General features: G+C 38.8%; 2 protein-coding genes and 2 pseudogenes across 2 annotated transcripts in view; 3 read left to right on the plus strand and 1 right to left on the minus strand.

Annotated features, from left to right (window-relative positions):
- Window positions 1-4,820: 4,820 nt before the first annotated feature.
- On the plus strand, window positions 4,821-13,230 carry LOC125315125 (disease resistance protein At4g27190-like). The gene is made up of 3 exons (XM_048279301.1): window positions 4,821-7,700; window positions 12,667-12,865; window positions 13,047-13,230. Exons 1-3 carry the CDS (start codon window positions 4,821-4,823, stop codon window positions 13,082-13,084), a joined length of 3,117 nt encoding a protein of 1,038 aa, XP_048135258.1. The 3' UTR covers window positions 13,085-13,230.
- Window positions 13,231-18,246: 5,016 nt separating this feature from the next.
- LOC125315310 lies at window positions 18,247-21,280 on the plus strand (annotated as a pseudogene).
- A 17,318-nt stretch (window positions 21,281-38,598) lies between these two features.
- Window positions 38,599-40,089, minus strand: LOC115731076 (annotated as a pseudogene).
- A 24,679-nt stretch (window positions 40,090-64,768) lies between these two features.
- The window catches only part of LOC115729276 (disease resistance protein At4g27190-like), a 10,444-nt gene continuing 3,123 nt past the window's right edge, over window positions 64,769-72,089 (plus strand). The window contains exon 1 of the mRNA XM_048279762.1: window positions 64,769-67,659. Coding sequence (XP_048135719.1) covers window positions 64,819-67,659 — 2,841 coding nt within the window. The 5' untranslated portion in view covers window positions 64,769-64,818. The remainder of the gene's footprint in view (window positions 67,660-72,089) is intronic.

The raw sequence follows: 72,089 nt of genomic DNA on the forward strand, positions 1-72,089 counted from the left end.
TGGGTGGGTGTGGCCTGTCCTTTTCCATTTGTTCCCTTAATTACATTTTGTTTTATGAATAATGATAGACAATAAAAATTACTTATTAAACAAGCGATAATCCAAGTCGAATCATTTTCTTACTTTAACAGTTGGTAGTCATTTTTTATTATATTCTTTGACCCGGTTGATGGGATTTCAATTGAAATATTATTATGGGAAGAAATCAAGCAAAGAATTCAATTTAAGTCGGCAATTGTTGTCCCAATTGAGAAGACAGAGAACGGTCATTTTTTAATTTCATGCTTGGCTGGTGACGACTTGGAGCTAGGGGGTGCCAAATGGACCTGTGGGCCCGGAACCGGCCCGTTGACTGGCCCGGAACCGGCCCGTTGACCGGGCCCACGGTTCCAACCCGGAACCGGCCTGGAACCGGCGGTTCCGGCCCGGTTCCAACCCGGTTTTTTAAAAAAAAAAAAAAAAGAGGAGTAGGTTTGATAAAAAGAGTAATTGGGCTTTGGAACCGGCGGTTCCGAACCGGAACCGGAACCGGCCCGGAACCGGCGGTTCCAAACCCGGAACCGGAACCGGCTCTTCAAGGACCGGTTCCGGTTCCACCTTTTGGAACCGGAACCGGCGGTTCCGTTGAACCGGCCCCCTCTACTTGGAGCAGTGTGGTGCCAAGTTTTTAGCTTCCCAAGGAATTAACTAAGGTGAGATGATCGAGCTGCATCATCTCCTCTTTCTTTCTTGTGATTTATGGTCTTTGTTAAGGTTCTGAACCGTTGGATTGCTAGTATGAATGATCATGCTCAGCAGATAAATTTTAGTTTATCTCGGTTAATCGCAAATTTTGAATGTTATGAGTCCTATGTGAGATCAAATAAAATACAAGTGTTTTGATTTGCAACATTCAGTAGCGTGAGAAGTCCTAATTCACCACGCTCTTGCTGAATGCTAGCATTGTCTTGTCGACTAGGTATTGCAATCAGTCATTGAAGGTTTTATATGCATTTCGAGCTTTAATCGTCGCCCGGTTTTGGTTTAGACAAGCGCCCACATACAAATATCGACAGAAGTACTAATAGTACGAAAGAAATTAAATATGTTATTTATTACAATCGTTTATCTATACTTATCAAAATTATGTATTTTTCTTAAGTACTCTGGAAATTTGAAGGGTCCACATGTGCTTTTGCCTTGGTACAAAGGCACAAACAGGAAAAATAGGTGCGACCCTTACAGTGAAGGCTTGGGGTTTAGAGAAAAGTCATGATTCTGTCCCACCATTGCTATGCACTGCAGAGGCAGAGTGTGAAAAACACCAAGGGCCACGTTGTACTTTGTATCACTATGCGTACGTCCGTCTTCACTTACCATTGCCCCGAACTTAATTTTTCTCTCGGAAAAAGGTCCAAATTTTAAGTGCAATTTCAAATCTATCTCGAATTTTGTTTTATCTAAAAATTCACAAGTTTGAATCCCAACTTGAAGTGATATTTTCATATCGACAAAAAAAAAATCGCATTAGTAAAGTAATAAGACGATAGATACGAATCGACATTGCATTTTCATGTGGATAACAATTCTACCCCAATAAAAAAGTCATTCAAAATGAAGTCGTTCTAGAATATGAAAATTAGAGACGACTAACGGCAATTTTTGGACAAAAGGCTAATGGAACATAAATGAGATTCGGGATCGACACTAAAGTTTAGGGTATTTTCTGAAATAAAAAAAAAAGTTCGGAATAGATTTGAGATTGAATCTAAAATTGGAATTTTTTTTTTAGATTAAAAAAAACGTTCGAAATAAATTTAGGACTTAATCTAAAATTGAGAGTTTTTTTTAAGAGGATGAGGCTATTTTTTATCACACAAAAAAGGGCAGTTGTCAAAGAAAATCACGACTTCCAAATTTCGAAAAAAAGACCTCGTGCAGGGCTCGAAAGAGTGAATAAATATTGCTAATTTAAACTATAGTACAGGGCAGATACAGAAATAAATACGGGGACATGTGGGGTCTAGACTAAACTCAGATCACATCAAAGTCTCGACTATTGCACTCGCCCTTCGTTGCAGTCTTTGAAGACAATACACTAAAAAACAAAGACTTATTTTCAACTAATGGTCGAGCTATAATCATGGAGCGACTGATAGTGACAGCCATCTTTCTTTAAATTTTATTTTGGCCCAGTGACGACGTGGAGTAGTCTGCCACCATTCAACTTCTTTAGTCTATCTCCTCCCTCAGCATTACATTCCATGCCCATCTCTCTTCTTTCTTCCTCGGCGTGGCGTTTGGGTCGTTCTTAAGGTTCTATATCGTTGGATTGCTGGTACTAAATCTTCGCCGTTGATCCCTCGTCCTTTCCTGGGCACAACAATTCTTCCTCCTCCTCCTCCTCCTCCTCCTCCTCCTCTTCTTTCTTCTCCAGTATCTGTGTCATCATTCTCTCCGTCTCTCCGTTTTCTCGCTCTTTGCTTCTGGTATTGAGAGATGTGCTGTCAATAGAAACGAAATGGGTTATGTAAGCATAATAGTTTTTTAGTATTTGTGAGAATAATAGTACACGTGAGATACAAATTCTTTAAAAAGTGAACCTCATAATAACACTTAATTAATTATTATTATTATTTTCGTGGTTCAAAACAGACTATGAATTTTATAATCATCCAAAAATTGATACATAATTAATTCTCAAACGAAATCTACTTTTTGTCTTGTAAAAATGACGGCTGTCAAAGAAAATCACCATATGTAAGTTCCGCCTCGTCTACACTGTACATGAAAAAATGACTCCCCCCAGCTTGTATACACTTCGGCAAACCCTTTTGAACTTCAACCGTATTCTTCTCTTGAATTTTAATTGTCCGGGCAGGAATTTAAGCTTAACCTACTGCCTTCTTTGGTTTGACCATTAAAACTACGCCAAATTATGTTTTTCAATCTAAGGCTCCTTTTCTTCCGTAGAAAATGAAAGATTCGAAAAATATTTTTTAAAATATAATTGTTTGTATGGCTTGAAATAATTAGCTAATTAAAAATATTCATATTGTCGACGACAATTTACATATGGATATTTTCTTGAAAGATAAAATGTATTCTTTATTCATTCATTTTTATAAGCAATACAAGTGTTCATCTTTAGGAAAATATTTTTTCAAATCATTCATTTTTCGTGAAATAAAAACAACCAAAATTAATATATTTTATTATCTTTTTTTTCTTTTCTTTTGGTTAATCTTTATTTGGTTGGATTGATTGGTTTTTGTTGATATTGCTATGATAAAACAAAAATAGCACTAAAAATAACATTTTTTTGCCATTAACGAATGTCTTTACAACATATGAAAGTTCTACCATATATGAAAGTCATTTACCCCTATAATAGATACATTTACCAATTACAAGTAGCACATATTTAGAGTAACACGCAATCTTATCAACAAATTAGAAATTGATCGCTATGGATTGCTTTTCAACGGCAAACATCTAATTTTATGGTTAGACCAGTTCATTATGGAAGCCCCTCTTAAAATATATTTAAAAAAAAAAAACTTGAGGACGTACTAACCAACCCCAAAGGGGTTTTTGGTTTTTCTGGATGCGACGAGAAAATTGAATTTTATGCACTACTAGCTAGAATATCTTATCCACCTAATTACAAGAATTATTTCGACCAAAAAAAAATTACAAGAATTATGTGCCTCATGACTTTATTATTTTTACTTAGTCAAAATATTTTCAAACGGCGATGATGCATCTACACAATTGGGGAAATTGACAATTTTGATGGGCGTGTTTGTCTTGTGAGACTAATAGATGCATATAAATTTAGCCGCCTAACATTCAACTATATCCGAGTCCAATATGATGAATACCCATCATATACTATTATTACTTTGACATTATACTTATTGAGCATCTCTCTCGTAAAATTATCGAATATCTGTAGTGTGGTAATTTTTACATCGACATAATCATTTTCTTAAGAAGCGTTACGGAATGCAAACTAAACTTGCTCGTTACTGCAAAAACGTCATGCTTGCTTAACTCCACGATTGGTGTGGTTAGTTGGGGCATTGCTAAAATTTTCAACTCGGAACCGAGGAATTGTCCGTTTGAATCCCACAATTTGCGTGCAAAGCTGTTTTGGGTTAGAGCCACTTGCACATGCTAAGGCCTGAGCTTAACTAGTTTTGCAGGATATTTCACTGGCTTAACCTCCACACCCGTGGCCCTAGATTGTAGCCAAAATAATTGCCTACTTGAGGAGAATGCTAACTTCATATGGCAATTTTTTTCTAGTATGTGCACTTATTCTCCATATATTGGGTAGTTACTATGCAAAAGGTCCTTATCAACTTAATTACAAAGGGAAACGCCCCTGATGACTTTATTTATTTTGTTAATAAACCTGACAAAGTTCGGAAAATGATACATGAAAAGGCGAGAGACTCATGACATGTCGTTACCGAACGGTCAACATGAATTAGATGTTAGTGCCTCGCCACTTAACAGTGGAGGAAAGGAAGGAGACATTGGTCCACGTTGGTGGCTTGATAGATGGGACCGACAGCGGACTTTCTTTTATTTTAAATCGTTGGATCTCCCGAACTGAAGCTCATCCATTGATTCGTCATCCTTTTCCGCACTCAAATCCCCTTCCCTTCTTCGCCTCACAATCATTCTTGCTCTGTTTCGCTCGTTCTTCTCCTCGGCCAAACCATCCTCCTTCTTCTTCACTACCTGCTGCTCTTTCTCTTCATTCTATCTCTCTCTCTCGGTCTCCCCGTTTGATCGCTCTTTCTTTCTCGAAAAGGAAAAATCAAAGCAAAATGTCGACGGATTCTGCTGTTTCTATTGGGTGGGATGTCTTGAAGTGGATAGTTGTTCCCGTCAAGCGCCAATTCGGATACGTGATCTCCTCCAAGAGCTACGCCCAGGATCTTCAGAAGGAGGTCGGGAAGCTGGCGTACGAGGCTGACATGGTCCACAATGACGTGGAAGTGGCCAGAAACAATAGCCGGGAGGTCTACAGTCATGTCGTGGAGTGGCAGGCAAAGGCTGAGAAGGCCTTGAAGGAGGCGCGAGACCTGTTGGGCGACTTCGAAAAGGCGAGCAAGACTTGTTGCTATGGGAGTCTTCCCGAACCCTGTTGTCGCTATCAGTTCAGCAGGAAGGCCAAGCACATGATCGGGGGCATTCAGCAACTCGCTCAAGAATTTAGTGAATTCAAGTATATTTCCTTCAGTGGTACTGCTCCAGGGAATGCGGCTGCTTCGACTCCGGCCAAGAGAGAAGGCAAAGATGTCGTCCAGTCGACCATCTCGATGGCCTCAGCTTCTTTTGCCTCGATGTCAATTAAGCTTAAGGACGACGGCATGGTCCAATCCAGAGAATTGATCATGCAGGAGATCATGGCTGCTCTTGCTGATAACAATAATAGCGTGGTCGGGATTTACGGAATGGGCGGGGTCGGCAAGTCCACCCTATTGGACGACGCGGAAAGGAGGATAAAGAAAGCGAAGTCGTTTGATTGGGTCGCTAAGGCCGACGTGTCGGAAAATCAAGACGTCAAGAGGATTCAAGGAGAGATTGCGCACGCGTTGGACCTGGACATAAAGGATGTGGAGTACGTCAATTCGCGAGCGGAGCGTCTGCGCACGAGGTTGGAAAATGAGGTGAGGGAGAAGAAGAAGGTGCTCATAATACTGGACAACCTGTGGAAAGGGCTTGACTTGAAGTCAGTAGGCATTCCTTGCGGACACAACAACAAAGTCATAGGATGCAAGTTGCTGTTGACGTCAAGATTTCAAGATGTTTTGCGAAGGGAAATGGGCTGCGACAGGGACTTCCTCCTCGATGCGCTGAAGGAGGAAGAGGCAAAAAGATTGTTTGAGAGGACGGTGGGCGACAAAGTTCATCACGATCCGTTCAAATCCCTGGTGGATGAAGCACTCAACAAATGTGCAGGTTTACCTTTCCTAATTATTGCAATGGCGAATGTTTTTAGAGACGCCGATTTTAGCGAATGGAAGGATGTTTTGAGACAAATTGAGATGTCTACCAACAAAGGAATCAGTGAAAGAATAAACGAGATGCTGCAGTTGAGCTATAATCGTTTCAAAGGGGAAGATGGCAAGGAGGTGAAGTCATTGTTACGGCTATGTGTCGTTTACGGTGTCTCTAAGCCCTCTCTTGAAAACTTGGTGAGGTATGGCGTGGGTTCGAGGTTATTTCGAGAAGATAGCAGCATGGAAGAAGTGAGAGACAGGTTGAGCTCACTGATCCGAACCCTGAAAGCCTCATCCTTTTTGTTAGAAAACGATGAAGATGTTGATGGTTTCAAGATACAAGACTTGGTTCGTGGATTCGTTGCCTCGGTAGCTTCAAGTGATGACCCTCTTCTGGTGTTGAAAAATCATGATAAGTCGGCCATAGAGTTGCCAAAGGATAAGCTCAAAAGTTGCACAGCGGTATGCTTTCCCTACATCGACAAGGAGGAGCTCCTTGAACAGTTAGATTGCCCTGAAATGCGGATCTTTTTGTTGTTCACAAACAATGAATCTCTTAAGGTCCCAGGCTCATGTTTCAACTCTATGAGAAAACTCATGGTCTTACATCTTTCTCAGGTGCGGCTCACTCGTTCACCTTCGCCGTTTCAGTTCTTGGAAAACTTACACACTCTGTGCCTAAATGGTTGTTTGTTAGATGATGTAGTCATGATCGGCGAGCTAAAGTGGCTACGTGTTCTTAGCTTTGCGAACTCCAAAATTCAACGATTGCCAAAAGAAATTGGACAATTGGTGGAGCTACGGTTGTTAGACTTAAACCATTGCTCAAAACTTGAGATAATTGAACCGGGTGTTCTTGGGAGCTTGATGAAATTGGAGGAGTTGTATATGGAGAGTAGTTTTGATCATTGGAATGCCGTGGAGCAAACTCCACCCACTAATGCCGGGCTTATTGAGTTGAATAACTTGAAGAATCTCTGCACTTTGCATGTGTCCATTTTCGATCCGAGTGTGCTCCCGGAGGATCTAAACGTCGAGAAACTAACCAAGTACCAAATCCGGATTGGTGATGTGCCACGCCGGCGAAGTCGCAATGCATCAAGTACATTGGAGGTTCAGTTAGATCCAATGAGCGATATTCTACGGAAAGGATGCATACGGACTTTATTAGGCAAAACCGACGATCTCTTTTTAAACGGATTAAATGGAATTGAGCAAAGTATTTGCGCGTTATCACATAAAGGCTTTCCGAAATTAAAGTACCTACAGGTCGAGAATAGTCCCTCCGTCCATTACATCCTCCAATCACCATCACATACAGAGTTTAAGATGTTGGAGTCATTACTTCTCGATAACCTCATCAACTTGGAAAAGATATGCAACAACCACATCTCCTCCAATTCCTTCAGTGCATTAAAGGTAGTACAAGTTGAAAACTGTGACAAGATGGAAGTTTTGTTTCCTCTTTCATTATTGAGAGAACTTCCACACCTTGAAGAGATCCAAGTTGTTAGATGTCACTTAATGCGGGAGATTGTAGAAGTGGATGATTGTGGCAAACTTGAGTTGCGGAATTTGCATGTCTTGAAATTGCGTGATCTGCCGAATATGAAGAACTTTTGTACCGCCGGGATGGCTCCTTCAAGTTGTACATCAAACGACCATGTTGGCACTCAAGTTGCATTCTTCAACGGGCAACAGGTAACTTTCTATCTAAACAATATGTTATTTGATGATCTTTTGTTCATTTGCTAATTAGATGTGACATAGATTATTGTCCTTATTCTTTCTTCTTCTTCTTTTTTCGGTTCATTTTCTGCCTAATTACATTATCCTAATCATGCCTTCTCTGTAATTGCGTAAAGCAATCTTCTGTTACTCTTCATTGTGTAGAACTCCACCAAATAGAATGAAATCCACGTAAATTTAGATTGTGATAGGACTAGAGTTATTTGCAGCTTGCATGCGGCAAGAAAAAATATGATATCTAGATGGCTTAGGTAAAAATCAATACGAAGAATGGGCAAGGGGTTTGGGTTTTCAAATAGTAGCAACGATGCTAATCTAATTGATGCACGTCTTTTCCCTATCGTGTGTTTCAATAAGCACTTAGTCATTGCATAGGCCCTACAAGTACAAACGCACACAATTACACGCATATTCATACTTGCAAAGCATATAAAAGATATAGATATATGTAAGCACTTTGGGCATAACAAACATAAATCTTCAACTTCTAATTGAAAAAAAAAAAAGAACATACATCTTCAACTTGTGCCAATATCTCGTAGTCGAAGGCATTACTTGAGTGACTTTAAGGAAAAAGTTCACGAGATCCCCCATGAAGATTTAAATCGGTAAACACTTACTTGAAAATGTGGTTATATAAATTAGGGCGTATTGAAATTAAATAGCTGAATAGGGAGGCCATATGCACAATGAAATTAAAAAAATTAGCCTTTTTTGATCGTTTCATATGCTTGGGATATATTTCAAAGCCCTTTTCACGAAGTCAACCATCTTATTATTATTTTTTGTCATAATCTCTTTCAAGATCATTGCTTTTTTTTCCTCATTTTTCTTTATTTATATTGGAAATTTTCAACTCATTGTAAAAAATCACATGTGACAAATAGGTGGAAATTGTAATTAATTGTTTAACAATTTTTTAGTGTAGTAGGTAAGCTGTTAAATTGGTTATTGTTAGTAATAGAAGTAAGTAAACTAAGGACAAACAGTGACAATTATCGTTGAAGTTGATGGTGGAGTTCAAGGCTCGTGCAATATATTAGTTTCGCAAGTTATTAAACATGAGCTTACATGGAGAGAAATTTAAGTTGTCATTATAAATTTATCAAGTACGAAAGGAAATTAGCCCTGTCGTAGGTTTATTCTTATTATATAAATTACAATATTTCACGCATAAATTGATTGGGTCTGGCAAAGCCCAAGCGGGCTTAGGTGGATGGCGAAGGCGTCAAAAGGAAGTTACTTGTAGTAACTAAACTTTTATGACAGTAATTTCCCTTACGAAATTACTTTTCAAGATTGCTAAGTTTCCTTAGGTGGGTAGTAAATTAGACATACCTTTCTGTAATTAAGGAATTATAGCATAATAATTTACTTCTCGTGATTGAAACTTGCCTTGTTGATCACACCATGAGATGTTGTCCTTTGTTTGTAAGTTGCCTATGTCTTTCATAACCACGGTCATTCTACAGTTTCTATATAATTTTGTCATGGTAGTAATGTGCATTGTGAGATAGTGTAGTACTTTTTGGCAATCATCCGACAAAATGAGCAATGTAACATCAAAGTAGTAACATAACCTAAGAGGGAGTGGTTTACCTTATAGGAAGGAATTTATCTTGAATGTACTTCCTTTTGCTCTAAGGATCACTAATCTTCGTAGTCATTAGCAAACTGAATGAATGCTATTTCCTGACGACTGTAGTTTCCCTTATTGTTAATAAATTGCAGACAAACTCTAAACCGTCCACGAATATATTGCAAATAAAAAAAAAATGAAGTTCATTAGTTGTTTTTGTGGTCGTGAAGTACCTATTCTGATTGTAAACTAGCCTTTGTTATCATAGATTTTTGTAAATGCAAAAATTATCCTAAAGTCTGTAAATTTTCTTCCGCAACCATTTGTAATAACCTGCTATAGCACGTATGCTGATGGGTCTATCTGTCAGGTTTCAATCCCATCCTTGGAGTCCTTGACAATGGCTGGACTTCCTAATCTGGAAGATATATGGACCGATGAATCTCCATTGGGGCTGAGCAGTCTCCAATTTCTTGAGGTCTCTTCATGCAAATCTCTCGCAAAGGTCATCAACTCCTGGTCGCTGGTAAAACTACGAGAGCTACACACTTTAAAGGTAGAAGATTGCGTTTTGGTGCAAGAAATTTTTGACCTCGACGGTCTAGGCACCAGTGCAAATATCGAGACTCTTTCTGAGCTAGACACCATCTATATAAGAGGATTACCACGCTTGAGGTGCATATGGAACAAGAATCCTTGTGGAATTGTGAGATTCCATAAATTAAAGCAATTGAAGGTGTTTGGCTGTAACAGCCTCGAGTTTCTGTTTTTCCCATCCATGGTTCAATCTCTCGCACAATTGAGAGAACTAAATGTACAAGATTGCAAGAAGATGGAGACGATCATCATAGAGGATGAAGGGTTGGGATTAGACACATCAACAACTCTAGTATTCCCGATGTTAACCGATTTAGGGGTTGCACGTTTGGAAAGTTTGACGTGCTTCTCTCGCAGAAAGTGTAAGATTGATTTTTTTTTTCTGGTTTAATCGTTAAAGATCTTCTTAGATTCATCATTGCAATGCAAAAGATGGCATTCCTTTCATCTAATTAAAAATCGATGACAGGTTCCCGAGAAGCTTGGAGTGAGGATCGTGTCAAATCACGCAATACTACCCTCTTCAATCAAGAGGTATGTAACAAACGCTACGTCAAGATCTTAAATATAACAAAAATCCAATCATTGCATCAACTTTATGATCATAGCACTTCACAAGTTTACATGCTCTGTATTTCAAGTTGCCACGTAGCGTCACAAATAATTGGCTAGTTTCAATTCACATCAATGAGGGTTGGATCAATCACGGCAAAGTATTAAGAGATTGTAAAAGATGATATATACATATGGATAATTGTTATGCCAGCCAGCTAAATAAGTAAAACTAACAAATAAATAGTTATATTGGAGACAAAGCATGATCGTCAAGGCCAACTTTGGTTAAAATTGATTGCTTTCCATATGATCACCGCACCATAGAAGCTGAATAAGCCAAAGTAGAGTTACTCCTCAAATTGTGATTTTGAATTGAAATGAAGAATATAAAGTAGAGTCACTATACATACAAAAGTTGGATAATTAATCTCCAAGGAGCTCAAGTGCCAACTCTCGATTTACGTGGTTAAAGTCACTCCCGATAACTATATAGTAAAAGATTGTGATATAGCGATGTCATTGGAGAGCACTATATTTTTGAATTTTTATTATAAATTTTATGTGTATTAAGTTCATATCAATTCATGTCATTTATAGATTTGTCGGATAATCATTTCAAAACAAGTTAATTCATATTGTAAATTGCCAGCCTTTCAATTCTTATTTCTTTTAGCTACATCCTCATGCAAAAGGAATGTGGTTCTGGTTGAGACTTTCTTTCTGTCAAGGGGCGTGGGACGTTCACAAAGTGCTTACTTCATGCTTTCTTTACTTCTCTTCTTTCCCTCACTGTGCTCGGTCAACGGTGTACCTTATACAATCTAGTAACCCTTTAGTCCATGTCGGTATTGTTGTCCAATCCATGCTTTGTGTTGTAAGCTTTTTCCAACTAGATTTCTTTGGCTAGCATTCCTCTTCTTCTTTTTTTCCTTTTCATGGGCAGTAACGAGTGACAAAAACAGAACATGCTACTCTCTTGATATTCAAGGTTTCCCACGTGCAATGGATCTCTTACCATTGTTCAAGTTTGCTTCAAATTGAAATTGCAAGCATCTTATACATGCTATCTATGAACCATGAATGGTCATTTACATGAAATCAATATTCTGTACTTTAAAAAAAAAAAGGGAAATATAGCTTAAAAATGCACCGATATCCCAAATTATACGCATATTTTTCACACGTATTTTTATACCTTTAAATGCTTCAAACATGTACAAAAATGTACCACAACATAGAGCATTTCAATATGAACACGTCGGTACCAAGAACATGCCGATCGGACCTCATATGCATATTTAATTTAAGGAAAAACGGGAAATTTACGTGCTAAAAAAAAAAATTTCGCGAAATTGTCAGCCAGTTGCAAAACACGAAAAAAAAAAATTCGCTACAGCCGCCCACACGCGCCCACACTGCTGACCCTGCACATAATCTTTGGCGCATGGCGTGCACGCGCCTACAATTTTTATCTAACAATTGGATCATCCAACACGGTAACAAAGAAATGAATCTTAAAAGGAAAATTCAATCAATTAAGTATATTGAGTTCTTTCAAGTGTAAAATGATATAAATAAGTTTTGTTCATTTTGACCCAAGCAATCCCTTCTTCATTGTTTTATTTTTTGACTTTTTCAATTTTTTTAGAGTGATATAATATTGAATAAAAATGATTGATATTGACTTTAACCGGAAGTTATGATGTCCCTGACATATTTCACGTATATTTTGGAGAAATTAAAGATAATTACTTAATAAATTGTAATATTATTTATATCGCACATGTTTAATTTGAGTAAATTAATAGAAACCTAACGGGTTAACTAGCAGAGTATGAGGAATAATACACTAGTTTTGAAGTTAAACTTGTCCAAAATGAAACGTTGAAACTACTCCTAGTAAAATGAATAAGGAAATTTGCTAATATGGACAAATCAAACAAATTTGAGGAATATCGTCCTTTTTGTTTTCAAATATTTCATGTTGTCTTTTGAACTGTCCTTAAAAAACATGGAGAGACTAATAATATGTCAAAACATAAACAGAAAAGCTTTGGTATGACCTTTGCAAGATGAGGATGCGGCCACAATGGATAGACCAAGATTGTCGGGACCACCGCTTCTTCCATACGTATTCATGAACTTTTCAAATTAACATAATCACTAATTTCGTGAGCGATACCGCAGGTTGCATTTCCTAGCTTGGAGACATTACGCATCATGTGGATGGATAGTATTGAGATAATATGGGACAATCAAGTTGCTGCGGAGTCTTTCCGCGGACTAAAGTCGCTCATTGTTTATAAATGCAACAAGCTAGCGAACATCGTTCCTTCTTACATTCTTGGACGGCTCAAGAGCTTGGAAAGTTTGGAGGTAGAATCATGTGATTCGCTTGAAGTTGTTTTCAAACTGCAGCCATTGAGTCCACTAGATGGATATCCCATTGCTTGTTTCCCGTTAAAAAAGTTGGAGTTATGGGGATTATCAAAGCTAGAGCGTGTATGGGATAAGGAACTCCACAGTCAAGTCAAATTCCAGTATCTCTGTTCTGTTACCATTTCCAGATGCGAGAGCCTCACCTCTCTGTTTCCAGCCTCAGTAGCTAGGGATCTAATGCAACTTGAGGAGCTGAAGATCGATGAATGTGGTGGCATTGTGGAACTCATCGAGAAGGACGGACTAGATCCCAGGGATGTGTTCCCTAAGTTAGCCTCCCTCAAGCTTAAGCGTCTACCAGAGTTGAAGTGCATCTACACAGGAACACATGCTTTACGTTGGCCGGCATTGAAGATCTTGACGGTGGATGGCTGTAGCAAAGTGGAGATACTTGCTTCGCAACTTGAGAATGAGATGCCACCTCATAAACAACCTCTCTTCTTGATAGAAAAGGTACGACCCAAGATTTTTTTTATTAATTAATTTCTTGCTGCTTCGCCGGCAAATTGCGATTGTGATTACAATTGAGTGCAAACGGGAATGTAGGGATTTACTTGAGTGCAAACGTGGGTAAAGATCGGTGATAATGTCTATTGCATGGGGTGCAATTCCTTCCGTTGAATTGCATGAGACTCAAGCATCTTAAAATGCAGGACTTATACCGTAATACATGAACACTCTTTTAACTAAGCTGGTTTTAGACTCTGATTTGGCTAATTTCTCAGGGCGCATTCTCAAATCTGCAAGAGTTAAAATTGGATTTATATGGACGGATGGAGTTATGGCATGGGCATTCTCATGACAGAGAATTCTTCGGCAAGGTTAGAGTTCTTAAGCTTCATCATTTCTCGAAGGAATCTGCAATATCCACATGTCGTCTTGTTCGGAGTTTAACCAACTTGCAAGAGCTGGTTGTACGCAATTCTGATATAGAAGAACTGAGCGACATTGTGGAAGCCAAAGAAGGCCCAAGGCACGAGCTAAAAGTAATACCACCATTTTCCAGATTTTTTCAACATCTCAAGACTCTAGATGTGTCATTTTGTGATGGGTTATCAAAGATGTTCACACCAACAATAGCTGGAAATTTGGTGGAACTCACGAAATTGAGGATAAGTAAATGCAAAATGTTGACAGAAGTCATTTGTGAAGATGGAGGTGAGGAGGGGCTTGTGGTGGTTTTCAATCAATTGAAGTATATGGAGCTTGATGGGTTGACGGGGCTGAGATGTTTCAGCTCAAGTAAATGCACTTTGATGTTCCCACTCTTGGAAGATGTCATTGTGAGTGGATGTCCCAGCATGAAGTTCTTCTCTGAGGGACCAATAAATACGCCAAAGTTCGTGAGAGTACAAGCATCAACAGAAGCGTGGTTTTGGGAGGAAAACCTCAACATCACCATCCAAAATATGTTTAAAGAGATGGTATGCATCGGTTATCAAATTTTGTTCAATTAGATGGTCTTGTTGCGTTTTGCTAACTAGAAGTTTACATTTAATGATGCTTTTTCTAATAGGCTACGATTGCCGGAGTAAAGTCGATGCGGCTGTCCGAGTTCCCTGAGCTAATTGAAAAATGGCACGGCAAACTTATTCCCATCAAGCCCTCTTGGCAATTAGAATCACTCTTGGTGGATAAATGTCCATCATTTACTAACGCTATTCCATCCGGATTGATACCTGTTTTACCCGAAGTGCAAAGATTGCAAGTGCGCGATTGCGAGTCGCTAGAAGAAGTATTCAATCTTGAAGGGCTGGAGGGTGTGCGAAGCACTCGGTTGCTGCCTTTCTTACAATATCTACACTTGGTCAATCTACCAAAGTTGTGGCGACTATGGAACAACCATCTTCAAGGGACGCTGCGCTTCGATAGGATATTTAGTCTCACCCTTTATAAATGCAGCAACTTGAGACATGCTTTCACTCCATCGATGGTTCGTTGTGTTGCCAATCTATGGCTGATGGAAATAAAGGAGTGTGGTCAAATGGAAGGAGTGATCGCAGAGGAAGAAGGGCAGGGAAGCGCAGTGGAGAAGATTACATTCCCGAATCTTCGTCGGATGAAGCTGGAATGTTTGCCCAATATGACTAGTTTTCTCTCGTGGAAGAACCGCCTGCTGGAATGCCCCGAATTAGAAGAGCTGACCATCGCCTCTTGTCCCAAGATGAGAAGTTTAACTTGGCAACCTTTGGGGGAGATAGACCACCGCACTCCTTCACTTTTTACTCCGGAGGTCAGTCTTCCTTTTCTTTATCCAATGCTTTTGATGTTTAAAATTAAACATCTTGTCAAATGGAAGCACCAATGGAAGTTGCAATGCGACATCCGCTTTTTTAATTTCACTTGTTTTTGCCTCCGAAATACTCCACACGCCACACAATGTCATCAGTCAAGGATAAGAAATTGGTTACCCATTACAAATTGATTAAACTTAAATTGTAGATAGGTGTCACCACCAACTAAAACTTCATAATTTTAAACCCATTCACAAATTGGATAAACTGAAATCTTCCCAATCACTGAAATCAAAGATAAAGAAGCATGAAACTAGTCACCCGATTTTTTGGTAGGGACAAGTGGCAATAGCGTAATTCACGACCTAATGAAAATTCCATACGGGCTCTTAGGTGAAAACTTCATAGCTGCTCATACAATCGTTTCATTTTTTTTTTTTTTGTATTAGAATCTATTTTTGCATAACATGTTTTATTCATTCACGAAGACTAGTTGCATTTTCCCGGGGATCCTCGTTATCGTGAGAAACCCGCCTTCAAATTTCTTGTCATGCGAAATTTTTAAGAAAATTGCAAAAGTATTCATGTGTTATTTGAGGTCGTCATTTCGTTCTTTGGATTGTAATTCAGTGAAATGTTCTCCTATATTTTTTGTGCATGAGTATTAACAGGTGGTACAGGCCGTAAGGTAGCTTATTTTGTCGCACCGCACATGGCCTTAGTCATCAGTCCATTAAAGTGAAAGCATCAAGCAACCCCTCCTTGATTGTGTCACTAACAAGTTCTAGAATGTTGTGATTTGTGGGAGGAAAGTAAGTTCATAATTCAATGTCATCAAATTTATGGTGTCATTTTTCCAAATATGGCAGGTACAATTTCCTAAGCTTGAGTCGATATTTCTCTCTCACATGGAAAATTTAAGCAAGATATGGATGGATAGTCCTCGAGATACTCTCACTTTTGAACATTTACGTGAAGTGAAGATTGAGAATTGTAAGAGCCTTGAAAATCTATTTCCTCGTTGGGTGGCTACAAGTCTAAACCAATTGGAGAAACTTCGAGTGGAGTTTTGTGCAATCAAGGAAATAGTCGCAAGTGGGGATAACAATCCACACTCCACTACTGCTCAAGTACTTTTCCCGCAATTAACCTCTCTGGTATTCCATGATATGCCACAACTCAAGAGTTTCTACCATGATTTGCCTACTTTGAACTGGCCATTCCTGACGGAATTGCGAGTGACACATTGTGACAAACCGAACATGTTTCCTTTGGTGGAAACCATGAACAAGTGGCCTCAGAGAGATGATCATCAGGACATTTCAAACCAAGAAACACACTCTTCATTTGAGAAGGTATGACTACAACTCTTCTCCCTCGATTTCTACTTTGTTCTTTAAAGCACTTACTAATCTTATGTTCACTGTATATTAATCTTATCATGATACTAATATGCTTGCCTATCAATTTGCCAATAATACAAGATATTTCTAATATCGTAAGTATACTTTTCGTTTGGGGACACTTATGAGATATTCCATTATCTAAAATTACAAAATAATTGCCGATTTTTTTAAAACATAAGATATTCCTTAACTAATCTAATTAAATATAATGTACTTGGGAAGGTCAATGAGAACTTGACACATGGTCCTCTCCATTGTTCTCACGTTTCTCACCATTGAACTTTTCTTCTCTTTTTTATTTTGTACAATCTTTAAAAAACATACTCTAATTTCATTTCAAAAATAAAAGCATTGGAACCTTAATTCACCGTATTCTTCTTTATTCTTTAATTCGCCCCGTTATGTTCCACGTCCATCGCATACTAACGAAAACTCGCAGCCCCCTTACGTATAGTTTTTAGACAACATAACGAACCCCATATGTTTTAGTAACACTATGAGTGCATCCCGTGACAGGTTTGCCTTTTACGGCATATGATTTACTACTGAATCTTGTTGAATTTACTTCTCTCATTGTATCGGCAATTTCAGCAGGTATTTTCACCTTAGAGAGACTTTCATTGGTCGATAAGGATATTCAGATGATACAAAATGGAGAATTTTCTGAGGACATCTTTGGCAACCCAAAAGCACTAACATTGGCATGTTTTCATGATGAAAATGCCGTCTTTCCTACCATATCCCTCTTACGGAGATTTCGGAACCTACAAAGCCTTGAGTTCTTTTGTAGTGTTTTTGAAGAATTATTCCCTGATGAAGGGCTTGTTGACGAGGGAAAATGTTTGGTGCTTGAACATTTAAGAGAACTCAAGTTGAGCAAGCTACACAACATAAAGCATGTATGGAGGAAAGACTGTTTAGTGTCCAAAATTCTTCGGAGTATTGACAAACTTGAGGTTCGGGAATGTCCTACTTTGACAACATTATTTCCAGTCGAGATATCCTTTCAGAATTTGATGAAGCTAGTGGTGATGAATTCCTCTGGATTGGTACATCTAGGGACAACTTTAGCTATCGCAAGTTTGGTGCATTTAACTGAGATGACGGTAATAGGATGTGAAAGAATGAAAGAAGTAGTGGCGGACGATGAAAATGGAGAAGGAAAAGTGATTTCGTTTGGGAAACTCATAACTTTGACACTCAAAAATCTGCCAAGCCTAGAATGCTTCTCCTCCACCACAAGTTGCGTCTTGAGGTTTCCATCCTTGTGGAGTATTGAAGTGGAAGAGTGCCCCAAAATGAACATCTTTTCTAAGGGTAAGCTAAGCACACCAAGACTAAGTAGGGCGACACTGTTTAGATACCAGTGGGGCTGGTACGGCTGGGGGCAATGGGAGTCGGAGGGTGATCTCAATGCAACGATACAAAGGTTATCGGCATAAACAACCAAATGCGGACGGAATAAGTAAGGCCCAATTAATGCAGCCATTCTCATCCTTTGGTTTTTCTCTTTGCTTCTGCATCATAAGTTCTGAATTTCTTCATGTTCATGTTCTCTCTTTGCTTCTGCATCATAAGTTATGAATTTCTTCATGTTCATGTTCTTAAAGCGCTCTCTCTCTCTCTCTCTCTCTCTCTCTCTCTCTCTCTCTTCAAAGTCGACCAACGCACGCCTCTCCAGCTTGCCCATGGAGACGATCCAGAACGGACAAGCTACAGAGGAGGCCGCGGCAGCTCGGGACGGCTCGGTTTGCAGATACGAGTCGCTCCATCGCCTCCTCCGCCACGATCTCAACCCCCAAGTCTTTCAGGTTTTCCCGTCTCAATTGCATCTCTTTCCTCAGTGTCGCTCGATCGGTACTGGCTCGCGAAGCAGTATCCGGTCGATTTGAATCCTTGTAGCTATTGATCCGATTGACTTGGTGTGTATTTCTCCAGTGTTATTCTTTGATTGGATTTTGACCTGAGCTTATTGAGGAAATGAAGTTGATTCCGTGAAATCCGCGGAATTAGAAACGACATAGTTTCGTTTTGGGGAAGATGTTCTGGCACTGGTGCTTTTCTGTAAGCTTGATGGTGCTAGCATCTACAGATTTCGAATTGTTGCTGATCAGGAAAGGAAAGGCTTCATGGAGAAGGATTGCTGTAGTAAAATCTTGGGATGAAATACACAAATCATGTGGTCAGATTGTACGATTCTGTTCTGCTCGATTTGTCTCGTCTCTCTGCTCGCTTTTTCCAATTAAACTTACGCTTTGCTGTTTACATGAATATTGATGTCATTAGTCAATCTAGGAGAATGTTTGTATCTGCTCTACATCTTGCGCGTCTGCATATGTAGACATACCGTTTACTAGTCGAGTTAAATAGGAGCTGGACTTCCGTCAGAAAGGTGGATCTTAGGAATTCTAGTGGTATTATTCCGTTAGTTTTCACAATTGGAATAGTTGTGGCCTCCCGAATCGTACGACTGAACACAAAAGAATTACAAGAAGTAAGGATAGACAGCTTAAAAGTCTTAGTATAGAAAGTTGGAGTTGATCGAGTAATTTCTATTCCGAATGAATTTTGAATTGACACGGATCAACTACCCATGACAATATTTGTTGAGACAATTGAAATGACTGAGCAATCGGTGCCTTCTTCCTAAAATGTCAAAAACTCAAAGCATGTCATTCCATTGTGATACAATCTTACTTTTTGTTAAATCTTTATGATATTGATTTCAAGAAGTCAGTCGTTTGCATATTGGGTTGAATTGTGTAAGGACTCTTCAAGTTGATCCTCTGGCCGATTCTGCAAAAGCTCTCTCATCTGAATGTAACTTTGACATACAGGTGATCCTACTGTTTCTGTTTTTGTGGTGCTTAATGGATGTGGCGATTTAAAGGTTGTTGCTAAGAGTCCTGGTCACACTAGTCTGCACTGTTTCACGTGCTTCAATACCATTTGGTTGGAGTTTGATAAAGACTCACTATAAATCAAGTAGGTTCCTCTTGTAAAATAGTTTTCTTGATAGTATGAAACTTGTCTTCTCAGCACATTCCTGCTTGGAGCATATGGCGAATCTGAGCGTGTGCATAAGAAATACTTGCTTGTCATCGGTGAGATGACTGAACATCCTGAAACGACTGAAAAAGCTTTTTGGCGTACTTATCTCTAGGGCAATCAGTTTCAATGCCTCATGTTCGTTTTGGCAACCATGGCAGACAAAGTTGCTTAACGCCACCCAACAAACACTCAATTTATGATTGCCTTAATCTAATGTCACCTCAATAGCCTCTGAAGCAAGTTCCTCCAGCATTGCTCAGGCCTGCAAATGAAAGTTCAGGCCAACAATTGTTTGGAAGTTCTCTGAGGGACATGAGCAAAGATCTTCCGATGTGTGCTCCTTGTTCTCTCTGCAAAGGGGCATAGGGAGCTTCTATTTATAACTCGGTAATCTTTCATGCCTGTGATAGATAAAAGAGTCTGGACCGACTAATATTATGTCACTGAGATTCATACATATGGTCCTAACTGGGGAAATATTTGTTTAAAAGCAATGAATTGCAAAGATCTGGTCCAGATGTCCTTTGGCAATATTGAGAACTTATCACTAGGGGGGTCTTGAAGGGCATAGTCCTAGAAATGAGCTATTCTGAAATCTGTTTTAGCATAGATTCTTGGTTCTGAGTTTTTCTATGAGATGGAAGGTGTGTGAAAGTCTGACTAGCATAGTCTTGTGCCATGTTGGGATTCTGTGGAGTTGGCGAGCCAACGGATATAGTAACGTCCAAAGTTTGATGTCATCGAACCATTCTAGTTGATTAAACTTGCTATTGTTGAAGCTAAGAAGTACTCTTACATATTCTTTGTGGCAGTCACTATTTGGTAGTTGTTTGCTCTTATTAAAAAACATTACTGCAGTTCTTGTCAGGGTCCTTTGATTTTTATTCATACTGACCAGTTTTGCGGAATTGATCAATTTATTCTTATTTTCTTTTAGGCATTTCGCTTTATGGCAGACAAGGAGTAATTAAGAGAACCACGAGTTGTCAGAGTTGGGCTTGTTCAAAACTCTAGAGTTCTTCCCACAACTGCTTCCTTTCTGGATCACAAGAGAATGAAAGATGCTGCTGGTGCTTCAGGAGTGAACATCTTATGCTTGCATGTTAGTCACACCATGAAGCTTGAGCTGTACATTTTTTGGTTTCTCCTTTTGGGCTTGAAAGACTGAAATTCAACTACTGAACTAATCTGCAATCTAGGAAGCGTGGATGATGCCATTTGCCTTTTGCACAGGAGAGAAGAGGCGGCGTGAAAACATTTTCATTGTCAGTCCTATCCTTGAGAGGGATTGCTGCCGTTGCCAACAGTTCATTGATCAGGTAGGAATAGAATCATTTTCCAATCTGTTCACATCAGGCGACGGGAAGCCACAGCAAGCCGATTTCAGGCACTTTTATGGATCTAGTCACTTTTCAGCTCCAATCTTCGTGCACACGCCTCTACAGAGATGGATCGGTGGTCTAAGACATGGATTTGAACCTCTGTAGCCAGCTGAAAGACAAATGGGGGCTCGGGATTATTGCTGAGTACGAGCTCTATGCGGATATGCTCGGTGGGTATCTGATCCCTTGCTGCATAAGAAGTCCTCTTGAGTTCTTGATTTACAACACTGTACACTCAGGGTTGACATTATCTGATCGTCGTTCATGTTCAATCAACGTGTTTCCATGAAATCCAAGGACACGATAGTTCAATCAAAATTTATAGCTCAATCATCGTGCCTCCTCAAATCTTGCGTGAGAAACCAATGAATAGCATCTTGAATGGCATCTTTTTGTCATTTCAACAGCATAATGACGTTCTTATTATCCTGGTAAGTGATTCTATTTTCAATTTCCCTCTTTCTCATTGACTGACAGTTTTGAAAAAGAAGAGGGAGTTGCCGATGAGAACTGAAGATCAGGGGTAGAATAGTCTCTTCACCTAAAACAAGTTACATAACCCTCCCATAAAGTATTGCTGTATATGGTAAAAAGGTAATTCGCATTAGCTAATAAACAAATAAAATTAGGCATAAATGACTCTCAAAATGATAACCGATTTCTAATTGATTGACCATTAGTGTGGCGAATAAGCAAGTCCTCTATCGAGGCATCCCATTTGGTTTCTTTTTCCTTTCCTTCAACTCTCTTAACATTTGATATCGATTGTTTTCTTTTGGTTTCTTTTCTTTTTTTATTGTGAGAAATTGCATAAAAAAAATCTTGACATTTTGCTTAATGTACAATCAAGCTCTAAAATTTGAAAAAGTACGATTAAGTCATAAACAATTTGAATCAGGTGTGTCAAATCCTTCCTGATGACCACTCAATGAGATTTGCTGACTTCACATGCTTCAATTTTCTAATAGGTATTTAGTGACCAATACGCAAGTAAATTCAGATTAAAGTCTATTGATCACTTACTGAAATAATCAAGGATGAATATCAAAAGCCAGCATTGACATTGAAGGAGGAAGTTCCATAAAAAGAATGGTCCCTTACCTTTTCAGCTTAAGACTAGAGGTGGAGTTTGGCCTCACGCCATAGTCTGCCCAGCCCCCATCACCTTGTCAACTAATTCTACGGATTTCAATCTCAGTACCTCTAACACTCTTCTTGATACATTTTCGATCGACTAACAGACTGTCCGAACTAATGAAGGAGCAAAGCTTCAGCGACAAGATTCGGAGTGTCTGTCAATCTTATCCTATAAGTGATTATGCTCTCTGCCTGATAAAATTCAAGTAGGATGGAAAATTCCAAACACGAGGTGAGCCCTGGCATGCTGTCTCCTCGTAGTTCTACTTTGTCAGTGTTCTCAGGCAACTACATCTCCCGAAGCAGCCAACAAGTCCAAGTTGCAGAATCCTTTATTCACCGTAGTCAACTGATCACATAACCTATTGAAGCAAAATGTGGTAAGAAGAGATCCTGAGATAATAGTACTCGTGCAGAATTTGGTCTGGTTAACTTGAGTTAATTATCATACCTTTTGCCTTCTTACTCATAGATCATATGCTGATAAAAAATCAAACCCCGCAGTTTCTTAAGGGGCGCATCAATGGAAGCATGCAAGCCGCAACTCTTAAATGTTCGGATGGGTCATGACCACTGAAGCTCCTGTACTACACACAACATGGCTCGGGAACTTCTCTAAAGAAAGGAGATGTCCGCATGTTCAAGCTTTTAGAATTGATGCTATTGAACGCAGTGTCTCCCTTTTCGGAAGGAATGTTAAGAATTAGGCGTAAACTTTGGTATGCCTACAAAAAGATTTGTGGTCTACTATGTTCTGTTTAGTGAATCGGATCAAAGAAAGCAAACCTTTCTGCTTCAAGGGATCGAATGGTGATAAAATTTCCTGAGGTTTTTTAGAGACTAGTAAAAATTACGCAGGGAAATTGCATTTTCCAAAATTCCAATCTCTCTGCATGTTTGCTGTCTTTATTCAACAAAGTATAAATCGAACTCGTCCGCAGCATGGGATCGATAAAATAAAAGGTCATAAGCAATCCTCATCTCACGCCAATATGCAGAGTTGATCAGTAACAGAAGAATGCAGAGATTTCAGAATATTTCTTGAAGTAATTTCTTTTACCCTTGGGGTGGTCTCGTAAAAGGAAAGAAAGAATGGTCCCGCACCAACTATGTTGTCTAGAAAAGTTCGATGATGGAGTGATTCTTTATACTAATTGGATCTCATCTCCTTAAGATGATAATTTCATGCTCCGCTCTAGTCCTCAGCTGCCTCTAGTTGTCCTACAAACTCTATACAATCTCCGAAACAATCACTCAAGTTCATTCCGGTTGCCCGAGAATATGCATGGGGCAGAGTACTCTTCGCGGGTTCATCAAGATACATATTCAGGAAAACAAACAAGTTGCAACCTCTTAGAGATTTAGAAAGATCCTAGCTGGTGAAGATAAGGAGCTATCCAAACGAGCATGTGGCGCTCTCCTCTGCCGGTCGGCAAGCATTTGCCGCCATTGATGGAGACAATGTAGTAGTGTTCAAAGTCAATTTCCGGCGCTTAAGTTTGAATACAAATTCTTCTAAAAAAATGACTGCTTGACTTAAATCTAGATCTACAGTCATTTACAAATAAGGCAATTTTTCTAATTCCCTATCTACATTACTCTGCTAAATATTAGAATCTGATGGACAATTCGGAGCATGGCTCTAATAATATGACGAAAAGAATGATCTCGAATAATCAGCCTACTAATTCGTCATGGGCCAAACCCATCTTAAGAAGGCAGGGACACAACAATGCTTTTAGGCCTGTCAATATAGGTAGATCGAGGTTCGATATGAGCATTTAATACACCAATGACAAAAAAGTTTATACGTATTTTGTTGCTTAATAGTAGGAGATTATGAAATGATTTCTTGTAACCCCGGATAGGATTAGAGAGTTATTTAGTCCTTTGAATTCATTAACCGCTGTCTTTAACCATTATATGTAACCATATGTAAACAGTTACAAAGCCTATATATTTCTTGTAAACCTTTCTCAATCAATTACAGAACTCAACGTCTTTTTATAATTAGATTTATCTTTACTTTGCTATAATTTATCTTTCCTTGCATTTACATGGCTAGTCACGATTGCGTCTAATCTTCGTACCTTTAAGTTTCTTGTCATTTACATTCCTGCCCCCTTTATAACCTTTGTCGATTCATGTTGATTCATCCATATTCTCGAAGGATCTAATAGAAGGAATTGAACAAGTCGTCGGAATCTCAATGGCGAGTAAGCTAGCCCACTTAGTCCCCATCGAAGTCAATTAGTTATTCTTGGTCTAATTTCGATCAACTCCCACGTCGTCCCACTTTTGATGCCTTCGATTCCCCATGCGTTCTTCTGAACGAGCTTTCTATATATCATTGACTTTTCTTCGTCTTAATGATGAGCTTATCTGGTAGTTGTCACTCGTATTACAGAACATGAACAGCTTCCCAGAGGTAGTTGTCCTGCAATCCCAGGAACGAATGTCTTCTTCAAATAAATGCTTCATCTTATTAAAGTGGCTCACATAAAGCCCCCACAGAACTATCCTACATTTAGATTGTTACACAACTTGTGCTCGAGGGATGACTTCTTGTCTCCCAAGGGACGATGAACAGCACCGGCAAAGTTTTGCACCGGAGACACCTCATTTCTTCAAGATCATACTCTCTCACACACTTCGCACTGTAAGTTCTTTTCTTTAAGCGTTCTTTTGGATGTACCAAGGCTTGGAAGGCTGACGCGTTCTACGTGCTAGCCTTTTCTTTCGAGTCAGTTCGTGTTAAAACATATCCGGCACTGCTTGTTTACGAGAAACTAGGGTATTCCGAAGATGTTTATGAGAAAGTATGGCAAGTATCTTCCTGAAACGGTGCGTTTGAGGGTTCCGAACGGTGGAAGTTGGAGTGTGGAATTGGAAAAATGGGATGATATGGATTGGTTATCAAAGGGATGGAAGGAATTTGCGGAGCATTACTCAATTTGTGAGGGCCACTCCTTAGTCTTCAAGTACGAGGGGGACTTAGATTTTCACGTGCTCATATTTGACAAAAGGGCAACGGAGATAGATTATCCGCTAATGAATGCTAATGACCGCAAGAAATCGAACCTCGACGCTGTCGAATTTGTCCTGCCTAAAATGGGAGATGTTAATGATCACTGTAATCTCGGACTAGGTTCCAAATCGAAAGGCTTCCAAACTGATCAAGAACTGAAGCTTTTAGTGCACGATTAAAAAGGTGTGTGAATCTTAGCCTATTAGTAATGCATGTGCTTTGTCTCATTTTTTTCTTACGTTCTCTGCCTGACTAATTCAGATCGGATGGAAAGTTCCAAACGTAAGTCCAAATTGAAGATTGGTACACCGATACAGTTTCGCTTTGGGGCTTCGTCCGTGGACAAAGCCCCTGAAATCCGAAGCTTTCGGGCACTGCTTCCTTAATTTATGGGGAAATTTCCACGAGATGAGGCTTCCTAGCTAGTGAGCTATCGGTTGTTATTACTGTCTTGCTTCGTCCATCATCATTCCTCAAACATCGCAGACGAAAGCATACAGAGTGTACTTGTTGGAATTATGGATAGAATGGAACTTTCATTAGCTGTCAGCTCTAGTTTCACCATGTGTACGACACGTTGCCTTGCAAAATAGGCAAAGTGTTTCATACTTTGGATTCTCGTTTTGACAATGGTGCTGATCCATCAAATGAGCGGCGGTACTCGGGGTCGCGTTTCTTGCAGCGCTTTGGATAGCAATCCACGCAGCGACATAGACATGTGAAATGCCGGTAAAAGCTGAAAAATTATAGCCATGACGTGATCTCGCAACTAAATTATATCTATATAGAGGTTGATGACCCATAAGGAGAATTTGAAGCAGAAGATTGGGATTGCAAATTCAACAGCAATGGGCTAACTTAGTGTGGGGTGATATGTATAAATTTGTGCAAGTAGGGAATGATGTTGGAATTTCGTTGCTGGTGCTGTACATGGCGAGGAAACAAGTCCTTATCGTTGGAGGAAGCTCGTCGATTTCGGAGACACCCCCATCTGCAACATTTCCATAACGAGCATGACATTAGTGTCAATTTTATGTAAGTGTAAGCGTAAAATCTCAAGGAAATTAGGATAATATCGCGTACTAACCTCTCTATGAATATCGTCAATAGCTAAAGTTCTTCCCATTAGCCGAAACCGTCATCAACTTCGTCCATCATGTATGGTGATCATCTCTTCGAAAGCTCCACATTGCGGTTCATAGACCATTAAAGCATTCAATAAGTAATGCTCCATCAGTTTATCTCGACAAAACTCTATCTTGCTCAACCCTAAATCTACCCACCACCTAAAAGAGATTGAAGAACATATTAGAATTCAAATTACTAAGCTTTTTATTGGTTGATCGCTCAAAGGACCGGCTTGGTACATATAGTATTTTTTTTTTTTGGACGAATGTACATATAGTATTAAAACGTTAGTTTTTTTTTTTTGGGAGGGGTCCAAACATTAGTTCAATTTCTTGAACTGAAGTCCGAAAAAGGTATCAAAAGAAAGTCATCCATGTACATTATGGGTCATTAGAAAATACGAAGTAATAAAAGATAATGGGAATGGACCTGTTGGGCTCACTAAATCTTTCAATTACAAGACCCAATCTTGAGAGAATTAACGGATCATTGAAGAGAATATTAACAAGACGGTAATCTGCTTCGCTTGACATAGTCATGTTGAAAAGATTCAAATCTAACAAGTTTCCTGAAAAATTAAGCTCTATTTGAATCTTAAATTACGCGTCGTTATAAATTTATAATAGGTTCTGTCCTCAAATTGTTCTCAACACTTGCAGCACCTCTCACAATACCAGGCTTCGCTACCATTCGCTCGGTCCCTGTTTCGCCTATGAGAAGCATCCGTGTGAACAGTAAGCTGCTCATTTACCAGAAGCTTTTGGGCAATGTGAGAAGAAATTGAAACACCCATTAGATGGTCCTGCAGTAACCTTAGCTTTTTGTGATGACCCTCGAGCGTACCTCTGATCATATCGAGGGGCAATGCGCCTTGCTTGATAGCATTTGATCCTTTGGCACAGCCAACCATACTTCAACTTCAAATGTTCCTCTCAACGTCTTTGCAGAAAATTTAGGATGCAATATAAACATCGGTCGCTAATTTTTGGCAATCCATTTCGTCGTGGTTCAACATGGTAACGATAGACATCCTCTCCTTGTGGAGCTAGCCACCATAAACTGTCTGGGAGCATCCCTTTGACACTTAGCCTCCATAGTCTCTGCAATCCTGGGCCATTTGATGCCATACCCACTGTAAATTGCATACTTTTTTTTTAACCTGTCTGTTTAAAATTGAGATGGAGATTCAAAGTCTCAAAAGAGCTTTTGGACCTGACATTCAAATTCAAAATGGGCCAAGGCTTCGCAGTGGGAAGGTCTTATTGAAAAACCACTTTAATCCGTGCCACGAGGACTTGAAATACTTGGACAAATTTTTTAGTCGGGTCGCATATCGATCTGGTTAACAAAATTCCATGATTTTATCTTAAAAAAGTATCCATATTTCCTCAATTTGGAAGAATGCTATTACGGAACGAGAACGTGGGAATATTAAGTTTGGATTTTTTGTTTAATCTAACCATTGTGGTTGGTAAAAAAAAAAAAACAATTTCAAATGCTCATTACAAACTGAGGTTGTTTTTTTTTTTTTTTTTCATTTTGATTTAAAGGGATGACTGGAGGGACTTTTGATCAACAAATCTGTGAAAATTTCAAAGACAAAACATGAGAAGTCAAGCTTTAAACTCACCTCATGTTCAACAGTAACTAGATATAAGGGTCTAAGTTAGCCCAATTATAATATGTCACTAAGTAGAAGATTATCACAGATTGCTATTCACACATGTTTGTGTATTACACGACCGTTGTATTGAGCGCCTTCTTAACTTCTAATATGGAATTTTATGTTAGTCTGAAATGTAAAGTCAATTAAGAGAGAAGGTTCCCATTGATTGTGGCATTAGAAGAAGAAAATCAAAGATTATGTAATTTATGACATGAATGAAATCTCTATATGATAAATAGAAACGCTTACAGGCTAAGCAGTCGAATCAAAGGGCAAGGCCTGGAAAAAAGCACACAAGTGATCAGAAAGATTTGGACTTGATAAAACTTGTTCCTTACGCAACTCAAAGCACAAAGTTATTCTACACTTTCGTTTTCTACGACATCCTTATTAAAGTTATTCCTTCCAAGAAAGCAGCCACGCATTCTTACCAGAATCCCATGATTGAACCGTTCATGCGAAAGTATCGTCCAGGTAATTGGATGACGGCGCATTCCGATACTTGAATCTTGGAGAGTGGCAGAAGGTAATCAACGTGAGGAAGTTGATCTTCCAATTGCATCTTACTGATGAATAATTGAGAGAGGCTGCACCAGATGTCAACATGGTATCAATCATGAGAAGAGTATTCGAAGAGCAGCAAAATGATAGGGTTAACTACATCTGTGAGTCATGTAACCGACATAATCAAGTCAACCGTCATCAATGCCTTGAGTGACGCCCTCTCGATGCCAAGATCATTCAACGAGTACATGCCTAGTCTTCTCCATTTATTGATGTTTATAATGTTGGTCAAAGTAGTCAACTCCCCGTAAAAATTATGTAGTGATTTCAAATCTAGACGTTAATCATACTCTGGCAACTTTACGTAAGGCAGAGTTTGATTTTTTGGGAGTGATAGTGAAAAAGTTGATAGATAAATCACCTTTACTGCTACTCTACAGAACCGTACATGAGATTTTCACCTCATACGGTTCCTCGTTCAATTCTTTCGAAGTCATTGGGTCCTTTTCCTCGTTCGAGAATCTCCTCCCTTCTTCCACTCTAGCCCAAAGAGGGGGTCCAAATCTTCTAATCAAGATTAGAATAATTGAAATAGTCAGGCTAATGTTGATCAAAGAAACCAAACTGGTAACAACAATTTGGTAAATCAAACTAGTTGACAGGTTGGTCAATTGCTAAATATTGAAAATGGAAGGTGAGTAGTTCCGGAAAATGTAATGGCAAGGGCGCCATTGGTATATCTCCCAATGTATGTTGAGCCTAACATGCATGATAAGTGGAAAAATTCATAAACCTATTGCATTGATGTCACTTTAGTCCTAAACCTTTTAATTGTGCCAATTCTATCATAAACTTTTTGCATTTGTGACAATTGAGTCCATCCAGTCAATTTTGGCTGGAAATCGTTGACGTTGACATCGATTGCCCAACGTGGCATGGATGGCATTGATGTGGACATTTTTTATAAATTTTATTCTATAGTAGTTTTTTTCTTCCTTTTTTCTTTTTCTGTTCTTTACTCTCTCTCTCTCTCTCTTTTTCATAGAACACCGGTGATGGTCGGTGACCAACCCCCTGCAGCCCCGGGCGAGAGTCGGCAGCCTTGACTAGCATTGAGCGAAGGTGTCGCGGCCCTCGCTGGCACTCAATCAAGAAAAAAAAAATAGAGCTAAGAAAAGGAAAAAAAATTGTCAACGTCAACGCCTTCCATGCCACGTAGGACAACCGGTGTTCACATAATTTATTTTTAGTCAAAATTGGCCATATGGACTCAATTGATATAAATGCAAAAGGTTTAGTACTAAATTGGCATAATTAAAAGGTTTATGATGAATTGGCACCAATGCAATAGATTTATGACTTTTTTGATAATTTTTCCTCTAACATGCCAATTAACGTAAGAAAAAATCCTACAAAATGTACATCACCACTTAGTGGGCAAAATGGCCAACCAAATCCACGGTTAAACCGTAACAGCCTAGGCTCACCACACTTCCACTGCGCCACTTGCAGGATATTGTCCGCTTTGGACACACAATCCTCATGGTTTTGTTCTTCCGAGGGCCGCCCATACAACACTCAGAAAAACACGTCTTGCAAGTCTAAGGAGGGCCTAGCCATATAAACCAGCCCAAGACTTCCTTCCTAAGCGATGTGGGACAAGGGATGTCACATACTCCTCCCTTAGCAGCACAGTGTCCCCATTGTGCTCTCAACGGTCCACATATGCAGTCGGAAGTCGGCTCCGATACTAACAGTAACGGTCTAGGCCCACCACGCTTCCACTGCGCCACTTGCAAGATATTGTCCACTTTGGACACAGTCCTCACGGTTTTGTTCTCCCAAGGGCCGCCCATACAACCCTAAAAAAAAACGCGTCTTGCAAGTCTAAGAGGGCCTAACCATATAAACCAGCTCAAGACTCCCTTCCTAAGCGATGTGGGACAAGGGATGTCACATAAACTCTAAACAGTTTTCTGAAAAAGTTCGACAACTATTGGGATTAGACACGAGTGTTATCATAAATGGTTGTAGGATACTGCATCTCTAATAGGTCAGTAACAACCTCTTTCCAAAAGGTTTCAAAATGCCTGACTTTGCAATTTTTACCAGCGAAAATAAAAAAATTGACTATTGAACACATTGTTCAGTGTATAGCCTAACGTGGGAAAGCATGGACAAATGAGTCTTTAAGACTTAGGTTATATTCTTTATGTTTTTCAAAAGCTAATTTCACTTGGTATACTTATTTATCACCTAAGTCGGTGTATAATTGGGCAAAGATCAAATGACAATTTCATTCTCAATCTGATAAAACGATACCCCAAAATATCGATCGCTGATGTGGCTAGACTTTGTTGATATAATAGTTAGTCCTTCGATCAATTTGTTGTTCAATTTAGGAAATATTATAAATAGATGTCTCACTTCGCTTTCAACAAAAGTACACACGAATTTGGCTTTCGATGGATTCAAATTCAATCTTAGAAAAAAGTTTAAGGGCCAATGCTTTGCCAATTTATTTCAATTGATAATGAGAATATCTAAACACAAGCAGATAATTAAAAGACATAGATAAGAGGTCACATGAAGGCTTTACATAACACGTAACTTTAATAGAAAGTTATGAGTCAGATGTGAGTCTGACCAAGACGAAATTATTAACTAGATGTTGCGAATTTTGTGCTCGACAAGCCCCAAGTTTGCTTATCATTAAAGCCTGCCAAAATAAAAGAAAACAAGAAAAGATAGGGCTAAGGGTTGTCAAATTTACTCGTTTGGCATTCAGAAGTTCATTGAAGTTTTTTATCTACTCTTAAAACATGGCCCAATAAAATTAATCAGAAAGCCAAGTTATCTGAGTAAAGAAGATTCAATAAATGAAAGATATTGCAAATAGCACCATTCATGGAATTATAGCACAATTAATTGTATTCTTTTCAAGAAATATATTCAAGAACAATTCGATAAGAAAAAAACAAATTTGGCGATGACAATGGTGCATATAATGACTCTTGATTATCATATTTAAAAAAAAATCGAATGATTGATGATTCATTCAATTAATTTTAAAAGGGACATATGTTGACATCAAAATATCATCAACTTTTGATTATTATCTACAAGAAGCAAATCAAGTTGATAAATAATTTTATCAAAACAATCGACAACTCTTTGATGTAGTCATCAAACATCAATTATCTATGCGAACCTTCATCAGTCAATAAAATTGTCAACAGCAATTGCATATTTTACTTAGTGTTGGAAGTCGAAGGTAGTAATGATGAATTGATTGAAACATAACTGTTGGATGGTTATTTTATAATTTATTATTACAAGTGTTGCTTAATAGTGGGAGATTGCGGAATAGTTTCTTGTAGTCATAGATAGGATTAGGAAGTTATTTGTTCTTTCAAATTCAATAACCATTGTATGTTACCACCATGCGTAACCATATGTAGATAGTTATAAACACCAAAAATTTATTCATTGTAAAATTTTCTCAATTAATCCCTCAACTCAACGTTTTTTTAATCTTTATCGTGACTTTTCTACCATTTATCTTTACCTGCATTTACATGGGTGGCCATGATTGCCTCCAATCTCCGTACCTTTAAATTTTTTGACATCACTTGCCTATCCAAAATCAATAAAAGACCCTTTACAACCTATGTCGATTCATCTATATTGTCCGAGCATATTTTATCAATTTTTGTGAAACAATGATTCTCTCTAGTGATCAATGCACAAGTAGATTCGGATTGAAGTCTTGTAATCACTTATCTGAAATAATAAGAATGGATTTTTAAAGCCAGCATTGGCATTGAAGGAGGAAGGTCCATAAGAGGACTAGTCTTTCACATTTTGATCAACTTACATCACAATGAATGAAATTGAACAAAATATTGAATGTTACCCAAATATTAGCTGAAAAAAATTAAATATAATCCACATAAAAATGGCGGACTCACAGCTAAGGAATTTATGAAAGCTAAAGTTCTTCAGTTTGTAGCAGTATCCAATTTTAAATTTCCAATTCTTGGTTGTAGATAGAGGTGGCAAAATGGATCAAGAACCATATATTAACCCACTTTTAAGTGAGTGGATCATAAATGGGTTGTTTAATAAACTTAAGTGCGTCATAAATGGGTCACTTAACAAATCAATGGATCATAAATTGGGTTTTAAATGGGTCCTAAATGGGCGGTTACCTTACTATCTTAAGTGAGTCCCAATAAGATTTTCTGATTTTTCTTTTGTTTTTTCATTTTTCTATTTTTGGCTTTTTTCTTTTATTATGAAATCCGCTGCCACCGCTTGGTTGTCGCCGCCTTTCGCGCCGCCGTCCACCCACTGCAGCCGCCAGTCGTGGCAAGACTTGACTTGAAGAAGAAATGTCTACACGCTCCTCGTATAGTGCTGTTCTGAGGCACTTTCGATGAAAGACATGGAGACAATCTCGCGCAATCATGAAGAAGGGCTTGGGCATATTCATGCCATTCAACAGCTCAAGGGCAGTCCACTTCATCGATTATTTTCATCCCCGATTCAGCATTCTTCTTCCTTTCCGCGAGAGCATTCTTTTTCCTTTACTACTTTCTGTTCTATTGAACACATTTTGGTCAGAAAGACGACAATTAGCATTTTCACATTGGACAGGAAAAAATGAAATAAATCTAGTCCATCCATCTGCACCCTGGTCTTATAGGAAAAAAATGAAATAAATTCGGTGGCTGGGCGGCTCACCAACCCGTCCGTCGGTTGAGGGATTTAATATTGAAGTGTTTTACAAATATAGGTTGGGTTGAGTATGGATCAGATATGGATTGGGTCAAAAAATTCGTGTTATGCATAAATGGGTCATAAATGGGTTAATGAGTCAATTTGGATTGGATCATTTATGACCCAATCCAAACTTGACCCCAACCCACCCATTTGACACCTTTAATTGTAGGAACTACTAGTAAGATTGTTCCAGCAATAATTTTCCTAGATGCCTAGGTTAATCTAGACTCCACAGAGGATCTAATAGGTTGACCATCTTAAACGTGATTCATACCAGTTGAATTTGAGTGTATTATCTTTCCATTTTACCCTAATCATCTCAAACGCTTAGAAAACAATTCCCTTCTTTAGCTCGGCATGCAAAAAAGTCTTTTAATTGGCGATGGTCATACTGATTACTCATGCAATATTAGAGATACCACAAGAACTCGATATATAAATGTGTCACTTTATAATTACGAGCAACTACCAAATCGTCCCACTTTTAATGCGTTCGATTCCCAATGTGTTCTTCTTAACGAGCTTCAGAAAGCATTCACTTGTTTATTGACTTTTCTTCATCGTCATGGTGAGATACGCTAGCTGTTGTCCCTCGTTAACATCATCACAGAAGATGAGCAGCTTCCCAGAGGTAGCTGTAATCACAGGGACGAATGTCTTCTCCAATTAAATGCTACATTCAATTAAGTTGGCTCAAATAAAGCCACGACAGAACTGGGGTTCGATTCAGATGTTACGGAGTCTCGTGCTCAAGGGATGACTTCTCGTCTCCGGAGAGACGATGAAGAGCGCCGGCAAAGTTTTGCACCGGAGACACCTCATTTCTTCAAGATCATAATCTCTCCGACACTTCAAGCTGGATGGCTTGTAAGTTCTTAAGAATTCTTTTCGACAACAAGCCTTTTCATTCGAGTCAGTTCGTGTCAAAACATAATCCGGCACCGCTTGTTTACGTACTTATGATGACTTTATATGTCGTAAAACTAGGGTATTCCAAAGATGTTTGTGAGAAAGTACGGCAAGGATCTTCCGGACACCGTGCGTTTAAGGGTTCCGAACGGTGGAAGTTGGAGAGTGGAATTGGAGAAATGGGATGATATGGTTTGGTTATCAAAGGGATGGAAGGAAATTACGGAGCATTACTCAATCTGTGAGGACCACTTCTTAGTCTTCAAGTACGTCGGGGACTTGGATTTTCACGTGCTCATATTTGACAAAAGTGCAACGGGGATAGATTATCCGCTAATGAACGCTAATGACGGTAAGAAATCGAACCTCGACACTGTCGAATTTGTCCCGCCTAAAATGGAAGATGCTGATGATCACTGTAATCTCTCAGTTGGACATAAAAGTCTAGACGGTTTCTGGCCGAAGAGAAAAGAGAAGGATGAATTGCATCCAAAACCATATCATCACAAGCCCTCCAAAGTGCTGAAATCTGATCCTATTAGTTTCGTCGATGATGCTACTACTTCGCATGCAATTGTACTCGGATTGGGTTTCAAATCAGTAGGCTTCCAAACTGATCAAGGAGTGAAGCTTCCGCCGCATGATTCCAAAGGTATGTGAATCGTAGCCTATTAGTAATGCATATGCTTCGTGTCAATTTTTTCTTATGTTCTCTGCCTGACTAATTCAAGTAGGATGGAAAGTTCCAAACGTAAGGTGAGCCTCGCTGTGATGCCCTGGATTTTGAACGCTAAGACAAGAAATTAAATGAAGTGGGGCACACTCTTATCTTTTTCTCTTGGTCAAAGGCGGTAGCCCTCAACCCTTCTTTTCTCTCTCACTCTCTCTGTTTTCTGTCGTTCCTCTCCCCTGCACCGATTCCATCATCTTCTTCACTCTTCTTTCAGCTTCTGCCGTGCCACACCCCTCCCCCAACGACACCGAGCACCATCCTCAGTCACCACACTATCTTACATCATCACCACCACCATCGAACATCCATTGCCTCCGTCGCAGCAGCTCCCACAGACCCGAACATCTCTGTGCCCTGTTCTACGCCTACTGTTGCTTTGCTAGGGTTTCTGCTGCTGCAGCTGCTCCGGACGCCTCCGGCCAGCTCAACCAGCCTCCGGCCACCCTCAGTCGTCTCACGAATCACCACCACGAAGCCTCGATGCCGCTGGAGCCCCAGAACAGCCCCGGCCAGCTTGCCCTGCACCAAGTCCCCTGTTTTGGACTGCTGCAGCTTCTGTTCGCTGCTGCCCAAGCTCCCTCCGGCCACTGCGAACTACCTCCGACCATCCACAGACCTCCCTTGATGTTTTCCAGCCATCACCAAATCAAGCCGCCGCCATAGCACTCCGGAACAACCACGAACAGCCCTGCACAGTCCCGGTTCCCCTGTTTTTCCTGCATCTGCTCCTCTGTTTTGTCTGCTGCTGCTGCTGCTTCTGTTTGCAGCTCACAGCCGCTGCTCTGGCCACCCTCTGCCACCACCACCACCTCCTTCGACTTCCCTCAGACCTCCATCAGCCGTCCCCATCGTTGTCTCGGCCGTTCACTGCCCGGAACAGTGGAGAACAGCCGCCTCATCCCCTGCCCGTGCCTGCTCTGTTCTGTTCATGAGTGCCCTGTTCGGGCCTGTTTCGTGGGCCAACGGGCTGGGCAGTGGCCCTATCTGACCAGGGCCGTGTCCTGTAAAATGGGCCGTGTAGGCCGGCCAAGTTGTCCGAGAGCCTAGGCCGTGTGCCGGGGCCACAGGCCAAGTGTCCGAGAATTAGAGCCCAAGTGGCCTAGTCCGGGGGCAAAGTTTTCGGGCCAAGTCCAAAACTCGTGCGAAGGGATTTTCAAGGATCGCCGACCTACTGGCCTCGCGTAATTGACGGTGAGTCAACCTCTAATCCTTGGCTAAGTCGTTAATTACGTTTGGATTAGTTTAATTAGATTATTAGGATGTTTAGGTAGATTAATTAGGGCCGGTTTAGGCTAGAGACTCGGTTTAGGTTAAATGGCCCTAATTAATTGGATTAATTTGATTGAGGCTAGTTTGGATGGAATAAGTGATTAATTGATAGACATTACTTGATCGTGAGCGAATAATAGGTCAAGAATGAGCATATGACTAATTGATGATTTGAATTTAATTACATGCGATTGGATTGAATGTTGTCATTGAATTATTTTTCTACGCTCGATTATAATTTATATGGATTAATTGATGAGATGCCTTGGTGGATGGCTATCCAAATTAATTGATTGGTTGAGTTTTGATCGCTCGGTTTGTGGATGCGAGATCGCATGGATAACATGTGCATTTGTGTGATTACTCAAGAAGTCTTGTTGTGTGAGCATATCGTGTGAGCATTTGACTAAATGCGGATTATAAATTGGCTATTTGCTGAATATGCTTGAGTGGTCACACGATGGATTATTTCCGGCAAGTTCGCACCGTGCCGGTTGTACGGAATCTTACGACTTGTCGGATGCCTCGTCGCCCGTGCCGTGCCGGTCATACGGATCACGTGGATTGTCGGATGCCGGTCGCGACTTGAGACGGACCGAAACCCTTACGGGGATTCCCGATAGTACCATGTCGTGCCGGTCGTACGAGTCACACGAGCTATCGGATGCCGTAGCCGGAAGTAAGGGACGAAGCTTGGTCCCGCCGGTAGACACAGCAAGTCGTAGTGTAAAGTCACACCGGTCATGTGCAATTGGGCCGGATAGTCGTTAATAATCGGACCACGTGTGGTGTCTGCGTATGCGATTGACATGATATCTATGGATTGTTATGTGTGACATATTATGTTGAGTATTGCATATCATGTAATTTTCAGCAAGTGAGTTGCATGTGATTGGAATATTTATATATTAATATGTGATTGACTGATAGGACCATCCGGACGAATCAACGCCTTAGCCGGACTTAGGTGTTGACTCATTGAGATTTATATCTCACACCATCGTTGTTAAACCATTTTCGGGTTCTAAGTGATGGAGCTAGTAATTCTTGAAAAGCTGATAAGGATGAGAGTGACGTAGCTCTATTTGGAGTAGGTACGAAGTTGATCCTACCCCGTCCCGAAGTATGGGACCAATTAGCGTGTCATTTCGGTTGACTCACGATGTGACTATAAATAAAATCATGTTTTTGAATTAGTACGTTTTCCTACTTGCCTATCCCTATTTTATATTTTTGTCCGAGAATATTATACATTTCTGCATGCGTAATTAATCTCATGGGTTGATAGCGTGCCTGGGACGCTATCCTTTTAACTCGAGAGACGAGATGACAGGGATGCCACGCGCTCAAGGATCGGGGCGTGACACTCGCCATGCTGGCTTCTCGTAGCTCGACTTCCGAACGTTCGCGGGTGTCTACGGCTCTCAAAGCAACCAACATATAGGAGCCGCAGTATCCTTCCTTCACAGTAGTTATCCAGTCACGTAATCTATTGAAGCATGATGTGGTAAGAAAGGATCCTGAGATAATTGTTTTTATGTGCAAAATTTGGACAGGAATGACGTGTATTACCTTCTTGTAAGGGACCATCGTATGCCTATATGATTCGGGCTTGCCTATTAGGTTATCAAATTGGGGTCTGGTTAACATTTCTTGAGTTAGTCATCATACGTTTTATGTTGTTACTCATAGATCTTTCGTTGATCAACCCTGTAGACTGTCCCAGGCGGTTTTCTAAAGGGACGCATCAATGAAAGCATGCAAACCGCAACTCTTAAATATTCAGACAGATCATGGCTAGTGAAGCTCCTGTACTACCCACAGCATGGCGCGGGAAAGCTCTCTGCCGGTTTTGGCGTGTTTCAGAGAGGAACATCTCTAAAGGAAGGAGATGTCTGTGTGTTCGAGCTTGTTAGAACTGATAACATTGAACTCAAAGTCTCCATTTTCAGAAAGAATGTCGAGACTTAGGTATGAACTTTTGTATGCCCGCAGAAAAATCTCTGCTTCGCTATATTTGGTTTAGTTAATCAGATCAAAGAAAGCAAACCTTTCTGCTGCAAGTAGTTGATTGGTGATGTAATCTGATGCTTTCTGGAGACTAGTGAAAATTGCACAGGGAAATTGCATCTTCCGAAATTCCGGGTACATGTGTTTATATACACGAAGTATAAATTGAACTCATACGTAGCTTGGAGAGTTGATCTAACAGAGACTTTAATATATTTCTCCAAGTAATATCTGTCACCATTGATAATATCTGTCACCATTGAGGTGGTCACAGAAAAGGAATGAAAGAATGTGCTGCACCAACTCTGTTTTCACGAAAACTGCAATGGTCTCTGGAGATCAATACATCCAGGTTCACAAGAATAAATCCAGCCATCCATCAATTACACAGATTTCACCTTGCAAAATTGATGAATGACATCAAGAGAATTATGAATATTATAACAATAATAAACCCGAATCGCCGTAAAATTTCCAGAACTCATGGTCGGCAGGTATCCCAATGTTCTTGACCTTAAGGCTTAGAAAATAAAGTAATAATACCATCCGTCAGTTAACTTGCTTGTATCCCCCCAAAGAAATCATCAGCAGTCGAACTATCCAGCGGCTCTGATGAGTCGAACACAGCCAGATCAGAAGAAACAGTACTACTTGGCTTGCCGTTTTTGTTTATGAGATTGCTGAAGCGGCCATTGACTTCTGCACCATAGATGTGCCCCATCTTGGAGCGTTTTGTCTCCAAGTATCTCTTGTTCTCCTCTGTTGTTGAGTTACTAGAGGGACTCTCCAAGCAATTGCCAAGCCGTAACCTTTAAGCCCCACATACTTTGACGGGTTGTTCGTCATCAGCTTCATCGTCCTGACTCCGAGGTCATGCAACATCTGCAGTATTAGTCAATATGTTAAGCACCATCTGCTATGAAAAGTTTGATGATGGAGTGATTCTTTCTTCTAATCAAATCTCGTCTTTTTAAGACGAGAATTTGAAGCTCTGCTTCAGTCACCAGCTTCCTCTAATAGTCCTACACATCATGTACAATTTCTGAAACGGTCACTGAAATTCATCTACCTTTAAATTTAGAATGACGGTGTTAGTTTATTGATCTTCTCTATTCCACAAAGCATATAATGACAATGACCAGGAGCCAACCTCATTCAGAAGCTAAATTTTTTAGGACCTCTCACATCGTTATATTTTCTGACTTAGAAATACCTGAGCGCCAATTCCATACTCTCTAAAGTCAATGGGCAACCCGGGTTCCACATTTGCTTCCACGGTGTCACACCCATCGTCCCGCAGGTTATAGGCACATAGTTTGTGCCCCGAACCTATGCCTCTTCCTTCGTGCCCTCTGAGGTATACCAGCACGCCCCTACCAGCCGCTTCTATCTGCTGCATCGCCTGTGCAAGCTGGTTGCCGCAGTTGCATCTAGCAGATCCAAATATGTCTCCTGTGAGGCATTCCGAGTGTACCCTCACAAGGACATCTTGACCATCACCAATGTCACCCTGTTCAGACGATAAACTACAAAGTGTGAATCACATGATGGGAAATATTGCTGTCTGAAGGAAGGGCATAAAACATAATTTTGGCATACCTATATCAATTGCCAGACACGTGCAGGCCCCCTTTTCATAAGCTTCAAACAAGAATTATTGTTCCCATCAGTTCACTAATATCCTAACGATCATTTCTCCCGCTGTCAAACATTCCTGTCCAGACAACGTTGTTATCCAAGATAAATTTGGTATTCCAAACTATGATTGATAAATGATTAGACAAATTTTTACTAACAAAATTCTCAGAGTTCACAACTAATCCATGCGAAACTCTCTGTATATTAGTTTTCTGAATTCATTCTATTAGTTTTTAGCAGTTAACTCATAATTTATCTCACCTTGACCATTTGCAATGTGCTCAATTCCATCTGATATCGATCTCTAGCAAGAGGCCATGAACGGCCCACGCATTGTAATTTTGCAGCAGCAGCAGCAGCGCGCTCAACTGATTCATTTCTTTTCAGGCGGTTGCTATGAATTTATGTATTCAACGAGTAGTGAGATCATTTCTCGATCCCACAGTAAAGAAGATTCTCAATATACAAATGAGAATACAACAGAGAAACCTAACTAGAAAAGAAGATGACTTTGAAATGGAGGGAGTACCGGAGCGCGAGAGCAAGAGCAAAATCAAGACACAAGCCCTAAATTCAAAATGTTCGGGCACCTATTTCTTAGAACAGAGAATTTTGTCAATCTTCTCTTCTGATGGCATAGACTGAAAGTATGGATTTTGGGGGAAGCTTCGATCGAACGATTACTCGTACACTCACATCATTCATTAGAAAAATCTGACATTTTGCTGATGTTCATGCTCTGTTTCCATGCACAGTAGATCCTGCTCTGTCTCGAAAGAATATATGAAATCCTGCCGTGGGATTTAGACATTGTTATAGATGCTTGATTGGGTATTGCTTCCAGCAAAGACCAGATGCAGAGCCCCTAATTTATACTTGATGTCTTATAGGAAGATGATCATGTTCTCCCAGTACCACCCTCACTGCCCATTCACTTCATCCCTTGCCTACACCAAGCAAGTATCAATCTGAACAGTAAGCTACTCATTTTACCAGTAACTTCAGCAGAATAGAACGAAACGAAGATGTACAGCAGACGATCCCGCAACAAACTTCGGCTGATTGATCAACTTTCTTAGGTCCACCCCTTAGCAACTAATGCACCTTAAACTGCAACCAATTTCATAGTTTTCTTTTGACTTGGCTTTTCACCATCATCCTTCTTAGCCTGTGGACGGTGAAAGCTAAGGATCCCATCCTGAGTTGGTTTTCTATGGCTCTGCAGTAAATTTGGTCCAAATTTGTGAGAGAAACACGTCTGCATGCGAGAGACATTTGTGTGTTTGAGCTCATTGATAGGGATGACATCGCTAGAGTCTCCGTGTCCAAAGAGTCTGATAAAGACCCCGATCCCCATTGCTTGAGCTGAACAACGAAATTTTTTCAATATCTTGGTAAATTTTTCTAGTAAATTTGATGTGGTCAGTGAATTTCATTATGCTTGGATGACGGGCATGTTTCTTTGGAGTAAAGTTTTGTAACTGAATTACTCTACAGATTAGTCATCCACGGTGAATGTGTAAATTATATCTTACATGAACTATGGACCTAATGGAAATCTAGAAAGATATTAAAATTAACGTGGAAACAATTAATATTAATATTCATAAGATATTAGTAGTTTCCATATATACTTAATTAAAATTTGTATCTCAATTTTAAGATAAGTTCTAAATTTATCCGAAATGTATTGTAATAGGGTTCAATTGTTTGGTTATCAACCACCACAATCAATTAGAGACCTCTTATGGTGCTAGTGATGACCTGAAATAAATTGGGCTGAAATGAATTGGGCTTGTGATTAAAACTTAATTGAGATGATGGTCCAACTTTAATTTCAAGGTATCTTCATTTAGGTTTCTGGCCCACCTGGATCTCTTAGAAAAGTATGTCCTTCTCTTTCGTCTTCATGCCTCATTTACCTTTATTTGTTTGGGCATCAAAGGAGGATTGACCCCCTTTTTTTAACATCATAATCCAGCTAGGTGCACATGGTCACCTAACAATAAGCGAATCAAATCTCGTGCGAGGCATGTACCCAAGACGAAAATTAAATGTGCCACTAAATAAGTAGATCAACATTTTACGATCCCTCATTTACCTTTATTTGTTTGGGCATCAAAGGAGGATTGACCCCCTTTTTTTAACATCATAATCCAGCTAGGTGCACATGGTCACCTAACAATAAGCGAATCAAATCTCGTGCGAGGCATGTACCCAAGACGAAAATTAAATGTGCCACTAAATAAGTAGATCAACATTTTACGATCCCTCATTTACCTTTATTTGTTTGGGCATCAAAGGAGGATTGACCCACTTTTTTTAACATCATAATCCAGCTAGGTGCACATGGTCACCTAACAATAAGCGAATCAAATCTCGTGCGAGGCATGTACCCAAGACGAAAATTAAATGTGCCACTAAATAAGTAGATCAACATTTTACGATCAATGACAGATGGAATCATGTGAATAACAAATATTGAAAATACAACGCTGGAGTAGTCAAACCCCACTTTGCCAACTCTTTGAGAGTCCAAAGGTCACTTACGCCTCTTGAAAGAGCTGGCAAACTTGTATGTTGGCCTTTCGAAAAAAAAAAAACTTTTATGTTGGTGACGTAACAGTCTTATCAATTTATTGCTTTCAAACATTAGTTGGCGGCAGCTGTATATGGAGTTTTCTTTTAAAATTTTAAGCTTAGTTTTAAAGTTATTTTAAATGAAAATTGTATTTGTAAAAAAAAAATTAACTTATTTTTATATCTAATTTTTTTAAATTTATTTTGTATGTTTTAAAATTTAGAAGTTCACATGGAATTAAATAACCAATTTGGTCCCAAGGTAAGGAATAACCAGTTACACCAAAGGATGCGATTAATACAGCCAGAACCACACCTGTAACCCAAGTCAATTCACGAGGTTTTTAAAACCACCTACACTTATACTAAGAACAAAGTCTTATCCATTTGTAGATGGAGCTTCGACAGCAGCTAGGTCTAGTGGAAAGTTATGAGCATTACGTTCATGCATAACTTCCATACGAAGATTAGCACGATTAATAATATCAGCCCGGGTATTAATTACATGACCTTGACTATCAACTACGGATTGGTTGAAATTGAAACCATTTAGGTTGAAAGCTATAGTGCTGATACCTAAAGAAGTAAACCAGATACCTACTACAGGCCAAGCAGCTAGGAAGAAGTGTAAAGAACGAGAATTGTTGAAACTAGCATATTGGAAGATCAATCGGCCAAAATATGAAATTTGATTTTAAATGCCACGAATTAAGTTTGGTCGACATATCTCGTCGGAGGCACTTAAAAAATAGTTTTTTCTTTGATTTGATACTTAAGTGATTTGGCAAAAACTTTTGATATTAAAATGAGTGTTGTACATAACTTTTGACATTCATTGTGTTCTTTTCTCTAATTATTGAGTCAACGATTAACAAGCTTTGGTCAATGAAATTGTCGTCAGTAGCACGGTGCGGCCCAGATGGAAACAACTTCTGTAACTTGTGAAATGCCACTTTCAACAAGATTTCTTTATTGTCCAAGTCTCTTCTTAGTCATTTTTTTTTCCCATAGATCTATATTCATTTTAATAAAGTTCTTCGAAATTATTGTCATGAACTAGGAATATGCGAGAGGGATTATAAAAAGATCCCATACTACGCTCCATTTTTGTTTTTGTCGCCTTCTATAGCTTTTTTTTTTTTTTTTGTCAAAGTCGCCTTACATAGTTTTTGTTTTATTTTTGGCCTTACGCCTTTTATAGTTAACTTGTTCTATTTGTCACACTTTTTAATTACCTTTTTTCTGCATTTTGCCTTCCTAAAAAAGATTGCAAAATGAAAATAATTAGGTTTTATAAATTATGAAAAAGCATATAACTCTAGTTATCAAAATCGTATAGTTTTGAAAGCTACTGCAATATTTGGAAAATAAGTGTTAGAAGTAAAAGAGTCCAAACGGTCCCAAGCATTTGTGCCAACTAGAATCAGAAAGAGCGACAACAAAGCAATGTCAGTTGTGGCTCACAATCGTTTTCCTTACTAATTTTTGTCATGTATAGAATAGCAGTATTCAAGAAAGCAAACTGGTGTAAAATGCGAATAAAGAGCTGGAAAAAGTTTAATTTCCTTGGGAGTACTTATCTAACAATTCCAATTGTAATTAGTTACATCCAATGTAACAATTGCAGTCGACAGTCTAATCTGACAACTAGCTTAATAATAATTTATTTCTATATCTCATATGTGATTTTATTGAACCGCACAAGAAGCAGGTCTAGGTCTAGTACCTAATCAATGTTTGTAAATAGCAGAGGAGATGGTGGAGGAGGAGAAACTCGGGCATGAGATGCAAGTGTTGGTAACTTTGTGAGTTTATGGCCTTTTGTTATATGTTAGTAATGCGAGAAGTTAAAGAAAAACAAAGTGGGAATGCACAAATTAGAGGAGCCGTGTGTATGGCCTGTATGTTTGTTTGAGAAGGGTGTTCAGAATCACTATTCGGATCAGATCTCATGTTCATCTACTTGTTGTCATTCTCTTGCAGGAGTTAGAAGGAGAAGTGTATAACGGGCTCTAACTATACTATGCCACAGCTGTAATTTAATCTGATCATTCTATCAAACCATATAATGTTATGTAGTAGGATTAAGACACGAGTAAGGCTTCGTCCGTTTTGCAAAAAATGAGTGATTTAAAAAAATATTTTCCTAAAGATGATAGCAAATTAATGGAACTTGAAAGCAGCTAAACTCGGCAAGCTTCCTATTAGTTAGTAAATACTAAGCCATCCATGTATGACTTTTAGCCAACGATGTGGGACCTACATGAAAAATGCCTTTGTAATTTGTGAGAGAGAAATGCTTTCCCGATAATACTGTCGGAGATAGTACAATCTAAACCGTAAATTCACACACCATCATTGCGTGTTTTGCATAAAATACTCATTGATTGGGAAATCATGTGGTTAGAAATAACCGACGGTCTTATCGGACCGTCATGCTAGCAGCTTCCTTTATGAAAGATTCACTTTCAATGGGATTCACGTGGCACAGCAGCTCTCGGCAATAATTAACATGGATTTTAATGACTTTTTTTTTAAATTATTGTCATAAAATAGGCACATGCAAGAGGGTTCCGAAAAGATTCCATGCCGCGTTCCATCATCACATTTTTCAACTTCTAGTTCTATTCGGTTGCACTTACACTAGGTACATTTTTCTGCGTTTTGCTCTCCCCCACAATAACTAAGAGCGAAGATATAGTTTAGGTTTATTAGTAATGAAAAAGAAAAAGGATAACTACAATCAAAATGAGAGACCACGGAGCAATGTTACGAAAAAGTTTAATTTCCTTAGCAGTTCTAGTCTAACAATTGTAATTAACATTCTAACGTAGCGAGTAGCTTAGTTATAACTTATCATATATTTTATGGGTTATTTTATTGACCAACACAACCAGCGGGTTCAGGATGGGTACCTAATCAGTGTTTGTCTATTAAACACGGAGGAAGTGATGGCTTACCTAATCAATGTTAGTTTATTAATTGTTTGGCTATGAATAGTGGAGGAAGGATGGATACCTAGTCAATGAATATAAAGAAAAATGCAAATAATCATCCATCTCTATATAGTAAAGATGGTGACTCAGACAACATTAGGGCTAGTACCTAATAAAGTTTTGTATTACTCCAATGTTTGTAAGTCCACATTGTTTTGTGCTTCCCAAGGATTCCCTGCAGAGGAAGAGTTTGAAAAAGACCTCAAGTGACAGCTAATACAACTGGCATCTTTCGCCTTCATGCCTTATTTACCTTTATTTTTTTTTAGTATGAAAGGAGGATGAACACCTTTTTTTTTAACATCATAATCCGGCTAGGTGCACATGGTCACCTAACAATAAGTGAATCAAATCTCGTGCAAGGCATGTACCAAGAAGAAAATTAAATGTGCTACTAAATAAGTAGATCCACATTTTATGGTCAATGAAAGGTGGAATCACGTGAATAGCAATATTGAAAATATTGAAAGTACATAGCAGGAGTAGTCGAACCCAAATCCCGAGGTCACTTACTCCTCTTGAAAGAGCTGGCAAACTTGTATGCCGGTGACTTAAGGGTCTTGTCGATTTATTGATTAAAAATATTAGTTGGCAGTAATTGTATATGGAGTTTTTTTTTTTTTTGGTTAAACTTTTAAGCATATTTTTAAATTTATTTTAAATGAAATATGTAATGTAGTCCCTGAAATTTTAATTTAACCAATATGATTCCCGAACTTTAACTCAATATGCAATGTGATCTTTAAAATTTTAACTTGACCAATATGGTCCATGACCTTTTAAAATATGTTCAACTTAGTCGCTGAACTTGAATTAATGAAAGGACTATATTTAACATCTTTTTTTAATTCAAGGATTAAGTTGAACATGTTCCAAAAGTTTAAGGACCATCTTGATCAAACCAAAAGTTTATAAACCACATTACACAATTGGTTAAAGTTCAAGGACTAAATCAAAGTTTAGGAACTATTTGTGTCATTAAGTAGAATATTACCAGAAATTGCTATCCAATACATAGAAAAAAATACAGCCATTTTATTTTTGAGAGCTGTTTCGATATGTCTACCATTTTGAAACTTAAACATCAATTTTTTTTCCTGTTCAATAAGCTTAAATATAATGTTACTTCTTACGTTTTATTATGATCTCATTGACCTGCACAAGGTGGGGGTTTGAAACTAGTACCTGCCAATGTTTGTCCATTAGGGATGAAGGAAAGGATCCGGAGACTCGGACAATGAAAATGGTGACTGTCAATTAAATGAACAATAAGACAATTACTGCATAACCTAGCGAATCATATTCCCATTACCATCTCCAACTTTAAATTCGACAGTATTGGGAGGCACCAAAAGGAACCTTCGCCATTATAGTGGCAATGTATTTTTTTTGTTCGTTTTATTAAACTAAAAATGGGTTGAATATGGATATGACACAAATCCAAAAAGACCCACATAGCGTTGAGTTTTGACGTCTTAAATTCATTTAGAATGGTTTTTAGAATTCTAGTGATATACATGTCACGTCAATGTGGCCTGGTTTTGCCCGTTTGGTCTCTTTATTGATTACATTTATTGTATCGATGATGACAGACTGTATAACGTGCGTGGGTGGGTGTGGCCTGTCCTTTTCCATTTGTTCTCTTAATTACATTTTGTTTTATGAATAATGATAGACAATAAAAATTACTTATTAAACAAGCGATTATCCAAGTCGAATCATTTTCTTACTTTAACACCTGGTAGTCATTTTTTATTATATTCTTTGACCCGGTTGATGGGATTTCAATTGAAATATTATTATGGGAAGAAATCAAGCAAAGACTTCAGTTTAAGTCGGCAATTGTTGTCCTAATTGAGAAGACCGAGAACGGTCATTTTTTAATTTCACGCTTGGCTGGTGACGACTTGGAGCAGTGTGCTGCCAAGTTTTCAGCTTCCCAAGGAATTAACTAAGGTGAGATGATCGAGCTGCATAATTCATACTCATCTCCTCTTTCTTTCTTGTGATTCATGCTCAGCTGATAAATTTTAGTTTATCTCGGTTAATCGCAAATTTTGAATGTCATGAGTCCCACGTGAGATCAAATAAAATACAAGTGTTTTGATTTGCAACATTCAGTAACGTGAGAAGTCCTAATTCACCACGCTCTTGCTGAATGCTAGCATTGTCTTATCGACTAGATAATGCAATCAGTCATTGAAGGTTTTATATGCATTTCGAGCTTTAATCGTTGTCCGGTTTTGGTTTAGACAAGCGCCCACATACAAATATCGACGGAAGTACTAATAGTACGAAAGAAATTAAATATGTTATTTATTACAATCGTTTATCTATACTTATCAAAATTATGTATTTTTCTTAAGTACTCTGGAAATTCGAAGGGTCCACATGTGCTTTTGCCTTGGTACAAAGGCACAAACAGGAAAAATAGGTGCGACCCTTACAGTGAAGGCTTGGGGTTTAGAGAAAAGTCGTGATTCTGTCCCACCATTGCTATGCGCTGCAGAGGCAGTGTGTGAAAAACACCAAGGGCCACGTTGTACTTTGTATCACTATGCGTACGTCCATCTTCACTTACCATTGCCCCGAACTTAATTTTTCTCTCGGAAAAAGGATTCCCTGCAGGGGAAGAGTTTGAAAAAGACCTCAAGCGACCGCTAATACAACCGGCATCTTTCGTCTTCATGCCTTATTTACCTTTATTGTTTTGAGTATGAAAGGAGGACGAACACCTTTTTTTTTTTAACATCACAATCCAGCTAGGTGCACATGGTCACCTAACAATAAGCGAATCAAATCTCGTGCAAGGCATGTACTCAAGATGAAAATTAAATGTGCTACTAAATAAGTAGATCCACGGTTTATGGTCAATGAAAGATGGAATCACATGAATAGCAATATTGAAAATATTGAAAACACATAGCAGGAGTAGTCGAACCCCAATTTGCCAACTATTTGAGTGTCCCAAGGTCACTTACTCCTCTTGAAAGAGCTGGCAACTTGTATGTTGGTGACTTAAGCGTCTTGTCAATTTATTGATTAAAAATATTAGTTGGCGGTAATTATATATGGAGTTTTTTTTTGTTAAACTTTTAAGCTTATTTTTAAATTTATTTTAAATGAAATATGTAATATAGTCCCTGAAATTTTAATTTGACCAATATAATTCCTGAACTTTAACCCAATATGCAATGTGGTCCTTGAAAGTTTAACTTGAGCAATATGGTCCCCGACCTTTTAAAATATGTTCAACTTAGTCCTTGAACTTGAATCAATGAAAGGACTATATTGAACATCTTTTTTTAATTCAAGAACTAAGTTGAATGTGTTCCAAAAGTTCAAGGACCATCTTGATCAAACTAAAAGTTTATAGACCACATCGTACAATGGGTTAAAGTTTAGGGACTACATTACACATTGAATCAAAGTTCAGGAACTATTTGTGTCATTAAGTAGAATATTAACGGATATTGCTATCCAATATATAGAAAAAAATACGGCCATTTTATTTTTGAGAGTTGTTTCGATCTATATACCATTTTGAAACTTAAACATCAATTTTTTTCCTATTCAATAAGCTTAAATATAATGTTACTTCTTACGTTTTATTATGATCTCATTGACCTGCACAAGGAGGGGGTTTGAAACTAGTACCTGTCAATGTTTGTCCGTTAGGGATGAAAGAAAGGATCCGGAGGCTCGGACAATGGGAATGGTGACTGTCAATTAAATGAACAATAGGACAATTACTGCATAACCTAGCAAATCATATTCCCATTACCATCTTCAACTTTAAATTCGACAGTTTTGGGAGGCACCAAAAGGAATCTTCGCCATTATAGTGGCAATGTATTTTTTTTGTTCGTTTTATTAAACTCAAAATGGGTTGAATATGGATATGACACAAATCCATAAAGACCCACATAGAGTTGAGTTTTGACGTCTTAAATTCATTTCGAATGGTTTTTAGAATTCTAGTGTAATACATGTCACGTCAATGTGGCCTGGTCTTGCCCGTTTGGTCTCTTTATTGATTACATTTGTTGTATCGATGATGACAGACTGTATAGCGTGCGTGGGTGGGTGTGGCCTGTCCTTTTCCATTTGTTCTCTTAATTACATTTTGTTTTATGAATAATGATAGACAATAAAAATTACTTATTAAACAAGCGATAATCCAAGTCGAATCATTTCTTACTCTAACAGCTGGTAGTCATTTTTTATTATATTCTCTGACCCAGTTGATGGGATTTCAATTGAAATGTTATTGTGGGAAGAAATCAAGCAAAGAATTCAGTTTAAGTCCACAATTGTTGTCCTAATTGAGAAGACCAAGAGCGGTCATTTTTTAATTTCACGCTTGGCTAGTGACAACTTGGAGCAGTGTGCTGCCAAGTTTTCAGCTTCCCAAGGAATTAACGAAGGTGAGACGATCGAGCTGCATAATTCATACTCATCTCCTCTTTCTTTCTTGTGATTTATGGTCTTTGTTAAGGTTCTGAACCGTTGGATTGCTAGTATGAATGATCATGCTCAGCTGATAAATTTTAGTTTATCTCGGTTAATCGCAAATTTTGAATGTTATGAGTCCCACGTGAGATCGAATAAAATACAAGTGTTTTGATTTGCAACATTCAGTAGCGTGAGAAGTCCTAATTCACCACGCTCTTGCTGAGTGCTAGCATTGTCTTATCGACTAGGTATTGCAATCAGTCATTGAAAGTTTTATATGCATTTTGAAATTTAATCGTCGCCCAGTTTTGGTTTAGACAAGCGCCCACATACAAATATCGAAGGAAGTACTAATAGTACGAAAGAAATTATGTGACATCCTGAATTCCGACCCACTTTTGAAGCTATGAATGAATGAAATATCTCATTGATGTATTTCAGTCTAATCTCACTCGGAGTTGATCCCTCTCGAGCGGACTAACCAAATGGGAATGGCTAGTTAGGAAAATCAAGTACGTGGACCTAAGAACTTGATCCTGGATTGACTCTTTGGCCATGAAAATTGTCGAGGGAATATTCTGGACCAATATAGGCCGATCCTAGAATGATTAAGGAATGATTTGGATAATACCCTACGCTTGGATCTCGGGTGATTCCGTTTGACCTCGTATGGGTTCCGAACGTCCCTGAATTATTTTCTAACGATCGTGTCCATCGGGACTAGTGATTGACCCTCACAATTGAATGACAACCAAGGTCGCCAAGGCTCGAGTAATTCTTAAACGTGATTTTAATCACGGGTCGATACGCGTAGCTCCTAAAAGCCGCCCGTTAGTTTGAGATACGCTGAAAATTCTATTGATCGAGATTGATTGCGAATCGAGCTTTAGAATTTGACGTCGGACCTTCAGGGGTTTCAATAAATAAAATTTTGGATGTTTCCTCATCCTGTGTGAAATTCCTTCGCGGTTCGCCCCAAAGAGGTTCGGGAAAAGTATATTTGGACTGGATATGGGAAAGGACCCATTTGCCCTCGAAAAATACCCTATTTTTCACTTGGAACGAAGGGTATTTTGGTCATTTCTCCTTTTGGCCGAGATTGACTAGTCAATGAGAGGAGATAATTATTTTTTTTCTCTTGATTTTGTGGGCATAATTAATTATTATTAACCTATATTAATTATTATATTGGCATCTTCTTCTTCATTATCCAAAGACTCTCTCTCTCTCTCTAGCTCACTTTCTCTCTACCTCACTCTCCCTCTCCCTCACTTGGCCGAACACCCTCTCTCTCACCCTCCATTGCCGAAAATTCTTCAAGCCTTCTTTGGTGTCGCTTTGGAGGGCTTGGAATCGCTAGATCGTCGCCGAGTCGCCGGCCGTGCAAGGATCGCCGGAACCGCCGCTTGGTTCGGGCTTTTCCTCAACCGTTCAACGGGGATTTTTGCGAGTTTTTGAGGTAGGATTGTTTCTAAACCTAAATTAGGTGGTTAGGTTGCTAAAAGACCATGAAATTGTGAATTTTTGATGAAGAAAAGTGTTGGATTTGAGCTTGTGGAGGGGCTGGACGAAAATTGCAGATTTGAGGGGGAGAGAAAGCTTGTTCTTGCATGAATAGTAAAGTCAAGAAGATAATAGTGGTCAAAGTTTAACTATGGTTACTTTATGCCCTAACTAGAGTTACTTTATGCTATTGTTTAATCATGGTTAGGTTAGTATTTGACTCTAGTTAGTTATTGAACCATGGTTAGTTAATATATTAACTATGGTTACTTTTATGTGACATAAAGTCGTTATGCCACGGTGCTAATTAAATGTGACATTATTATAGTATAGTACTATGGTTGTGAATTAATTATATGTTAGAAATTTATTATTGTTCGGCCGTGATATATTTCCACGTTAGTATAATTATAATGGCACGTGATGTATAAATTGCTACGTTAGCGTAATATGGTCGCATGGCGTGGATTGGATACTTTGGTGGCATAAATTGATCGGGTAGTCTGGATTAATTCTTGGAGTAGTGTGAATTGATCGGGTGATCCCGAATTATTAATTCTCTAACGTGAGTGAATCACGTGGTCCCGATCTATTCCGAGAAAATGAGAAGGGTCGTATTCAATCAAGTCGTCCGAGGCCAAAGTGAGCCGTATTCGTCGATTGTCTCGAGACCGAGGAAGTGTGAGGGTCGTATTCAATCAAGTCGTTCGAGGCCAAAGTGAGCCGTATTCGTCGATTGTCTCGAGACCGAGAAAGCAAGAAAGTCGTGTTCAATTAAGTCGTCCGAGACCAAAGTGAGTCGTGTTCGACTAATTGTCCGAGACTTGATCCGGTCGTGTTCCTATGTGTCCGAGACCGAGATCCGTGGGTCGTATTCCTATGTGTCCGAGACCCGGTATATATATATAGAGCCGTGTTCCATAAAGGTCCGAGGCTCAATTTCATGAACTTATGATGGCGGTGGAGTAACGTGGAATATTCTGGAGTAACGTAGAATATTTTGGAGGAACGTGGAATATTTTGGAGTAACGTGGAATATTCTGAAGTGACGTGGAATATTTCTGGAGTGACGTGGAATATTTTCGGAGTAACGTAACAATTTTCGGAGTAATGTGGATATTTATATTATGGCCTGATGTGGTTAAAACGTGCCCTGGAGCACGTAGAATATTTTATTGTCAGACCGAGGCGTGGAACGCAGAGAGGGGAGTAACGTAGAATATTTGAGAAGGTGTGAGAATTTTCGGAGAAAGAGTGGAATTTTCTGGAATTGAATTGGGGAATTTTTTTTGGGTAAGAAAGAAAGAGTTGTTGGAAATTGTTGCTCGCCTAGATTGTGTCTGGAGGCACTAGCGACCTGATCTAGGGTTAGAGATTTTCCTACTGAGATTTTATCTCACCCCGTCGTGGGTTCGTTGTTTATTTCGGACCCTCCGCCGCAAGCATGAATGATCTGCCTAGGAGATTCGGTATTCCCCGAGGTCATGGTACCGGGAAAAGATGGGAAGGTTGTAGAGCCATCGGATTCGAAACAGCCACTTGAGCTTGACGAGGATGAGTTGGAGGCGAGATATGATATAGTACCGGATAGCGAGAACGAGGCCTAGGGTAGTTGGCCTCTTGACTTTTGCTGGCTGTTTTATTTGGGATGTATAGTAGGCTTCGACCACGTAATCTTTTTGTTTTAGTGGTCCTAGGCTTGTACATTGGCCTCCGAAGCCGTAGATTTGGAAAATTGTATAGAACGTGTGAATATGTATATAAGTTTGTTTTTACCGTCCCAAGTCATCGTGATGTTAATTGTTTCTGTACGGGGATTTGTTTTTGCTTCCGCATGAATTTGTTGGCCTTTGGATCCTGGAGAACTGTACATAAGTGTGGCCAGGTGGGATGTCGATGAGCTCGTAGGGTTCGGGTCGTGACAAATTACATATGTTATTTATCACAATCGTTTATCTATACTTATCAAAATTATGTATTTTTCTTAAGTACTCTGGAAATTCCAAGGGTCCACATGTGCTTTTGCCTTGGTACAAGGCACAAACAGGAAAAATAGGTGCGACTCTTTACTTTTTGACAAAGAGTTTCCTTCTATAAAATGGTAAACAGGATGCTTGATTTACCTTTATTTCCGTGGGTATCAAATGAGGAAGGCCCTTTTGTTGCGTCATAATCCAAATTGGCGCACAGGGTCACCTAGCAATACGTGAATTAAATCTTGTGGCGGCATGTGGGCAAGACAAAAGTATTGGCATCTGTGCATTTGCAATCTAATTACATCTGTAATGAAAACTATAATTGGTTCTATTAATTTATATATGGCCGCATTTGATTTTCAGACAAGCCCTTAATGTAAATGATTGATAGTGTATATTTGTGCTCTTTGGTACAATGAAAAGGCAAATCATACTCTTTGGTATATGGAAAAGGACCGCCAGGCACTTGGCAGAAGTGTTTCTACCAAAAGCTAATCCTTGGAATCGGGAGATGCACAAGGTAATCTTTCGTTTTTCTTTTTGACTATTATTATTATAATGAATCTCAAAGCATAATAGGGAAAAAAAAAACCTAAAAAGGCACAAAGGAATAGAAACCAAAGCAGGGCTCGACAAACGATGAAAAGTTTAAGCATAGTGAATGTGCTACTACGTAAGAAGATTCACAATTCACTGTTATGACATGGAATCACGCGAGGAACTACATCATTCGGTACCACGCACTCACTCATGAGTAGTAGGACCAGATGAAGTTCATGTGGAACTATCAAACTTGTATGTCGCGGACGTGGCCATCTTTTCTCCCTATTGATTAGAAAATACAGTTAGTGATAATTTGTAGATGAAGTTAATATAGAAGTAGCAAGATATTCATAAATTGCACGGGTCTATTTTTTATGGATTATTCTGAATGTTAGTTTTAATGGATTTTCCCATTGTTCATACATTAAGTTAATTAATTTTCGTAACTTTTTTTTTTTTTCATGTAGGTGAAAGCGGTCGGTGACTCAAGTTGTTGAGATGATTGCAGACGATGGACTTGTCAAAGGGATATCGTCTCGTTTTCAATAATCAAACTACAATTTGTAAACTATTTGAGAGACCCACCGTCACTCACTACTCTGGCATGTTCGTTGCGCGGGTCTAAGAATATATTTATCGTATATTATTCCAAATGTTAGTTTTAGCCTACGGTGCCTTTGTTCATACTTGAAGTTAATTATTTACATTTTCTATTGAAGTTGTTAAATACATTTGGAATGCGAATGCTCACCTTGTGTTTGCTGTATCTAGCAATTGTTGGAGTTGGCGAATGCTTCGGGGACCCTTGTTTCTCACATCGGATACACCAACGTGAGCTTAGGGAAACCGAAGTGTTACCCAACAACATGTGACCCCTGTGCGCGAGATGCGGGGGTTTGGGGGCAGCGCCCCCGACACGGGTGTCCCGCTGCCCGATCAGCGGGTGGGGGTTCGGGGGCGGCGCCTCCCGACGGGGGTTCCGCTGGCCCGTATGGCTGGAATTAAGAGGTTTTAGGTTTTTTAGCCGTTTTTGGAGCATATATATTTTGCTCGATTTTATCATTGTATTAGTCAAATTGGCTGTAAATCGAAAAATATAGTGAAATCTCTTTGCAGGACATAGCCCTAATCTTGGGGTGAACTTGAGTAATCTCGTGTGTCATTCTAATTTTTCTTGATTCTACGTGTGATCGTCTAATTCGGTTCCAATAAAACCCTTTAGCAATAACACCTAGAGGGGGGTGAATGGGTGCTTCTGAACAAAAATGAAACTTAATGCCGAATTAAACAATTTCAAGTCCAATTAGAATGAGAATAGTGAAACAACGTGCATGCGGTCTAACAAAATATTAAGAGCTTAGAGAAAGAGAGATTGCACGCTAAATTTATAGTAGTTCCGTTGTTAAGCCTACGTCCACTCTCCCACGATGACGGTCGATTGGCTGGATTCTACTAGAATGAATCAATAGAGGTTACGAGAGATGATCCTCTCGGTTGCTCTTACAACACCTCATACAAAACTTGAGAATTCTCTAAGTAAGTAGGTGAATCTAAACAACTCAGGCACTTTTGAAAGTATCTGTTCATGAACACACTTCCGAAAAGATTTATATTCATATTCATATTGACAATGCTGTTCAAAATGATTGTCATGAACTCGGAATATGCAAGAGTGATTACGAAAAGATTCCATCATCATTTTTGGCGGACTTCTATAGTTAACTTGTTCTATATGTTTAGACTTTTTAGGTTTTATAGATTATGAAAAAACATATAAACCTACTTGTGAATAATTGTATGGTTTTGAAAGCATAAAAAACTGCAACATTTGGAACATGACTCTTAGAAGTAAAAACTCTAAACAGACCCAAGCATTTGTGATAACTAGAATTAGAATGAGGGACTACGAAGCAATGTCATGGTTCACAATCAATTTCCTTATTAACTTTATCAAGTATGGAGGAGCAATATTCAATAAAAATTCTGATCTATCAATTCTAATTGAAGTTACGTCTAACGCAATAGTTACAATTGACATTCTAATCTAACAATTGTTTTAATTATGACGTTGCTTCTATATTTTGAATATGATCTCATTGACCTGCGCAATGAGCAGGTCTAGGATTGGTACCTAATCAATATTTTTCTATTAACCATAGAAGAAAGGATGGATTAGGATTTGTACATTAGCGGTGGGAAATGATGAAAGGATGGATATATATCATCAATGCATGTCCATTAGTAATAGAAGAAAGGACGGAGATATGGACATTGATGATGGTGACCGGTCCATTAAAGGGACAATAATACCGAAAATCTTCCATTCCAATACTCGAGAAATTGACTGGTGTATAATTAAGCCTTAAACTAAGCTCCATAGTCTGCATCAATCTCCTTTTTTCTTTATCGTGGTCTGGCTCTTTGCTAAGGCTCTAAATTGTTGGATGTCCGATACTAGCCATAAAAAAAAAAAAAGTTGTGCTTCTATCACCAAAAAATCTGAAAATCGATATTTTAATAAACAAAATTTGACTCACTGAGAAAAGAAAAAAAATAATGTTTAGGTATAAAGAGTTAAAGACTCGTCATATATGTCTTTCTATCACCCTTTATTAAAAATAGCACACGTTATTGGAGCCCCTTTATCCCAAGAAATGAGGAGTTAGACCCTTACAGTGAAGGCTTGGGGTTTAGAGAAAAGTCATGATTCTGTACCACCATTACTATGCACTGCAGAGGAAGAGTGTGAAAAACACTTGAAGTCACCGCTGATACAACTGGCATCTGACACCAAGGGCCATGTTATACTTTGTATCACTACGCGTACGTCCATCTTCACTTACCATTGTCTCGAACTTAATTTTTTTCTGGAAGAAAAATAAAACCGAAACTTTAAGTGCAGCCTCAAATTAATGTTGAATTTTATTTTGTCTAAAAAATCACAAGTTTCCAATGTATATCTTGTGATCCTGTCCCAATTTAACGTGACATTTTTATATCAACAAAAAAACTTGCATTGGCAAAGTAATAGGATGATAAGTACGGACAAACATGACATTTTCATGTGGAAAATAATTCTACCCCAATAAAGAAGCCCTCTAAAATTAAGCCGTTCTATAATAAGAAATTACAGACTAATGGCGATTTTAGGATAAAGGGCTAATGAGGTAAGATTGAGAATAGAGTAAAAATCGGTGATTTTTTCTTAGATAAAAAAGTTCGGGATAAATTCGTAATTGATACTAAAATTTAAGGTATTTTTTAAGATAAAAAAGATTTGGAATAAATTTGAGATTGAATCTAAAATTAAGGGTTTTTTCTGAAAAAAAAAAAAAAGGTTCGTAACGATTTTAGGACTTAATCTAAAATTGAGAGTTTTTTTCAAGAGAATGAGGCTACTTTTTATCACACAAAAAAGAGCAGTTGTCAACATCCAAATTTCGAAGGAGAGACCTCGGGCAGAACTCGAAAGAGTGAATAAATATTGCTAATTTAAACAATAGTACAGGGCAGATAAAGATATGAGGGACATGTGGGGTCTGGACTAAGGTCACATCACATCAAAGTCATGACTATTGCACTCGCCCCCAGCGGGCATACACTTGAATGAAGTGACTTCATTGCAGCCTTTGAAGACAAATACAAGAAAAATCAAAGACTTATTTTCACCTAATAGTCAAACTATAATCATCTACCGACTAACAATGACAGCCATATTTCTTTAAATTTTATTGAGGCCAAGTGACGACGTGGAGTAGTCTGCTACGTGCTACCATTCAACTTCCTCTTTCTACCTCGGCGTGGCATTTGAGTCGCTCTCATGGTTCTAGATCGTTGGATCGCTGATACTAAATCTTAGCCGTCGATCTCTCATCCATTCCTGGGCACAACCATTCTTCCCCCTCCTCTTCTTCTCCATAATCTGGGTGACTGGGTCACCATTCTCTCTCTCTCTCTCTCTCTCTCTCTCTCTCTCTCTCCGTTTTCTCGCTCTTTGCTTCTGGTACAGAGAGAAATGCTGTCAACAGAAACGAAATGGGTTACGTTGGCATAATAGTTTTTGAGTATTTGTGAGACTAACCGCACGTGTGAGATACAAATTCTTAAAAGAGTAAACTTCATAATAACACTTAATTAATCATTAATTTTTTTTATGGTCCAAAACAGATTATTAATTTTACACTCATCCAAAAATTACTATTTAATCAATTCTCAAATGAAATATACTTTTTGTCCTATAAAAATGACGGCTATCAAAGAGAATCACCATGTGTAAGTTTCGCCTCATTGCACTGTACATGAATGAGTGACTCGCCCCAGCTTGGACACACTTCAGTAAACCTTTTTAAACTTCGACTATATTCTTCTCTTGAATTTTAATTGTCCGGGCAGGAATCTAAGCCTAACCTACTGCCTTCATTGGTTTGACCATTAAAACTGTCCCAAAATATGTTTTTCGACGTGAGGCTTCTTTTGTTTCACAGAAAATAAAAGATTTGAATTTTTTTTTTTTAAAATACAATTATTTGTATGGCTTGAAATAATTAGTTAAATAGAAATATTCTTATTATGGACGATAATTTATATATGGATATTTTCGTAAAAGATAAAATGTATTCTTTATTCATTCATTCTTATAAACGATATAAGTGTTCATCTTCGAGAAAATATTTATCAAATCATTGATTTTTCGTGAAATAAAAACAACCCAAATTAATATATTTTATTATCTTTTTTTTCTTTTCTTTTGGTTAATCTTTATTTGGTTGGATTGATTGGTTTTTGTTGATATTGCTATGATAAAACAGAAATAGCACTAAAAATAACATGTTTTTGCCATTAACGAATGTCTTTACAACATATGAAAGTTTTCCCATAAATGAAAGTCATTTACCCCTATAATAGATACATTTACCAATTACAAGTAGCACACATTTAGAGTAATACGCAATCTTATCAACGTATTAGAAATTGATTGGTACGGGTTGCTTTTCAACCGCAAACATCTAATTTTATGGTCAGATTAGTTGATGATGGAAGGCCCTCTTAAAATATAAAAAAAGTACTTGAGGATGTACTGACCAACCACAAAGGGGTTTTTGGTTTCCTCGATACGACGAGAAAATTGAATTTTATGCACTACAAACTAGGTTATACTTATCAAGCTAATCACAAAGAAATATGTGCCTCATGACTTTTATTGTTTTGACTTAGTCAAAATACTTTCGAACGGTGATAATGCATCTACCCAATTGGGGGTAAATTGACATTTCCAACCTAACAATTTTGTTTGGACCAAAAAAAAAATCACAATTTCGATGGGCATGTTTGTCATGTGAGACTAATAGGCGCATAGAAATTTGGCCAGCTAACATTCAACTATATCCGAGGCCAATATGATGAATACCCATCATATGCTACTATTACTTTAACATTATACTTACCGAGCATCTCTCTCGCACAATTATTGAATATCTGTAGTACGGTAATTTTTACGTTGACATAATCATTTTCTTAAGAAGTGTTACGAATGTAAAGTAAAATTGCTCATTACTAAAAAAATGCCATGCTTACCTAACTCCAGGATTGGTGCAGTTGGTTGAGGCATAGCGAAAGTTTCAGCTTGAAACTGGGGAATCGTTCGTTTGAATCCCACAAATTGTGTGCATGCTATTTGAGTTAGAGTCACCTACGCAGGGGCCTAAGCTTAACTGATTTTGCAGGATATTTCATTGGCTTAACCTCCACACCTATGGCCCTAGATTGTAGCGAAAACAATTGCGTACTTTAGGAGAATGCTAACTTCATATGGTAATTTTTTTTCCTAGTATGTGCACTTATTCTCCATATATTAGGTAGTTACCATGCAAAAGGTCCTTATCACCTTAATTACAAAGTGAACGTCCCTGATGACTTTAATTAGTCAAAACAATATTTTTAAAAAATTAGGCATAACCTTTTCGAATAGTCATAATGGATATACAGATTAAGGAGTAATTTCACACATTCTAATCTAACACTTATAGTTGGCAAAATAATTTAGCAACTTTAATATTTCCTTCTGAGCTGATTTTTTTTTTTTCACTTGAAGGATTGATTTGAGGTGCTTTCTGTTAATAAACCTCTAAAAGTTTGGAATATGATACATGAGAGGTCAAGACATGTTGTCACCTGACGGTCAACATCTAATTACATGACCACTTAACAGTGGAGGAAAGGAAGGGGACTTAGACATCGGCGGAGATAAGATATTATAATTTTAGTACGGCGATCACTTATGTATTATAACTTTTTTTGGATCACTAAGTGCCATGATTTATGTATGGGACTCACTTGAGAATTATAATTTTTTCTGATCACTTCGAATGGTATATAATTTTTTCAAAAATTATTTGAGTGCCATAAATTTTTGAAATAATAAGTGCCATGCCATGTCGACTTTCTGAGAAGCTTGAATGAATGTTCCTAAAATAGTTTGGCCCTCAAATTGTGATTTGAAAATCATCGCACTCACGTCAACGTTTAACATATGGCTTGCAAGTCCACGTTGGTGGCTTGAAAGATGGGACCCACTGCGGTCTTTCTTTTATTTTAAATCGTTGGATCTCCAGAACTGAAGCTCACCCATTGATTCGTCATCCTTTTCTGCACTCAAAATCTTTTCCCTTCTTCGTCTCTCAATCATTCTTGCTCTGTTTCGCTTTTTCTTCTCCTCAGTCAAGCCATCCTTCTTCTTCTTCTTCACTACCTGCTTCTCTTTCTCTTCATTCTATCTCTCTCTCGGTCTCCCCGTTTTATCGCTCTTTCTTTCTCTAAAAAAAAAAAATCAAGCAAAATTGTCGATGGATTCTGCTGTTTCTATTGGGTGGGATGTCTTGAAGTGGGTAGTTGTTCCCTTCAAGCGCCAATTCGGATACGTTATACTAATTGAGCATCTCTCTCATACAATTATTGAACATCCGTAGTACAATAATTTTTACGTTGGCATTATCATTTTCTTAAGAAATGTTACGAAATATAGACTAAACTTGCTCGTTACTAAAAAATGTTAGATTGCTTAACTCTAGGATTGGTGCAGTTGGTTGGGGCATTGCGAAATTTTTAGCTCAAAACTAGGGAATCCTCCGTTTAAATCCCACAAGTTGTGTCTGTTTTGGGTTAAAGCCACCAACACAGGCTAAGGCCTGAGCTTAATTGGCTTGGCAAGATATTTCACTGGCTTAGCCTCCACACCTGTAGCCCTAGATTGTAGTGAAAACAATTGCCTACTCTAGAAGAATGCTTAACTTCGAGGGTGTTTGTTTCACGAAAAATAAAAAAAATATGAAATTTTTTTTCAAAAAATAAATGCTTGTATCTTTTAAAAAAATTAGTCAACGGAAAATATTTTTATTATCGATAACATTTTATGCCTAATTATTTTTAAGGTAATGAAAATATTTTATATTCATTTATTTTTATGAGTGATATCAATGTTTATTTTTTGAAAAACACGCCCTTCATATGGTCATTTTTTTTTCTAGTATGTGCACTTATTCTCCATATATTATGTAGTTGCTATGCAAAAGGTCCTCATCAACTTAATTACAAAACGCCCCTGATGACTTTGTTTATTTTGCTTATAAAAACCTGTGAAAGTTCGGATTATGAGACATGAAAAGTCAAGACATGTTGTTGCTAGCGGTCAACGCTAATTGGATATTAGTGCACGACCACTTCACAGTGGAGGAAAGGAAGGAGACCTAGACATTGGTCCACGCTGGTGGCTTGACAGATGCGACCGAGAATAAGAGATGGATCGTAATAATGAAGTCGATTTCTTCGATGATGATAGAGATACCACCGCTACGAGTATCGAAATAGGTATTGACGATTGAGATAAGTTAGGGTTATCAAAAGTAAAAGAACTACATGGATTTTGATTCTTCTATCCCCAAGAATATATGTAGAAGCTTAATGATAACTCATTGAGTTCAAGCCCCCTCCCTCTCTCCTTTTTTTCTCCCCAAATTTGATTACAATGTACAGCTAAATTACAATTTATATTTGATAATTTATTATTTGATAATTTGATAATTTATTATTTTTTATTTCGCAATTCATAAATTTAAAAATGGGCGGAACTAGAACAGGCCCTTGAACGGACCCAAAACTGCCGGTTCTGAACTAGAACCGGGAACCGCCCCTTAAGGTTTCGGTTCTGGTTTAAAGGTGGCTACGAACCGGAACGGGCGGTTCCGAACTGTGGCCACCACCACTAGTTGATAATATTTGTTCATTGCGCAACTCAAAGCACAAAGTTATCCTATGCTATCGTTTTCTATGACATCCTTATTAAAGCTATTTTTTCCAAGAAAGCAGCCGTGCATTCTTGCCAGAATCCCATGATTGAACCATTTATGCAAAAATGTCGTCCACATGTATTCTTTCGTCTGACGGAGCTCTGTCCTAATAGAATAGACATTAGATAGTGGGGTCTCTTATCTTTCTCCTTCTTGAGTCCATCTGTAATAAAGCTGCTTTATAAAAAAATAATAATAAAAAGCTAAAGAGACGAAAGCGTTGATAGTTCGTAAATGACTTAGCATGAGGAGCATCACACGCTAGGTATTTTTGATACAACATCGAAATGGACCAATAGATTAATGTGGCTTAAGTACACCCCAAGTGCCATAAGTTATGTACGATGCTCACTTTAGTGCCAAAACTTTCAAATCGATCACTTTAGTGCTAAATTTTTGTAATTTCGATCACTTAAGTGCCAACTTCTTTTAAAAACGATCACTTTAGTACCGGAGTTAACGTGGCTTGCCGAAAATTTGACACGTGGTATTTTTTTATTAATATTTGAGATGATGTGGCTCGGTGAATTTGACACTAAAGTGATCGTTTTTAAAAGAAGTTGGCACTTAAGTGATCGAAGTTACAAAAACTTAGCACTAAAGTGATTGTTTTGAAAGTTTTGGCACTGAAGTGATCAAAGTTACAAAAACTTAGCACTAAAGTGATCGATTTGAAAGTTTTGGCACTAAAGTGAGCGCCGTACACAACTTATGGTACTTGTGGTGTACTTAAGCCAATTAATGTTAAAGCCAAGTTGGTTATTATCGTAAAGTAACATGAAAATTAAAGGATCTTGCAATTCAAATTCTACGCGACTTGAAAATTTCTCGAGAAACAATAAAGAATGAGAGAGAATTCCACAAAGATGGAATATACATAAAATAGTGGGGTGTCTCATCCCCATCTCGAGTCCACCTTTAATAAAGACGCCTTGCAAAAAAAAGTTGAAGAGCCGAAGGTGCTGATTATTCGTAAATGACTTAGCATGTGGGACATCACACACGAGATATTTTTGCTCTAATGTGGAAATATACCAATAGACTAATGACAAGCTAAAATGGTTAAACAATCTGAAAACTAAAGGATCTTGCATTTCAAGTCACATGCAAGAGATCAAGATTACTAAAGAAATTAACAATGAAGGACTTAGTCAAATAGAGGCAGAAAGCAAACACAAAACAAAACAAAAGACAAAGGATGATTATCCGCGGTCGGGTGATGTGAGCCCAAAAATTTAAGCCGATGACAATCCCTGTTTCCAAAATCTCAGCTAATCTCCACGTCGCATTATTACTCCACGGTTTCTATTGTAGTATCATCCATGGGTCCCGTTCACGTTCATTTTCTCCTCTATGATCTCTACGACATCTTCACTCATCGCTCCTCCATCGCCACACTCGTGTTTCCGTCTCCGGAGCGCCTGAATCGTCAGCTCTCGGGCGAATGAATTGCTGTTATTTCTTTAGAAAATTTCGTCCAACACTCAGATAGTGTCTCTTGAGTCCCTGCAATTTCTCCTTGAGCCGAAGGCAGAGAAGCTCTCCGCTCTCCATTTGCAAGATTGAGCTGCTAATTTTGGGGGCAACCCGAATTGGGGGGCAATTTTCAGTTGAATGGCTCTTATGGTTTCAAATTGGAGTTTCTCTTTGAATTTGGTGATAGGGTTCTTATTGTTGGAAAGCAGATAAAGAACATAAAGAACATAGAATTTAACGAGGTTCGGCAATATACTTTCGTTCTCAGTCAAACACCTCACCCTATCTCTTCCTCTTTTTTTTTTATATTTTTTTTACGAGTCAAACCTCTATAAATTAGAAAAAAAAAGTCCTCTACAAATTAGAAAAAAAAATAAAATCCCTTACAAATTAGGGGATTCCTGCTCAGCACTTACTTGGGGGAAAGCTAATAGACGACGTCGTTTAGGATTCTAATGCTGACTGGACACACCAGCGAGTCATGTCGGCTTTTGAAACATTCTGTGCCCTTGTGTGGCTCTTAATCTACACTTTCGCGTTCTATGACCTTCTTAGTAAAGTTATTATTTCCGAAATAGCAGCCGTGCATTACTAACCCACTCCCATGATTCAACCATTCATGTAAAAATGTCGTCGACATTTAGTCTTTTATATGATGGAGCTGTGATACTAGAAAAAAGAGCTATGCATGTTGCTCAGGACCAGAAGATGCATTAATTCGAATAAACATTAGATAGTGCACGTTCCCATCTCCATCTCCAGCCTCGCCTTTTATAAAGATGCTTTATGAAAAAGCCGAGCAGCCGAAATTGGTGATTATTTGGACTCGCCCCAGCTGGCATACACTTTACAAGACCCCATTGCATTTCAATCGCTGGATCTCCGATGCACTTCACTAAGCTCACCCATTGATTCGATTCGTCATCCTTTTTTGCAATCAAATCTCGTTGCCTTCTTCGTCTCTCAATCGTTCTTGCTCTGTTTTGCTCTGTCTTCTCCTCGGCCAAACCATCCTCCTCCTTCTTCTTCTTCTTCGCTACCTGCTGCTCTTTTCCATCATTCTCTCTCTCTTTCTCTCTCTCTCTCTCTCGGTCTCGGTCTCCCCATTTTATCGCTCTTTCTTTCTCGGAAAAAAAAAATCAAGCAAAAATGTCGATGGATTCTGTTGTTTCCATTGGGTGGGATGTCTTGAAGTGGGTAGTTGTTCCTGTCAAGCGCCAGTTCGGATACGTGATCTCCTCCAAGAGCTACGCCCAGGATCTTCAGCAGGAAGTCGGGAAACTTGCGTACGAGGCTGAGATGGTCCACAATGCCGTCGAAGTGGCCAGAAACAATTGCCGGAATGTCTACAGTCATGTCATGGAGTGGCAGGCAAAGGCTGAGAAGGCCTTGAAGGAGGCGGGAGAGCTGTTGGGAGAGTTCGAAAAGGCAAGCAAGAGATGCTGTTACGGGACTCTTCCCGACCCCAATTGTCGCTATCAGTTCAGCAGAAAGGCCAAGGATAAGATCGAACTCCTTCAGGGACTCGCTCGAGAATGCAGTGAATTCAGGGACATCTCCTTCATTGATCCTGCTCCGGGGAATGTCACTGCGGCCTCCGCTCCTTCTGCCAAGGACGATGGCGTCTTCGAATCCAGAGCTTCGATCAAACGTAAAATCATAGCTGCTCTTGCTGATAACCGCAACAGCGTGGTTGGGGTTCATGGGATGGGCGGGACCGGCAAGTCCACCCTTTTGGAAGAGGTTGAAAGAAGAATAAGGGAAGAGAGGTCGTTCGATCTGGTCGCTAAGGCCGACGTGTCGGAAAATCCAGACATCAAGAGGATTCAAGAAGAGATCGCGTACGGGTTGGGCCTTAGTGACATAAAGCAGGAAGAGAATGTCAGCTTGCGAGCGAAGCTTCTGCGCGAGAGGCTAGAAGATGAGGAGAGGACGAAACAAGAAAATGATGAGGGGAAGAAGAAGAAGAAGAAGGTGCTCATAATACTGGACAACCTGTGGAAAGGGCTTGACTTGAAGTCAGTAGGCATTCCTTGCGGACACGACAATAAAGTCATAGGATGCAAGTTGCTGTTGACGTCAAGATTTCAAGATGTTTTGCGAAGGGAAATGGGCTGCGACAGGGACTTCCTCCTCGATGCGCTGAAGGAGGAAGAGGCAAAAAGATTGTTTGAGAGGACGGTGGGCGACAAAGTTCATCACGATCCGTTCAAATCCCTGGTGGATGAAGCCCTCAACAAATGTGCAGGTTTGCCTTTCCTAATTATTGCAATGGCGAATGTTTTTAGAGACGCCGATTTTCGCGAATGGAAGGATGTTTTGAGACAAATTGAGATGTCTACCAACAAAGGAATCGATGAAAAAATAAACGAGATGCTGCGCTTGAGCTATAATCGTTTCAAAGGGGAAGATGGCAAGGAGGTGACGTCATTGTTACGGCTATGTGTCGTTTATGGTGTCTCTAAGCCCTCTCTTGAAAACTTGGTGAGGTATGGCGTGGGTTCGAGGTTATTTCGAGAAGATAGCAGCATGGAAGAAGTGAGAGACAGGTTGAGCTCACTGATCCAAACCCTGAAAGCCTCCTCCTTTCTGTTAGCAGACGAGACAGATGCTGATGTTTTCAAGATACACGACTTGGTTCGTGGATTCGTTGCCTCGGTAGCTTCAAGAGATGACCCTCTTCTGGTGTTGAAAAATCATGATAAGTCGGTGACAGAGTTGCCGAAGGACAAGCTCAAAAGTTGCACATCGGTATGCTTTCCCTATGTCGACATGGAGGAGCTTCCTGAAGAGTTAGATTGCCCTGAAATGCGGATCTTTTTGTTGTTCACAAATAATGAATCTCTTAAGGTCCCAGTCTCATGTTTCAACTCTATGAGAAAACTCATGGTCTTACATCTTTCTCGGGTGCGGCTCACTCGTTCACCTTCGCCGTTCCAGTTCTTGGAGAACTTACACACCCTGTGCCTAAATGATTGCTCGTTAGAGGATGTAGCCATGATCAGCGAGCTAAAACGGCTATGTGTTCTCAGCTTTGCGAACTCCAAAATTCAACGATTGCCAAAAGAAATTGGACAATTGGTGGAGTTGCGGTTGTTAGACTTAAACCATTGCTCAAAACTTGAGATGATTGAACCGGGTGTGCTTGGGAGCTTGATGAAATTGGAGGAGTTGTATATGGAGAATAGTTTTGATCGTTGGAATGCCGTGGAGCAAACTCCGCCAACTAATGCCGGGCTCATTGAGTTGAACAAATTGAAGAATCTCTATACTTTGCATGTGTCCATTCTCGATCCGAGTGTGCTCCCGGAGGATCTAAACGTTGAGAAGCTAACCAAGTACCAAATCCGGATAGGTGATGTGCCATGCCAGCGAATTCGCAATGGATCGAGCATATTGGAGCTTACGTTGGATCCAATAAGCGATATTCTTCAGAAAGGATGCATACAAACTTTATTAGGCAAAACTGATGATCTCTTTTTAGGTGGATTAAATGGAATTGAGCAGACTATTTGCGTGTTATCCCAAAAAGGCTTTTCGAAATTAAAGCACCTACAAGTCAAAAATAGTTCCTCTGTCCATTACGTCCTCCAATCTCCATCACATACGGAGTTTAAGATGTTGGAGTCGTTACTTCTCGATAACCTCATCAACTTGGAGAAGATATGCAACAACCATATCTCCTCCAATTCCTTCAATGCATTAAAGGTAGTACGAGTTGAAAACTGCAACAAGATGGAAGTTTTGTTTCCTCTTTCATTGTTGAGAGAACTTCCACAGCTTGAAGAAATGCGAGTTGTTGAGTGCCACTTAATGCGGGAGATTGTAGAAGTTGATGATAGTGGAAAAGTTGAGTTGCGAAATTTGCGGGCATTGGAATTGCGTGACTTGCCAAATATCAAGAATTTTGTCACTAACGGGACGGCTCCTTCAAGTAGTACATCAAATGACCAAGTTGGCCCTCAAATTGCATTCTTCAATGGGCAACAGGTAACTTTTTATCAAAACAATCTGGTATTTGTTGATCTTTTGTTCATTTGTGAATTAGATGTGACATAGATTATTATCCTTACTCTCTCTCTTTTTCGGTTCATTTTCTGCCTAGTTACCTTATCCCAGTCATGCCTTCTCTGTAGTTGCATGAAGCAATCTTCTGTTACTCTTCATTGCGTAGAAGTCCAGCTAATAGAATGAAATCCATGTAAATTTAGAATGTGATAGGGCTTGAGTAATTTTCAGCTTACATGCGGCAAGTTAAAAAAAAAATCTGATATTTAGATGACTTAGGTAAAAATCAATGCGAAGAATGGCAAGGGGATTGGGTTTTCAAATAGGCAACACGATGCTAATCTAATTGATGCACGTCTTTTCCCTATTGTGTGTTTCAATAAGCACTTAGTCATTGCATAAGTCCTACAAGTATAAATGTACACAATTACATGCATGTTCATACATGCAAAGCATATAAAAGATATAGATATATGTAAGCACTTTCGGCATAACAAACATAAATCTTCATTGTGTTTTTTTCCTCATTTTTCTATATTTATATTGGAAATTTTCAACTCATTGTAAAAAAATCACATGTAACAAATAGGTGGAAATTAATTCATTGTTTAAAAAAAATTTAGTGAAGTGGGTAAGCTGTTAAATTGGTTATTGTTAGTAAGAGAAGTAAGTAAACTAAGGATAAACAGTGACAATTATCATTGAAGTTGATGGTGGAGTTCGAGACTCGTGCAATATATTAGTTTCGCAAGCTATTAAACATGAGCTTACATGGAGAGAAATTTAAGTTGCCATTATAGATTTTTCGAGTATGAAAGGAAATTAGCTCCGTCATAGATTTATTCTTATTATATAAATTACAATATTTCACGCATAAATTGATTGGGTCTGGAAAAGCCCAAGCGGGCTTAGGTGGACGGTGAAGGCGTAAAAAGGAAGTTACTTGAGTAACTAAACTTTTATGATAGTAATTTCCCTTATGATATACTAAATTACTTTTCAAGATTGCTAATTTTCATTAGGTAGGTAGTAAATTAGACATACCTTTCTGTAATTAAGGAATTATAGCATTATAATTTACTTCTCGTGATTGAAACTTGCCTTGTTGATCACTCCATGAGATGTTGTCCTTTGTTTGTGAGTTGCCTATGTCTTTCATAATCACGGTGAGTCTACAGTTTCTATATAATTTTTTTCACGTCAGTAATGTGCATTGTGAGATAGTGTAGTACTTTTTGGCAATCATCCGACAAAATGAGCAATGTAACATCAAAGCAATAACATAACCTAAGAGGGAGTGGTTTACCTTATAGGAAGGAATTTATCTTGAATGTACTTCCTTTTGCTTTAGGGATCACTAATCTTCGTAGTCATTAGCAAACTGAATGAATGCTATTTCTTGATGACTGTAGTTTCCCTTATTGTTAATAAATTGCAAACAAAATCTAAACGATCCACGAATTTTTTGTAAATAAAAAAAATGAAGTTCATTAGTGGTTCTTGGGGTCGTAGGATAAAAAAAAAATATCCTAAAGTCTGTAAATTTTCTTCCGCAACCATTTGTAATAAACTGCTATAGCACGTATGCTGATGGTTCTATACGTCAGGTTTCAATCCCATCCTTGGAGTCCTTGACAATGGTTGGACTTCCCAATCTGGAAGATATATGGACCGATGAATCTCCATTGGGGCTGAGCAGTCTCCAATCTCTTAAGGTCTCTTCATGCAAATCTCTCGCAAAGGTCATCAACTCCAGCTCACTGGTAAAACTACCCAAGCTCCACATTTTAAAGATAGAAGATTGCATTTCGTTGCAAGAAATTTTTGACCTCGACGGATTAGGCGCCAATGCAAATATTGAGACTCTTTCTGAGTTAAACACAATCTATATAGACGGATTGCCAAGCTTGAAGTGCATATGGAACAAGAATCCTTGTGGAATTGTGAGATTCCATAAATTAAAGCAATTAGAGGTGTCTGACTGTAATAACCTCGGGTTTCTGTTTTTCCCATCCATGGTTCAATCTCTCCCACAATTGAGAGAACTAGAGGTACGAGGTTGCAAGAAGATGGAGGCGATTGTTATAGAGGATGAAGGGTCGAGAATAGAGAAATCAGAAACTCTAGTATTCTCGATGTTAACCAATTTATGCGTTTCACGTTTGGAAAGTTTGACGTGTTTCTCTCGCAGAAAGTGTAAGATTGATTTTTTTTTTCTGGTTTAATCATTAAAAATCTTCTTAGATTAATTCATCCCTACAATGCAAAAGATGGCATTCCTTTCATTTAATTAAAAATTGATGACGGGTTCACGAGAAGCTTGGAGTGAGGATCGCCTCAAATCACGCTACACTACCCTCTTCAATCAAGAGGTACGTAACAAATGCTACGTCAAAATCTTAAATTTAACAAAAATCCAATGATTGTATCAATTTTATGTGCATAGCACTTCACGAGTTTACATGCTGTGCATTTCAAGTTGCCACATAGCTTTACAAATAATTGGCAAGTTTAAATTCACATCAATAAGAGTTGGATCAATCACATCAAATTGTTAAGAGATTGTAAAAGATGATACATGCATATGGATAATTGTTATGCCAGCCAGCTAAATAAGTAAAACTAACAAATAAATAGTTATATTGGAGACGAAGCATGATCGCCAAAGCCCACTTTGGTTAAAATTGATTGCGTTCCGCATAATCACAGCACCATAAAAGCTGGATAAGCCAAAGTAGAGTTACTCCTTCAAATTGTGATTTTGAATTGAAATGAAGACTATATAGTAGAGTCATTATACATACAAAAGTTGGATAATTAATCTTCAATGAGCTCAATTGTCAACTCTCAAATTATGTGGTTAAATTCACTCCTGGTAACTATATAGTAAAAGATTTTGTGATATAGCAATGGTCATTGGAGAACACTTTATTTTTGTTAATTTTGCTATAAAATTTATGTATATTAAGTTCGTATCAAATCATGTCATTTATGGATTTCTCAGATAATAATTTGCAAACAAGTTAATTCATATTGTAAATTGCCAGCCTTTCAATTCTTATGTTTTTAGCGACATCCTCACACAAAAGGAATGTGGTTTTGGTTGAGACTTTCTTTCCGTAAAGGGACGTGGGACGTTCATAGAGTGCTTACTTCATGCTTTGTTTACTTCTCTTCTTTCCCTCATTGCACTCAATCAACGGTATACCTTATACAATCTAGTAACCCTTTAGTCCAGGTCGGTATCGTTGTCCAATCCATGCTTTGTGTTGTAAGCTTTTTCCAACTCGATTCTTTGGCTAGCATTCCTCTTCTTCTTTTTTTCCTTTTCATGGGGCAAGAACGAGTGACAAAACAGAACATGCTACTCTCTTGATATCCGAGGTTTCCCACATGCAATGGATCTCCTACCATTGTTATTGCAAGCATCTCATATATGCTATCTATGAACCATGAGTGGTCATTTATAAGAAATCAATATTCTGTATTTTCAAAAAACATAGGGAAATATAGCTTAAAAATACAATAATATCCCAAATTATATGTGTATTTTTCACACGTATTTTTATACCTTTAAATGCTTCAAACATGTACAAAAATGTACCATAACATAGAGCATTTCAATACGAACACGTCGGTACCAAGAATGCGCCGATCGGACCTCATACGCATTAGGGGTGTCAATGGTTCGGTTCGGTTCGATTTTCCGAAAAACCGAAGCGGGCTGAACCATTAAGGAATACACTTGAACCGAACCAAAACTCGTCTTGAATCGAACCGAACCGAGCTGAAAAATTCAGTTCGGGTCGGTTCGGTTCCGTTCGGTTTATGGTTTTTGATGAATCGGTGCGACTCAGATTATTTCCTTTCCCAAACGCCTCTACCCAACTCTATCGCAAGCCGCCCACTGTTTATCCCTCCCCCAACTCGAAACCCACCTCCACTTCCTTCTTCTTGAGAGAACTCCCAATTTGCAAGCCATCTGAACCGGATCAAAAATTTTCCCATTCGACCGAATCGAATCCGCCGCCATGTTCATCGCCAATCCCAATTGAGCCCTAGTCCCCGCTCTCTCCTTCTTCTTCCTGTTTCTGCTTCATCCTCATCTTCCGCTCAAACATGCCAAGAAGCCCCACGCCATTGCCTTCCGATCATGTCGAAGTGCCTGACGAAGGCAAGCTGCCGGATGGCATACCGATATGTGCCGATTTGGGTGCGGAAATGGTCGAAAGACGATGACTTCTTGAACTGCGCGACCACGCGCTTCAAGCTACGCTCCTTGTAGAGGACATCGTGGGCCGATTTGAGGGTGGTGACCAAGTCGCTGGCTTGCGGTCAAGTGGAAAATGCACGCTTGAGGAGGCAAAATGAGGAGGTGTAGTCATTTCTGTGTCTCCGAGCTTGTGAATCTG

This window comes from Rhodamnia argentea, chromosome 5 (genome assembly GCF_020921035.1).
Source record: "Rhodamnia argentea isolate NSW1041297 chromosome 5, ASM2092103v1, whole genome shotgun sequence".
NCBI classification, from domain to species: domain Eukaryota; kingdom Viridiplantae; phylum Streptophyta; class Magnoliopsida; order Myrtales; family Myrtaceae; genus Rhodamnia; species Rhodamnia argentea.

Excerpts from the sequence above, each read along its gene's own strand:
- LOC125315125 (XM_048279301.1), top strand. The coding sequence starts at position 4,821 with ATGTCGACGGATTCTGCTGTTTCTATTGGGTGGGATGTCTTGAAGTGG. Across the intron at positions 7,701-12,666 it reads CATTCTTCAACGGGCAACAG|GTTGCATTTCCTAGCTTGGA; the intron begins GTAACTTTCTAT and ends GCGATACCGCAG. Across the intron at positions 12,866-13,046 it reads AAGTTTGGAGGTAGAATCAT|ATGCGAGAGCCTCACCTCTC; the intron begins GTGATTCGCTTG and ends TACCATTTCCAG.